The sequence below is a fragment of the Vipera ursinii genome (assembly GCF_947247035.1).
Source record: "Vipera ursinii genome assembly, chromosome: 2".
Lineage (NCBI taxonomy): Eukaryota > Metazoa > Chordata > Lepidosauria > Squamata > Viperidae > Vipera > Vipera ursinii.
This window is the reverse complement of record NC_139513.1, coordinates 171,438,637-171,510,725: the sequence shown is the minus strand read 5'-3', so window position 1 is coordinate 171,510,725 and position 72,089 is coordinate 171,438,637. Positions and strand designations below refer to the sequence as shown.

The 72,089-nt window shown below is 42.7% G+C and overlaps 2 protein-coding genes across 2 annotated transcripts; one reads left to right on the top strand and one right to left on the bottom strand.

Moving 5' to 3' along the window:
- Positions 1 to 2,825: 2,825 nt before the first annotated feature.
- On the top strand, positions 2,826 to 11,373 carry DUSP9 (dual specificity phosphatase 9; the record flags this gene model as incomplete). Its single annotated transcript, XM_083352137.1, has 3 exons — positions 2,826 to 3,546; positions 8,353 to 8,775; positions 11,075 to 11,373. Exons 1-3 carry the CDS (start codon positions 3,192 to 3,194, stop codon positions 11,371 to 11,373), a joined length of 1,077 nt encoding a protein of 358 aa, XP_083208263.1. The 5' UTR covers positions 2,826 to 3,191.
- A 27,662-nt stretch (positions 11,374 to 39,035) lies between these two features.
- PNCK (pregnancy up-regulated nonubiquitous CaM kinase) lies at positions 39,036 to 61,211 on the bottom strand. The gene is made up of 10 exons (XM_083353063.1): positions 61,118 to 61,211; positions 58,379 to 58,510; positions 55,500 to 55,574; positions 54,381 to 54,519; positions 45,808 to 45,931; positions 43,607 to 43,682; positions 43,372 to 43,484; positions 41,396 to 41,474; positions 40,796 to 40,883; positions 39,036 to 39,328 (listed from the first exon to the last, which is right to left on the bottom strand). Exons 1-10 carry the CDS (start codon positions 61,192 to 61,194, stop codon positions 39,218 to 39,220), a joined length of 1,014 nt encoding a protein of 337 aa, XP_083209189.1. The 5' UTR covers positions 61,195 to 61,211; the 3' UTR covers positions 39,036 to 39,217.
- Between the last annotated feature and the right edge of the window lie 10,878 nt (positions 61,212 to 72,089).

Sequence of the window (72,089 nt, the reverse complement as noted above, 5' to 3'; positions counted from 1 at the left end):
GTTTTCCAGTTTATTCTCCACAGGGACTGGCCCAGGAGAACTTCTCCACTTTGTTGTCATTAATGGCTTCTCAGTTCTAAGGCACATGGGAAAAATCAGCAATAGAAATCCAAGCTTATGTTTCATTTTGCTGCGGGATGACTGCATGGCCTATGGGGAGCTGCACAGTTTGAGTTCCGCGAACTTGACAACATAAGCCACTTCATAAGGCAATAAAACACTTGATAAATTAAAAGCTCTACCAAACTGATAAATGGCCATTGCTTTCAAATTGTCCTGGATAAATCAAGTTAACTTTGATTTAACAGAGAGCACCCTATTTGAAAATAAATTCTGAATTCTGCTTCCTAACCCCCCCCCCCAAAAGTAGGAATAAACTCTGCTTAATTAGCCTATTCATATTCACAGCATAAAGGTAACAAAATAAGCACCTATATTGTATGACATTGGCTCCTGGAATGTAGCAAGCCATGGCCTACTTAACTATGATTTATTAAATTATGCTTACAACCAAGCCAAACAAAGCAATATCATGCATGAACTCAATATGTTTCTGTTCTGTTTTGTTCCACTGGCTAAGGCAAAAATAGAGTTGAATCATAGAGTTTAGGGGAGCTGTCTAGTCATTAATCAGCCTACGTACCTTTCTCTCTTATTCCTTTCATGTTCCCAGCTTTTAGGTTTACTTGTCGAAACTTCATTTGCTTTACTAAAACCAAGACTTGTCATAGATGAAATAGACTCAGCATGTGTTGGAAACATTGACAATTTCTCTTTAGGTATAAATGGGGATTTCAGTCTATGTAGCTATAGCTTGTTCAGCTTAACCAGATCTGGCAATCTTTAGCAGAAAGCTTGAATTGCAACCGTTGACACCTAATGTCAGTTTTTATGTTATAAAAAACTTCCCTCCTGAAAACATAGGAATCAAACAGGTTGGCGACTGGTTGGTGACCCAATATTGTGACTTAAGGATTATGAAATTTGTAATTAAATTTTCTTAAGTGCTACTGCTTGTCCATAGATTTGCAACTGGATATAGAGGATTGCCTATAAAACATACCAACAGTTAAAACAGTTTTCATGCATACATCACGTGTATAAGCAAATGCCACGTTTTCCCTTTACAACTGTAAGTTGGGAGGTTGGCCCATTTTCTGGGAGGTGCCAGTTCTTGGCATTAATTTGCACACTTTCGACTCCTCAAAACTTTGTGCAAGGCTGTAATCTGTTACTTAGAACGCAAATCATGATACAAGTGATCCTAATACTGGCTCACCAGCAGCCATCACAGTAAAACAAGTCCTGGCCTCTCCTGTACAACTTTTAGTGTGAGGAGGGGCGAGATGGAGGGGCGAGGGAGTTATTTAAATGTTCTACTTTGGTGGCAGGATTACTCCTAACCCCAGTACTGAATATATTGAGTTTCCAGTGGATGTTCCTGAAAAACTGGCATAGAGTTGTGTAAAGTTGTATTTTACCAGTATACTGGCTGTGGTCACAAACATGCTTCATCAGTGCAAGGAAAGTGTGAGAAACCTTCTGATTAATTCTAAGCTTGCTCATTTTAGCAAGTGTGCTGTGCAGGTCCTGCCTCCCCCCCCCCTTTCCCCCCTCCCCCGCCAGTTTGTTCATGGATCACTGAGTTGTGGGAACTCCATAAATAGGTTAGTCTTCTGGGACAGCAGTTATATAGACCAGATTCTGGTCTATATAACTCAATTATATATCCTCTCATTTTAGATAGCTTTACTTGATATTCCAGAGGTTACACACGGGACCTTTTGAATGCAACACAGATGTTCTGTCACTGAGCTACGGCACTCAGCAAACTCCTTTTCCTGCTTCCCTTGATATAGCCTCAGTCAGTGCCCCCACCCACCACTCCCTGTAGATCAAAGAAGTTTCTGACTGGCAGGTTGAGGTTGGCCACCTCTTCCCCTATGAATGAAACGGCCTTGGAGGGGCTGCTCTCTCTTTCTCTTCCTGCTGCCCTCCAGTTCTTGGCAATCGCAGCTGTCTTCCCTTTGGTTGCCAGGAAGTCTCTTGTCAGTATCTGGCCAGGATGGAGAGGGACAGCAAGGTGCCAGGAAGGGAACACGCACTTCCCCACTTCCCGTATTTCCCTTTCCCAGCTGCTTGCTCTCTTGCTCTCCCTCTTGTTCCCCACTCCCCCTCTACCCCTTTGCTTTTCCGCTGCAGGTTTGTCCAGGGATGGCTTTCAAAGCCACCATAGCAACATCCTGTTCTCTGGAGTCCTAAGGCATCCCTCACTGCTCGCTTGCTCTGTCTCACTGCCTGTGGTGGTCCTTCTTCATTTTTCACTGCCCACAGGCTTACGTGGATGCTTTCTTACTACAGAGCCACTTGGCTTCTGCTCCAACACATCCTCTCCAGGGGAGTTGGATAGATTGGATTTGGAAACACCAAAGGAAGAACTTCTTCAGGCTGGCCATAAATGTTGTGGCTCTGCTCAGCCTGCCAAGATGAGGGGGTAACTCACAAGAGCAGCAACACCGCAATGGTTATTTCAGATCAACAAGATAAACGCTCTGGGTTTACGGAGATGAAGTTTCATCCGGTAGCCTCTATGGTGGCCGATCTTTGCTAAGCCACACTAATCGGGGATACTGAGAGCAAAGCAGAGCAGCATCTGAATGCAGCTAATTGTTTTTGGGTGATTCCTTCATCAGACCTTTTCTTTTCCAGACCTTCTCCAGGAAATCCCAGGCTTGTTTGATGCCCTCATCTTTGTTTGGAAAGGCTGCAGCTCCTTCGCTTTCCTGCCAATAGAACAAAAGATGACTTCTGCTCACAATGTCATGTGCTGGGATGCTCCTTGCTTGCTTTTCTAGCAAAAACTGGATGGGGGACAAGACCATCTATATTTGCAGCACAATGTAGACATTTCTCCGGAGCAAGAACTTGGGATCTTCCAGTCCATTGTCCTGCCTTCTGGCAGAACCATCCCCTACTTTTGTGGGGGGGGGCCCTCTCTCTCAAGACACACACACACACACCCTTTTCAAGCACTGGAAGAGGGGGAACAAGCTAAGTGGCAAGCACAACTCCTCCTCTTGATGCATTGTTGTGACTGGGAAAATTCAGACACCACCCAGAAATTCTGCCAAGGTTGACCCAAGGCTTTGGACCAAGACAGTTCTGGCCACCTAAACGTGGCTTACAGCCTTATGGAAGACCTGGGAAAGTCCACGCTGTGGCTGCAGGCCGAGCTGGCCTCTCCTTCTCTGTGCTTGCATATCCTCGATTGCCGCAGCCGAGACCTATACGATTCATCCCATGTGGAGGGGGCCCTGAGCGTAGCCCTCCCAGGACTACTTCTGCGTCGCCTTCGGAAGGGGAGCCTGGCAGTCCGGTCCTTGCTGCCTGAGCCCCCTCAGGGGCTCTGTGAGAACATGGTTTTGCTGTATGATGAGGGGACAATCCAGCTCCCTCGGCCAGACAACCAGGAGGAAGGAGAATCAGTGCTGCTCACACTCTTGCAGAAACTCCGAGACGAGGGCTGCCTGGCCTACTACTTGCAGGGTAGGTGTGCAGAGTAAGACTGTCTATGTGGGAGAAAGAAATAACTGGCCAATTCTAGCTTCTAGATTATTGACTGGTGCAGCAGAGTAAAGATGGAGCTGGGCCAAAATTGTGGTTGCTGGAATGCTCCCTTCTGAGGTTTAAAAATCCACTGATAAATTGGGGGATGAGGATGGTTTTCCTCTATCCTGCTTATTTGTTATCCTCAGGGCTTTTTTTCTCATAGAACGCTCAGAACGGAGTTCCGGCACCTTTTTTGGATGGAACCTTGTAGGGTAGGCAAGGCGGGTTGTATGAAATGTGTGAGTTCCGGCACCTTTTTCTTTTACAAAAAAAGTACTGGTTATCCTGCTTATTTGTTATCCTTCCCTGCCCTACTAGTGTGTACTTCCTCATCTTTCAACTGTTCAAATGGGCGAGATTCCAGCTCTGCCACAAAGGAAACGGGTGAAAAATCCGTTAGTTTGAATTAATGCAAACTTAATTTATTTTACTTATTTATATAAAACATTTTTATAGCCACCCATCTTATAACCAACTCGGGGCGGCTCCCGATCAAGAGTTAAAAGCACAAAAGCCATATTATAAAATCTAAACACATTTAAAACAACAAAAAACCTGGCACCAAACAAGACTTGTGATATGTGCAGTCACTTCATCTAATCCCAGCGCTTGGAGGTAAAACCAGGACTTCCATGTTTTACCATGTGGCAAGATGGACAACTAATACATTTTACAACTAAATAAAATAAATATAGGGATAGAGCTTATTAAACTTCAGGGGACAAAGTATTCAATAGGGCAAAGGTGGCCACAAAAATGGCACGCTTCCTAACTCCAATCAGATAGCATTATTTAGCGGAAGGGACTAGGAACATGCCCACCCTCGCTGACCTGAATTACATCTCCCTTACTGGCAAAGTCAGAACGATCTATTCTAGCATCCCATGTCATGGTGGCTAGCAAGATACATCTGGGAATTCCTGACTAGGATCAAGAGCACAGTGCCATTCTCACATTTCTGCTCAGCTACGTTGCTGGAGGTGATACATAGCCATCAGGATTGGTAGCCACTGACAGAGTTAGTATCAATTTTTTTTCAATTGCCTTTCAAATGTAGTAGGGTTGATGGCTTTTTTGCAGTTAGGAATTTCAGATAATAATCAAATTCTGAATGAAGGTCTCATTGTTATTTCTTCCCTAATGTCTCACTGTTTATCGAAGGTGAAAATAACTTTTCTGTACTTACTTCTTACAAGGAATTATTGTTCAGAGCTCATTACATTCCCCATTATTTACTATTTTTTAAAGCTAGAAAATGCTAGCCACTGTAACTTATCAAGCGCAACAATATCTTTTTCAAAATGCAATAACCAGATCCATGCACTAGGTTCCAAGCATACTTACATAATTTGCTTATAAAGACAATATAGGTAGCCCTTGATTTGCAACCATTCACATAATGAAAGAAATGGATTATGACCATTTTTCACATGATATTTTCAGCACCTATGGTCACATGATCAAAATTCAAGTGCCTGGCAACTGGCATGTATTTATGACAGATACATTGTCCTGGGGTCATGTGATCACCGTTTCTAACTTTCCCAGGCGGATTCCAACAAGCAAAATCATTGGGAGAAGCCAGATTCGCTTAACAACCATATGATTCACTTAACAACTGCAGTGGTTTGCTCTTGCTTAGCAACAAAAAAAAACCTGGGCCTAGTTGTGCTCATAATTTGAGAAGTAACCATATTGGCATTTTAGTTTGGCCACTTTTATAAAGACTTGTATTTTGAAATGTGTATTTTTCACAATAGTTTGATCTATAGATTATTGATGGGTCATTAAATTTTTTTAACAACTTCCCCAAAATCCCTTTCCTAGCCAGCTGCTACTAGACTAGACACCATCTAATCTATGGATGTACAGGTAGTCCCCAACTTATGACAATAGCTGAGCCCTAGAATTACAGTTGTTAAGTTATACTGATCATTAAGTAAGTCATCACCTGACTGTGCCCAATTGTGCAATCTTTTTTGCAGTGGTCATTAAGCGAAACCATTGTCTGCAATGAGTGTCTCTTGTAGGCAGTTGGAAGAAAACACCAGTTTCTGAGAAAAACTGTTGTAAATCATGGTCATGTGACCGCAGGACAATGCAAATGGCATAAATGTGGGGCAATTTCCAAGTGACCAAAATATGATCACATGACCCCAAGGGGGAGCCCAGCCACTGGAACATCAAATCCAGGTCATGAGACAGACCCCTTTTTGAGTGTGGGGGGGGGGTATCATAACTTCAAACAGACATAAGTCGAGGATAATGTCTATATGTACATCATTTTCATGTCACGTTTGACATGTCTTCACAATTTGGCCACATCACTGCCCACTGCTTGGAGGAGGAGATGCCTAATAAAAACAGACAAAATATATTTCTCCCATCGGATTCCTTGTGCTTATATCCCTTCACATTGTAAGAACTAGTCATACTTCCACCCTAGGACTTCTAACTTGGTTTAAAAGGGCTCTGTCAAAAAGGTTTGACCCTTCAGTTAAACAATGGCTACACTGGTTGGACAGTACTGGTCCAGAATTGCAGTGGAGAAGGATCTAGTCATGGACTTAAATCATAGGTCTGAGGTCTACCTGAGTAGCGGTAAAGAAATACTGTATGGCAAATTAAGCCACCCATTGAATATAAAAACTCTCTCAAATCCATGTCACGTCATGTCTGCGTAGGCTTCTTGGGGGACAAAATAATGTTTTCTATTGCCATATTCTAAAATGTTTCTTGATTCTGGCCTTTTTCAAGTTCAGCGACAATCAGTGAGGGATTGATGTAGGATCAGTTGCTTAGCAACTGTAAGGGACTCCCAACCCAGTTTTGAAGTTCCAAACTTTGCCCACCACCATGGTCACATGACCTCATTTTGGACACTTGGCTACCGGCCTGTATTTATAGCAATTTGAAGTGCCCCAGAGTTACATGATTGCAACTTACAACATTTTTGCTGGAAATCAACATTTATTTACGTTTTCTGGCAAAAGCTGGCCCATAACTTTGCCCTGTAAACCGCCCTGAGTCCTTCGAGAATAGGGCGGTATATAAAACCAATTAAATAAATAAAATAAAATAAATAAATAACATAGAATAGGTTTGGTTAACGTCCGCGGTGTTCACTTTGCGACCACATTTGCTTAATGGCCGATAACAAAGGATAGGTTTGGTTAATGTCCACGGTGTTCACCTTGCGACCACATTTGCTTAATGACTGCTGCAACAAAGGTTGTAAAAACAGATCTGGTCACTTTGTGACCATTTTACAACCATCACAACTTATGATCATAATTGCCAGGCTTAATTATGGTTGTATGTCAGGGACTACTATAATGGATGGCCCTTTTTTGTTAAAAATCTGGACGGTTCATGGGGCTTAGCAGGGGACACCCTGAATAGCAATTTCACTTACTGATTATTCTTTATTGTTGTTTTATCTTGGATTGCTTTTTGTTATATATAAGCTGCCGCAAGTTGCACTGTTCAGGTTGGGCAGCAATATAAATTCTTTAAATAATATTTCATTGTATCCTGGTGGGCTTCTTCTCCAGAGGTGCCAATATTTTGAAATTATTTTCCTCTGCCCCCCTCCCCACATTACGCCAAATTCATGAGGTTTCTGTGAACAACCTATTTGGCCATCTGGGTGTTTTCTGTGTAAATGTTGGATTAATGTTTTTATTTCTGCTTTTGTTTTTCTTCTCCCATCCCCCTTCCTTATCGCTGTATGTATTTTGATAACCTTTTTAATTCAATAATTTTTATTATGTATTTATACTTTCCAACTACTTTGAGATGCTTTTTGCATAGAATTACAAAACAATGCAAGAATCTACGAAAGCAAAAAACTACAAGCACAGAATATATTCCAGCATAAAAATATGATATGAAAATATAGCAAGAGGTAGTCCTTGACTTATGACTATTCATTTAGTGACAATTTGAAGTTACAAAGGCACTGAAAAAGGTGACTTATGACCATTTTTTACACTTACAAACGCTGCAGCATCCCCTTAGTCACATTTATTTATTTATTTTATTTCATTTTAATCCCATTTATATCCCGCCCTTCTCCGAAGACTCAGGGAGGCTTACAATCTAAGCACAAATCAAATGTGCTTAGCAATAGCCTTCATTCTATGTATATGCCTGCTTTATTAGGGCTTTCACACACACACACACCCAAGCGGCATTATTACAAAGTCAGCTTATTGCCCCCAACAATCTGGGTCCTCATTTTACCTACCTCGGAAGGATGGAAGGCTGAGTCAACCTTGAGCCTGGTGGGACTCGAACCTGCACTAATTGCAGGCAGCTGGTGTTACTTAAGCAACTGTCTTGTATTTGTGATAGTTGCAGTGTCCTGGGATCATGTGATCACCTTTTGCAACCTTCTGACAAGCAAAGTTCAATGGGGAATCCAGATTCACTTAACAACCGTGTTACTAACTTAACAACTGCAATGATTCACTTAACAACTCTGGCAAGAAAGGTCGTAAAATAGGGCAAAACTCATTTAACAACTGTTCTTGTTTAGCAACATTTTGGGCTGAATTGTTATGGTGAAGTCGAATGATACATACAGTTTTACTGCCTTGGGTGTGGATGGATCTTCCATATGACTTGTGAAATGGGTAGGGGGAAAAAATGGTTTGCCACATTTAGGGAGCTTCTGATGCCACCTTATAACATGCTGCCTATAACACTGATTTTTGTTCCTTGGGTCTGCCATTCCTCCAGGAGGCTTCAATAAATTCCAGGCTGAATGGCCCCATCTCTGTGAAACCAACCTGGATACAGCCAGTGCCAGCAGCTCTCCTGTTCCTCTGGCGGCTCCCATCGTGGGGCTGGGGGGCCTTAGCTTAAGCTCAGATGGCTCCGATGCCGAGTCAGAGCCCCTCAGCAGCGGCATGGAGTCTGAAGGCACGAGTCCCCCCTCCTTTCCTGTGCAGATCCTACCCAATCTGTACCTGGGATGCGCCCGAGACTCTGCCAACATGGACACTCTGGCCAAACTGGGAATCCACTACATCCTCAACGTGACTCCGAACCTCCCAAACCTCTTTGAGAAGAATGGCGACTTCCATTACAAACAAATTCCCATCTCGGATCACTGGAGCCAGAACCTTTCCCAGTTCTTCCCTGAAGCTATTGATTTCATTGGTGAGTGTCAGCAGGCTGAAGGGTAATAGTATCGTGAAGACGATTTTTGATACGATGGATTATGCGCTTATATCCTAGCAGCCCCATAGATTTCCTCCATGACGACCTGTCCCTAACCTGGTCTTTTAGGTCCCCCAATGTTGCATTCATTGCCACTGTAAAACACAAGTAGTACATTATTTTATTTGGGTACAGTGGTATTTATACAGTGTTGACTGGAGATTCTTAACACTCTGATGCCTAGATAATGTAAACCTTTAAAGTTGAAGGGGGGAAAAGAACATTTTTTAAATTTATTCATTCATTCATTTATCTCACTTTCATGTGATCCTGGATGGCGTATAGAATTAAAATAGAAAGTAACAATCCAGCTATTAAATAGGTAATTCAACCATTTAGACCAATTTAAAAACTATGCCAATATTACCTGTTTTCTAAAATATTAATATTGATAAGCATAAAGTGGCTGAAGGTGTACATCTAAAACTCAGTGTAGCACTAATAAACACTGCAAAATACATTAAATTATTTGTTACATAATAAAGGTTTCTATCTTAAGCCTAACACTTAATACTAAAGTATCTTATATCATTATAGTTATTTATGCATATCAAAGAAACAACTTGTTTTTAAAAAAAGCTCTTTGATTCCTAACTTTCCCATTCTTGTGCCCCTATCAAGTTTGTAGTGTTTGTAAGCATTTAGGCCTCCTTAGAAACCAACAATTCCTCCTGTCAAACACGTTATGAACACATTATGTCCTGTTCACACATATATTACTCCATAGCTAAAAAGGTCAACTGCTGAAAATCAATTATATCATAAAGGGGTTTGTGGGGGTGTGTCTTATAAACCCAAACGGAAGTCGTGATCTAATTTCCTAAGGCTTCTAGTCACCCTTGAACTAAATGTGTTCCTGGAAATGGAAGCCTAGCTGTGCTTGTCTCTGCAGAGATCAGCCGTAAAGGGGAAACCCTTTATAAATAAATAACATTGTTCAGATTTCAATGATTTCTGCAAGATAATCAGTTTAAGGCTTTCTGTAGTCTCGATAATGGAAATCTCCAATAAATAATATGGGGATTGCTGTAGTGAAATCATTTCAGTTAATAAAGAAGCTGAGATTTTTCCAACACAGGGTCCTTTATAATGAATTGCCAGAGTTTGTGCAAAGACCAAAACGAAGGAGATCAGGATACTTTGGTTTCCAATATATGTTACTGGCTTGTCACACTCAGAAGGCTACTCATGCTGCCAACTGAAGTTGCAGTATTAATACAGGTAGTCCTCGACATATAACTGTAATGGAACCTTGCCCGTTATGGTTGTATTTTGTAACAGTTTTGAAATGTGACCAACCTGAATTTAAGATCTTTTTTGCAGCAGTCATTAAGCAAAAGCAAATGCTGGTTTTCGGTAAAACCATAATTAATCGTGGTCATATGATCATGGCATGCTGCAAAGGGCCATAAGTGCAGCCGTGCAGAGAAGCATCTGAAGTTTGGTCATGTGACCATGGAAGGGGGCTTGACTGTCTGAACTTGGGATCCAGATGTAAGTCCCCTATTTTGGGTTGGTCATAAGCCAAGGACTACCTGTAATGGCATTCTTCACTCTGATTGGTTCATCTAGCCACCAGTCATAAGACACACACATTTCTTCCCACCCATCTCTTTCTTTCTGCCACTGGCTTTCAATCTTCTTTAGCATCAGTGTTAAAAGAATCAAAAGGTTTCTTTTGCCCCTTGCTATCAGCTGTTTCATCTTTCCCATACATTTGGATCTCGTGTCATCTTAATAATGGGTTGGTATGGCCTGCAGTGCTATGTAGATTGTAGAATATGACATCTTGGTATTAATGTTTAGCAATTAATATGAATAAGCACAATGAATTATTGTTAAAAGCTTTTGCTCAGCTAGCAAGGTATTTCTGGATGGTTAACAAAATGTAATATGCACCTACTAAATCCATTTGTGACTACTGGACAATATCACAGCGAGGTGTTCTACCACTCTCATTTCAAACCGGTTTTTGCAATGATGTGGCTAGGTTGATTATGAACTTTTTACTTTAACTGCGAAAAATCTTACTTTGTCTGCCTTGGTGATTTCTTATACCCCAGGCACAGAGGTGGGAAAATGCAAAGTCATAAAGAAAGCTGTTTCTCTTGGCTCAGAAAAATGTCACAGAAATAAAGATGTCCCATTTGTGTTAACAAATTTCACTGACTTTAGATATGGTGGCCCCTTGTGTATGATTGCATCCGCTTGACTCTCTATCCCTTTATCTCTTTGTCAGATGAGGCCCTCTCTAGGAATTGCGGCATTCTGGTGCACTGCTTGGCAGGGATCAGTCGCTCAGTCACCGTCACTGTAGCCTACCTCATGCAGAAGCTCAACCTGTCTCTCAATGACGCCTATGACCTGGTGAAGCGAAAGAAGTCCAACATCTCACCTAACTTCAATTTCATGGGGCAGCTGCTGGATTTTGAGAAGTCCCTGGGGCTTAGCCAGGGCAGTCGGCGGCCAGCCTCAGACCAGACCTGTTTCTTCACCTCACCAACCCATGACAGTGTCTTTGAGCTGCATCCTACGTAGGAACCAGAAGGGTGCTATGTTTGTGTCATGGCCACCAACATCTCCTGTTCTTGGTTCTGTCTGCCTGCCCTGGTGGCAGAGGCTGCTGGGACCAATGGAATACCTCACGCTAGAGAGGGAGGTGTCTCTTTCAGGAACAACTGCTACTTCCAGCAAAGGTTCTCATGGCCTTTTGGATTTTCTGAAATATCAACAGCAATGGTGTCCTTACTGATCTCACAGAGAGACTGAGAGGGCCACACCAATAACCAAAGACTCTTTACCTTCCCTTTTTCTCAAGAGCCCTGTACAGACCACGAAACCAACACCTTTTTTAGGGGGGGCGCTATTTCTGGAATGTTGGGTCTGGGCATGATAGCGTATTGAAGTTCATCCAGATCACCCTCTTTTAAAATTTAAATATTTCAAATGGAACATGTCAGGGCTGGAACCTGCCAGTTATTAATGATGCTGATCACATATTGAAGGTTTTGTGGTTTTCTTGTATTTCTCCTCCAGCCATTATGCAGTAATTAGGCAGAGACCCACAGTCTCCCATAAGAATCTTCTGCAGGCAGGACTTTTGGTGAGATAATAGCGCATTCACCAGCTGCTGTGTTTAAGTTCCCGCTCCCAATACCTCCAGTGAACGTGGCCAGATGATGACCCCTGGTGTGCTCTTAACTAATAAAGGCTGCTCTAGAATCATTTCTTTCTGTCTGAGAAGTGAGATGCAGGAACATAATTCTAACATGGTTATCCTGGAATGACTAAAAATATCTTACAGAAAATTTAATGCAGAGTCCTGGTTTTAGAAATGAGACCGCAGAACTTCCCAGATCTCTCTTGTTAAGGCCAGGATGAATCACAGAATTGAAGTATCAGTGTAGCAGCTTATACAAACGTAACTTCTGGAGATATTTTAAAGAATCTAGATCTTGTGCTATAGGAACTGCAGAAATGGGTTTGCGAATCTGCAACTTTTACATTTTTTTATGCTAGGCATTTATATCATCAGAACAGACTGCAAAAGTTCCAGTTGTGGGACTCTTTAAAATCTCCAGAGCTGTATTCCAGGTCCAGAATTGGAGCAGGTTCAAACGTTTGTATGATAACCGTAACTTTCCCATTATTCCCAAGCTCTCATCATCCCTAAAGCACCTCATTCAATCCCCTGCGGTTCGTTTAGGATTTAGGCAGAGGGAAATAAAAATGGTGGGGGAGAAGCTTTGCAACAGAATCACAGTGGGAAGACATAAGTATTAGAAGCAGAAATATTGGTGTTACACAACCCATTCCTTGCCTGTGGGAGAAAATAGAGCAGCTCTGCATTTTGTATCTGTACTTGTACAAATGGTGAGCTTGTATGTGTGCCTTAATGCTTGCATGAAAGCAAAAAGACCTGCAGATGTGTGTACTAGGCATTGCTTGCATAGTACCTGCCTGCAAGGGTTAATTTGTGCCCACGTTTTATTCCCCAAATTTCAGTCAGGATCTTTTCAGTATTTTTGAGCTCAATTTCAGGATCCTATGAGTTCATAATAAAAAGATAAAACTTCTTGAGCATTGTAGGTGGAAAAAATGTGTTACACAGGGACAGTGTTTCTTAACAGACTTTATTAGGAAAAAAACTGCAGACTTGGGGATTTCAAAATTTTCAATAATTATCTAAAATCATTAACAACTATGTGTACATGATATAGTCCTTGTGGGCATGCTTAAAAGATGTCCAAGGTGTTCTAGTGATCTGCATTTTTTATTTTAGCTCTGTTGAGGCACCCTGTCTAGTAAGTAGTCCACAGGAATCCAGAAAAACATTTTGTCTGCAAAATTAATCTTCCCGAGAGTCTTATTGTCTCAATGTTTTACTTCCTTTTTCAGGATTTTTCTGGCCTTTGAAGCTATGAAGATATGTGCCTAGGGGCAATGCTTGCTGAAATAATTTGAAATTGCTGTTAAGTGAGATTGGAAAATGTGGGGTTTCAGTGCCCTGCAATGCCTTACAGGTTTTTCCCTCCGATGAAAATAAATTAGAATAAATTGAGAATAAATTATGCAAAGCAGTAAAACTGGCCAACTATTATGCAAAATGACTCTTATGCAAATCTGACCAACTAGCACAATTCAAGGTGGTTGCAGTATTCAGGTTTGCTGAGAGTTTGGGTTTGCCTGAACAATGAACTTTTATGTTAACTGTCCATTCAGGTAACACATAGCTCTGGCTTCCTGCATGCTCCAAAAAGTCAGCTTGAGTCTCTTGTCTGGGGTCTCTGTTTTCAAGTGAATGTAAATGACTGGAGATAGAAGAGGGTGGAACTGCCGTTACCATGGACAACAACAACAGTTATTTTAATAAAGCAGGACTTTAAACAAACAAGTGTGGATTTATTGGGAGACTTGAAGGTGACGCAGTCTTGAAGTAGCTCCTGACTCTTTTGCTTTAATTACAGACACTAGTGTAGAATTAAAGGTAAAGGTTCCCCCGCACATGTGTGCTAATCGTTTCCGACTCTAGGAGCCGGTGCTCATCTCCGTTTCAAAGCCGAAGAGCCAGCGCTTGTCCGAGGACGTCTCCGTGGTCATGTGGCCGGCATGACTAGACGCCAAAGGCGCACGGAACGCTGTTACCTTCCCACCGGAGTGGTCCCTATTTTTCTACTTGCATTTTTTATGTGCTTTCGAACTGCTAGGTTGGCAGAAGCTGGGATGAGTGTGTAGGCACCCTGCAAGGGGGGAAAAAACCAGCCACTTACTGCCAGCTCCCTGAATCTGAGGGGGCTTCCAGAGGAAGTTTTTACTGGGCAATCAACCCTGCTTTACAAAAGAAATGTTATGAGCTCGGAAGCTTATCTGCTATTTGTAGCCAATTGCAGCTACTTTTTTCTTTGCCCTTCACAACAACAAGATACCCGCTAATGGTATAAAAACAGAACAGTTGCCGGAATTGGGTATGCCTAGTGAAAAGGATTAGGAATGACATGATAGCAGTGTTCCAATATCTAAGAGGCTGCCACAAAGAAGAGGGGGCCAACCTATTCTCCAAAGCACCTGAAGGCAGGAGAAGGAGCAATAGTTGGAAACTAATCAAGGAAGGAATCAGCTTAGAACTAAGGAGAAATTTCCTGACAGAACATTTAACCAGTGGAACAGGTTTCCTTTAGAAGCTGTGAATGTTCCATTACTGCAGGATTTTAAGAGACTGAAAGCCACCTGTCTGGAATGGTTTAGGGCAGACATGTCAAACACAAGGCCCGGGGGCCGGATCCGGCCCGCGAAGTGGTTTCATGCGGCCCGCAAAGCCATCCTGGAAACAGTGAGGGAACGGCCTCCACTGCCTTGGCCCTGGCCCAGAGCCCCTCCTCCTGCCAGAGACCCTCAGATCTGTCCCACTCCTGCCCAGGCCCCCATAGGCACCCTTGATGCGAACGATGTAGAGCTGGCCACGCCCACCCAGTAGGCCATACACACACTAGCCACGCCCACCCAGTAGGCCACGCCCACCCAGTAGGCCACGCCCACCCAGGCCACACCCACCCAGGCCACACCCACCCAGCCCCCTGAGGGCAACCGCAATGCTGATGCGGCCCTCAATGAAATTGAGTTTGACACCCCTGGTTTAGGGTCTCTTGCTTGAGCAGAGGATTGGACTAGAAGACCTCCAAGGTCCCTTCCAGCTCTTTTATTCTGTTAACTTCACCATTCTTTCTGATTCACAGCAACGAAGATCTTGGGAAAGGAAGTTTCTCTCCAAATCATTTATTGCAGTTTCACAAAATCAATTTTAAAAAATGGAAAGCACCCCAGTCTCATAAAATTTGGGAATCCTGTAAGATTTGAGGCTTATGAGAAATGGCACCCAGCATCTGAGAAGGTTGCCAAATGTTTTATAACCACCGTCACAAGATTCAGTGGTATACTCGGTGACTGAAATAAATATAGGAAGCGCCTAGCATATAGAACAGTGTATCTATATTAAAAGGGAGTATATCATCAATAGCCTTAAAAAAAGAATTGACAGCTGATATAGTAGCTTATAAGGGACGCAGTGGCTCAGTGGGTTAGGACGCTGAGCTTGTCGACCAGATGGTCGTCAGTTTGGTGGGTCAAATCCCAAGTGCCGCCACGTAACAGAGTGAGCACCTGTTACTCGTCCCAGCTTCTGCCAACCTAGCAGTTCGAAAGCACGTAAAAATGCAAGTAGAAAAATAGGGACCACTACGCTGGGAAGGTAACAGCATTCCATGCGCCTTTGGCGTCTAGTCATGCCAGCCACATGACCACGGAGACGTCCTCGGACAAGCGCTGGCTCCTCGGCTTTGAAACGGAGATGAGCACCGGCCCCTAGAGTTGGAAATGACTAGCACGCATGTGCGGGGGAACCTTTACCTTTACCTTACCTATAGTAGCTTATATTCCAAAATAACCTTTTCACCAGGAAGCACAACAGCCAAGGAAATTGTATTAGTCCACAAGAAGCAATAAAATCATAATGGTAAACTCAAAAAAGGACAAAGTCAAAAATATATGAAGTTTTGGTTAACCTTTCAAGTTTGCCAGATCTTTTCATCAGAAATGATGTTGCCAACTGCAACAAAGTGGGAATGACGCAAGGGGAGGAGGGGATGGGAAAAGGCTGACTTGATACTGAAAATGACTTGGTTAGAGTTTTAAAAGAGAATCAAGAAGCATGTTCAAAAAGTCTCATTAGACAGTATCATTAAGTTATGGCTGATACTCCCATAATAATGTTCTCAGTTTTAAAAAATATAATACCCATTGGGTTATTTCGATTTATTTCCAGAAGCAGCTGTAAGTGGTAGGTTAGGGAAACCCAAAACAGATCAGGATACTGTAGATGTTTGCATAAAATGTGTGTATGCTGAGATATAGATAGATAGATAGATAGATAGATAGATAGATAGATAGATAGATAGATAGATAGATAGATAGATAGATAGATAGATAGATAGATAGGACAAATTTGGAGAAAAATCACTATTCTGGTTGTTTTTGTGCAGAACTGAAGATGCCAACTTGCTCCTTGCCAGAAGCAGCAGGAGAGCATAAAAACTGAGTGCCATCATCCTTCCAAAATTTTCCCTCACTGACCTCTCAGAGTGATACAGGATTGTCATTCAAGATGATGCTGACCTCCCAGAACATTCTTCTCTTGGAAGAGAGAGAGCTTCCAGAAGATGCCATTCCTAACAACAACTTCCTCCAGGAAGATGGTACTTCTCTGGATTTTCAGCCACTCGAGTGGGAGAAAGGAACAGGATGTTACAATATGAGTTGATGCAGAGTGTGTCTTCAGGTCCTGCTACATCTAATAATAATAATAATAATAATAAAGTTGGAAGGGACTTTGGAGGTCATGTAGTCCAACCCCCTGCTCAGGCAGGAAACCCTATACCATTTCAGACAAATGGCTGACTAGTCTCTTCTTAAAAACTTCCAGTGTTGGAGCATTCAGAACTTCTGGAGGCAGGTGGTTCCACTGGTTAATTGTTCTAACTGTCAGGAAGTTTCTCCCATCATGTCTCTGTTTTCAGATCTCTCTGGCTGGCAGTCAGTTACCCTTCTGCTCTTCCGCCTTTTGATCTGGGAGAGGGGCCTGATCCTGTTCCAGGCATCAAACATCAAACAGAAAAGCCAGTTCCCCTTTTCACTTCAGTCCTCACCCAAGCTTCCTTCCCTGGCTCTCCTCACTCTTCCCATATGTGTCTGCTGCATGTCTTTTGGCTATTTATTTATTTATTTGTGTTTATTTATTTATTTATAAAAACAACCCTCTCTCTTCCACTCTGTTGCTTAGTAACCGGTCTCTTTTCTGTTCCAAGAAGAGGGTGGAGTGGGAGGAAAATTAGTTCTAATCCTGGAGGGTGTCCATATTGGACATTCCCTCCCTCCACCTATTTTCTTTCCTTTGTTCTCCCCCTTCCTCAGGAGGAAGAGGGCCATGGCCGTGAAGGCTTCAAGCAGCATTATCAGCACCCACATCGTGCAGGAGTTAGAGTCAACAAGAACTGCGACATTGCCCAAGTGCTGATTCCACCAGATTATAGTGGGACAAACTCCCGCGGCTAAAAATAAATGAATAACCATGTGAGAAAAACAGTACCCCAGCAGATTCAACAGCTAAACCCACCGCTCACTGTGAGGCAGATGTAGGTTTAGGTTTAGGTTTAGGTTTTATTTGATTTCTATACCGCCCTTCTCCCTAGGGACTCAGGGCGGTTCACAGGGCATATATAAATAACGATACAAAAGTTAAAAAAAGATTAAACCAATGCCCAGTTAAAAACAATAATACAACACTAAGAACAACAATTTAAAAACCCATATTCCCCCATCAGGCCAGACCAGCTAATTCAAATAAGTGGGTCTTCAGGCCGCGACGGAAGGTTCGGAGGTCTGATGTCATCCGGAGCTCCACCGGCAGTTGAGGCCCCTCCTGGTAAAGAGCATGAGGCAACAAAGAACATGGATTTGCAAATTCATCTGCCAAAGATAAAGCTAGATGCATCAGACACAATGAAACTGACAGGGAGTTGAGAGTCGGCGTTATATAAATGCCATAAATAAATAACGCGGTGTAAAAAAAATTAGGTAAAACACCCGTGGCAAAAAAAAATCTAGTTCAAATAGATGAATACTGTATGTGTACCTTGACGGAACATTTATGAAAGATAACGGGAAAGATTGGAGACATTTTCAGATGTGCAAGTGCTGATAGAGAGGTAAGTTGAGTATATGAACTGTTGCAAGAAATGAATATTTGCCAAAAGAAGTGAAAACAGCTATTAAGACAGTGATTCTGCCTATTTTATTCTATAGTATTCAGAGTTGGGTTCATCACAAAAGTAAATCATCTGCAGTGAGAAGGCAGCGCTTGGGTATATGAGATAAAGGAATAAGAGGTAGTAGGTTCAAGTATGAATGGATAGTGCATGAGCTTGGATTTAATGCAAAACCAGGAGGAAGGAAGTAGGTGGTGGTTTGGTCAAGTAGAGAAAAGCTAAATGAATATATGATGAAAGAGTGAATGGATCAAGAGGAAATTGTGATTGGGTGGAGTGAATGATGTCCTCAACCAGAGGTGAGAAGTTTCAAGAGCAACAGGCAGTGTGTGACGTGATGTGGAGGAAACAAGGACCATTGCAAGATTATAAAGCTATGGAGAGGTAGAATGGGGTTGGTGTAAACTGGTTTTAGGATTCATGCCATTAATTTCTTGGTTTTGGTAGTTCTTACCCGTTTTCTGTGTTCTCTACTCTCCCAAAGGAGTGATATGCTGAATAATGTATATATACATGTATCTATAAATGTAAACAGCCATAGTACAGGTAGTTCTTGTTGTGATTCAGGGTCAGCCTGTGGGTTTGGCAGTTGGGTCGGACGACTCAGAGGAGGAGGAGGAGGGGGGTGTTGAAGAGCTTGCTGAGGGGGTTGGACAGCTTGATGAGAGCCCTCAGCCAGGCCCCTCTCACCTGGTCACGACGCAGACCCAGCTGTGTGAGCCTGACAGCGTGGATGAAGATGACCCACAGCTGGCCCTGTTCAAGGACGCCCTACGCAGGAGGCAGTCAATCAGGAGTAAACAGAGGAAGGCAATGGGGCTCCTCAGAAGGAGGCAGAGAGAAGCCACGCCCTGAACTGTATAAAAGGGGGGATGCGTGGGAGGGCTGGTTTGCTGAAGGCAACCGCTTGAAAAGCTCCTGTTTCTTGGTTCGTGTCTTGTTCTATTTGTTTTTGTATCAATAAATTTGGCAGGCGTAATTCCAGCCTCTTGCCTTCTTGTAAAAGGGGTTGTCCCTGCCTTTTCTGCAGGGCCGGTAGCAGGCTGGTACAGAACAGTTCTTGACTTACAACAGTTTGTTTAGTGACCATTCAAAGTTACAATGGCACTGAAAAAAAATGTCTTGTGACTGTTTTTCATACTTATGACCATTGCAGCATGTTCACATGATCAAAATTCAGACGCTTGGCAATTGTTTCATATTTATGATGGTTGCAGTCTCCCGGGATCATGTGATTATCTTTTGTAGCCTTCTGACAAGCAAGGACAGCGAAGAAGCCAGATTCACTTAAGAACTGTGTTACTGACTTAACAACTGCAGCGATTCGCTTAACAAGTGCGACAAGAAAGAGGGGAGGGCAAAACTCACTTAACAACTGTCTCACTTAGCAAGAGAAATGTTGAATTGAATCGTGGTCTTAAGTCAAGGATTATGAGTATTGCAACATCTGGAGGAACTTCCCAGCTTTCCATCGTCCAGATGTATGAAACTGCAACACCTAGAAATTCCCCATAATAAGGAATGGGGAGTCATAAAGTGCAATAGACTGCAGACAATTGAAGAGAGTGCCAGCTTTGAATAGGAAAATGGAAACCTCTTGTCCTGAATCTTTATGGATGGGATCGGCCCTGGGCTGCGAAGTCCAAATATATGGAGAATCATAGCATTCTGTATCATTGAGGCAGCTTGGGAGAGACTGGCGTAGTTCCATGTTTGTCGTTTTAAGCTTCCCAACTGAGGTGTAGAGATTCTGAGCTGGCTTCAACGACAACGCCACAAATGCTGTGTGTCTCCATCGAAGGCTGTATTTCTGCTGCATCTCTATTAAAGAGATAGGAACTCCGACCGGAAAAAATAAAAGCTGCAGCCCTCATAGAGATTGAGAGAACTAGCTGTCCCGAGGTCTCTCGGCCTCTCTCTTCCACACGCACAGTTGTGGTTTTCGGGCTAGAAGCTTCCGTTCCCACCACCACCCTTCCCCTGTTTGCAGCCCTTTCCTGCAAGCTGTTTCCGAGGGATTAATTCACTCACTTTTCTTCCTGTTCGAGGACAGGAAGGGCAGCTTCCTCTTCAGAGGAGATTGCTGTCGCCTTAGTGGTCATTCTTATTCTTTCTCTGTTATTGTATGCTGTGTGCTTTAGTCCTTATCATCTGTCAACTCCCATCACCCCTGCCTGCTCCCAAATGCTTCTGAATACAGGATATTCAAATTTTTACAGGTGGAAACTTTATAGACTTGCCCTAATGGCTCTTATAAGCTGGAGATCTCCTTCAGTGGACCTAAAACCAAATTATGTAACAGTTGCCTTGTTTATCCTACCGTACAAAGAGTAGCATGAAAGTCCTCCCTTGATCAGATGCTATCCCTACCACAATCCTGCATAATTTCTTAGCCTCCTTTCCTTCCCTCACTCGGTGCCATTCAGATGTGTTGAACTGAAGTCTTAGAAGCCTTAGCCAACATGGCCATCAGGTTCGCATCCCACCAGGCTCAAGGTTGACTCAGCCTTCCATCCTTCCGAGGTAGGTAAAATGAGGACCCAGATTGTTGGGGGCAATAAGCTGACTTTGTAATAATGCTGCTTGGGGGTGTGTGAAAGCCCTAATAAGCAGGCATATACATAGAATGAAGGCTACTGCTAAGCTTGTAAGCCGCCCTGAGTCTTCGGAGAAGGGCAGGATATAAATGGGATTAAAATAAAATAAAATAAAATAAAATTATATCTGAGATATGTGACCAATTATGGGCTGCCATATCTGGGCTGCAAAATCAAGGCCAGCACTAGATGGCAACAAAGAGACAGTTTTCTGTATCTCTTTGCTGACCTCTAGTTGTCTGTGCAGGAATCCTACACGTGAACCCATATCAGGATGAGGAGCTCACCAGCTCTCTTGGTCCTTCACTCTACTGTCAAACTATCATTGTTAGGATAGAGGGGTGCTAAAATTTGGTCAGAATCTGCCTTTCTGCAGTTTAAATCCCCTTTTCTGCTTCCTGTGCTCCAGAATACTGGGCAGCGGCTCTAGACCTTCTTCTCTGAGAAATCTGCATCTTGGTGGAGTGCCATCGCAGCCTCCCTATTTTTTTTCCACAAGGCTAAACATATCCAACTCCTTCGATGTCTGTGTTTATCTACTGTGTGCTCTGATTGGTTGTTAGTTATTTTACATTGCAAGGAAATAAACCTGCAAGTCCCATAAATTCTTGGCAATAAAAGCTAGTCAGAACATTACCTATGTTTCATTCAAATTGTCTAACCAGAAGACTTGGATGAAGGAAAGGTGGTTACCTGGAGGGCTCTTTGAAGTCTTAAAAGACTCTTGTTTGAACCCAGAGATAAGATAATTTGGGATATATAAACTCTGTAATTTGAAATCCCCAACAAGCCTTGGTTTGTTACACAGCGGAGTCTAGGGTAGCTTATTAACCAAACATTTTGCCTTAGCGTGTTGCGCAAATGTAGTTTTTATGGTATTCATAAATTTTATAAGTGACCAGATTCTCCCCATCACTTTGCTATTTTTCTCCTTTCTAGAAACAAAATGGAAATGCAGCAGAGAAAGAAGTTACATTACTTGCCCGGCTGTTCCTGAAAATGAATTCCTGCTGATTCCCCTCCCTGCAGGGTATTACATGGTCTGGTCCTAGGCAAGTCCTGAGGGATAATATGAAGCAAGGAAGTAGCAAACGCAGAAAAGATTAAGCACCACCACCCTATTTGCCTGTCATCTGTCAAACCATTTTGAAGCACGTCAAAAAGTCTGCATTACCATTCCATACATTTGAAAATGTGTTTGCTTTTCCTTCCTTCCTTCCTTCCTTCCTTCCTTCCTTCCTTCCTTCCTTCCTTCCTTCCTTCCTTCCTTCCTTCCTTCCTTCCTTCCTTCCATTTAAATATCTGGGCAATATTTCCAGAAGTGGTTCACTCTTTCCTTCCTCCTAGGGCTGTGAGAGAGAGAGAGGCCTAATGTCATTCTCTCTCAGCTTCATGCCTAAATCTAGACTAAAGCTTACAGTCTCCTGTTTCTATCCCAAGGCCTTTAAACCACCACACCAAAATGGTTCAGATAGATGGCATATCAATTGATCAGTTCTAAAACTCAACATTTTATGTTAAGGCAGTTTCAGAAATCCCTTCTAGAACAGGGATAGGCAATCTTTCAACAGCTGGGGAATTCCTTTGTATTTTTTTCAGCAAACGAGAGCCAAAATGTACAATACAATAATTTATTTTATTTATTTATTTTAATTCCATTTATATCCCGCCCTTCTCCGAAGACTCAGGGCGGCTTACAAGCTTAGCAGTAGCCTTCATTCCATGTATGTGCCTGCTTATTAGGGCTTTCACACACCCCCAAAGCGGCATTATTACAAAGTCAGCTTAATTGCCCCCAACAATCTGGGTCCTCATTTTACCTACCTCGGAAGGATGGAAGGCTGAGTCAACCTTGAGCCTGGTGGGATGCGAACCTGCACTAATTGCAGGCAGCTGGTGTTACTTAAGGAGGCATTAGCCCACTGCTCCACCAAATCCCTCCACCATAAAAGGAGGGATTTGTGGCTCAGTGTCCCCCATTTTAAAAGATGGTGCTAAAATTTTATCGTTATATGAAGGTATCAGCATTTAACATATTGATTATATCTATAGTTGCCTATCAAAATCAGTAGGAAATTATAGCACCATAATTCTGCAGTTTGCCATTTTGCAATGGTCAAATTACCCTAAGGAATTAAGCAGTTTGCTAAATCCTGCATATCTTTCCTTAAATCTTTATTAGCACTAGTATCTTAATGATGCCTACTGAAGAATCATGTGGCACACCAATAATAATATATTATAATATATTATTATGGTTGGTTGCAGAGTCAGCCAGATGTTTAGACTGGATTTGACATTTTTGTCCATCTAGCAAGTCCTTCCCAAGTACCTGGGATAAGCAGATATTGTTGTTTAATAATACCAAAGGTATAAGCACAGGATGTAAGGTGTTCCAAGTGGACCCACTTTTTGCAATTGACTGGTGGTGATTTTCTCAATGCCGATGGTGTTCCATTAGTGCTCCAGATGTTTGGGGATTGTACCCACTATACCTATTCCTATTCTTTACTGTCTTTGTTTTCTTTTGCCACAGTTGTTCTACTTCTGTCTGCAGGACTTCGTATTTTGCTATTTTCTCCAGTCCCTTCTCTTCTATTCTGCTGTCTCCAGGTACTACAACTTTCACTATTCACACTTTGTCTTTCTTATTGTTTTTATAGTTAGGGTTGCTAAATCAGGGGCAGGTGCCTGTTTGTTTGAAGTCTAAAATTCCAAAGAACTTTAGCATCTTTATTTTTTTGTTACTTAGTCTATTTTGTGGTCCTACCAGTTCTTGCTTGCAAGCAAATGGTATTTCTTGCAGATCTTCCAATGCACTTTATCACATGCATTGTTGCTACTTTATCATGTCCTTGTTTGTAGTCACTGTGCGCAATCTTCTTATAGTTGCTGTCTTCTCAGTTCTGGCTTTGTATGCATTTTTTCTTAAGGCTTGTTCTTGTGCAGCCAGAAGTAGTCCCTCTGTCTCTTTGTTCAATTTTCCTGCTGTTAGCCACTGCCATGTCTTCTTGTTACTTCTTTTTTTTAATGTACTGGCCATGTAATGCTTTGTCTTTCCATGTGTCTTTTCTGTTCTTTATTTTGTCTTTCTTGTAGGCCAGTTTGGTCTCTCCAGAACTCAGTAAGCTTTAATGCATCTTCTTCACTGTTCTTCAGGTATTCTTCCAATGCCCTTTTTATTTCTTCAGTTGCCTGGTGTACTAGTAACATTCCACACCCACCTATTTTTCTGAGTAAATAAAGCCTGTCCACATTGCTACATGGGTGAATGGCATGATTTATTGTCATTATTTTTCTGGTCTTCCTGTCCAGGGCTTTTAGTTCTGCTTGAGTCCAGTCCACCTATTTATTTAATGACTGGAATTGCTCATGTGTTAACTGCCTTGGTATTTCTGCCACTGAGTGTGGACTTTAAGACCTTCTTCACTCTCAATTCTAACCTTTTTTCTTGATTTCAGTTTTGTTAATGGTGTTAGAATTGAGAGTGAAGAAGGTCTTAAAGTCCACACTGCTTCCAGGGAAAGGCAGCTCCGCGTCTGGTGAATCCCCGTGATTCCGATGCCCAGCGCGTTGAACCACCCTAACCCCACGAGGCTGGTCCGCTGGCCCTCGACGACCAGCACACTTAATTTGCCCTCGAACCCCTTGTACTGAACCCTCACCAACACTTCCCCCAGGACGTTAATGGGTGAATTTTGAAAGTCAGAGAGGGTCAGTCTGGATGGCCTCAAGGGAAGCCGTTGACCGCTCCATTTGCAAATCTCCTTAAACGTTCTGGCAGAGATGATGGACACGGCTGACCCTGAGTCCAGTTCCATTGTGCAGGGGACCCCTTGCAGCTTCACCCTCAATTTTATTTTCGGGGTTCGCGCCGCTGGGGCCCTTGTTAAATGAACGTTCAGCCGTCCCGCCGTGTGGCTGAACGTCTGTCCCGGCAACCCCACTGCAGTATCTTGGCTGTAAATTTAAAAAGTGTTGAGCAGTGATTTTATTTCGGACAGTGCTTTTCCATACAGTCTCAGATCATCCATGTAAAGGAGGTAGGATAGCCTGGCGGATGTTTTCAATGTTTGATAAACGTGGCTTGACTTGTTCAGTATTGTTGACAGAGAAATCAGTGCAATAAATACAACAGAGGTGACTGAGTCTTTTTGAGATTCCTCTCTTAATATTAACCTCTCCAAGTCTATCACTGTTAAGCAGTAACTGTGTCTTCCATTGTGCCATTGGTCTTTGCACAAAGCTTGTACAGTTTCTATGGACTCCTGTTATTTCTAGGCTCTTGATTATCCCAGTCATGTGACAGGAAATAAAATACCTTCTTGTAATCAGTCCAAGACTGAGTAGCTACCTCCTTTACCCAAGCTGCATTCCTGTTGGGTTTCTTTGGGTCGTCTCATAGCCGTGCCAAGAACTGCATTGTTTCTTCTTTGTTTAGGTGTTGACTGGTTCACTGAAGACTCTCCATTGATGGATTGGTCAAAAAATTTCTAATTTGATTGAAATTGGAGAGATTGCCTATAGAGTGCAATTCAAGATTTATATCTGCTGATGTTGGCTACAGCTGTTATTTGCTGATTCATTATTTCCAATGCTTCCTTGATCTTCCTTGATTTTAGATTATATTTCTTGATCAGGTATTCTGTGGTCTTCTTGTTCTCCAACTTTTTTCTTTCATCTGTTCTAGCTTACTTGCATCTGATCTTAGTATGCTGATCTTACGTATTTTCCAGCCTCTTTTTCCATTTTGGTGGTGCACTGTTTGGCTTTTTTTCCTTGTTTGTTGATTTTGTATCCAAGGTGTTCAATTATAACTGCAGCTGTATATTAGTTGGTTTGTTTCTTGCCGTGAACTAGTGCTTATATTTGATATTACAGCATTGGCGTCTTTTCATACTTGTGCTAGCTGTTTCAGTGTTACAGTGAAGACAACTGTTATTTTTGTGCTGTTCTAGATCAGGCATGTCAAACTCGTGATGTCACATGATGTTGCACAACGTATCGTGACTTTTTCCCCATTGGGGTGGGTGTGGTTTTGGCATGACACATCCAGCCCATGGGCCGGCAGTTTGACATGCTTGTTCTAGATGCTCAGATGCTTTATTATTTCAGAGGATAAGGCAGAGGAGAGGGTGCCAACTTCCCTTGGTTTGCCTCTACAGTCTGAGCTACTTTTGGCAAGGCTTCAATTTCTTTGTCCAGGGTAGACATTTGCAGCTCTTCTAATTCTGCTTCTGTGAATATTTTGTTTTCTAGTATAAATCAGCAATGCAAAATATGCTAGCCCATTATTGCTGATTCTGGATGTTCTTTCCAGAGATACTACATTTTTTTCCAGATATCCTCTTCTCACTTGACTTGATTTGAAATAAAAAATTATTTATTTTCAATCTTTGTAAAAGACCAAGTGTTTATACTGGTAGAATTGCACACTGCTTCAAGTATCAAGTTTGGATTGTCATCATCACTGAACCTGCTGACAGAGTACCTCAACTAGATGCAATGGAACAGGGGTGCCCAATCCCTGGGCCACGGCCCACCTACAAGCCTTGAGCCATTCAGAACTGGGCTGCGGAACTGGTGGGTAAGCGCACACGCACGTTCCCACTTGTGCAAACAGTGGGAGGGCGCATGCACATGCACTTGCCTGCCACTTGTGCAGAACCATCCCCTCTTCCACCCACCTGCCAGTCCACAAAATCAAAAAGGTTGGGGAACTCTGCAATGGAAGAACGCTGGTAACAATCATGGATAATGATCACCCCAAAAAGTATTGTTTAAGCTCCCTTTCATGGGCTCCCAATCTGCTAGGTTTTATTGTCCTTTGAAATTGGCCACCCTATCTTCTAATAGAGTCATGTGCACCACCCAGAATCACAAGCTGCTATATCAATTTAATAAATAAATAAAATAATACCTGTTGGTCCATTTTAATTTTAGCCCACTGAAGTTAGTTGACCCTCAGCTGGTACATCTGTAATCTACAATAAAATCTGCAGTACAATCAATCAGAATTAAACACTCAGTCGTTAAAAATACAAGGTAACATCAACAGGTCTAAGGTCCTACAACAAGAAAAATGGCATTTTAAAAAAATGCAATTGCCTTTAAATGTCAAAACAACTGTTGTTACCACAGTACAATTGTTGTCCCCCTGGACAGTTATGTTTTTAATAGTGGATCGAGCTGGGAACAAGTTGAGGGAGTCATTATAAAGCTGGCTTCCCATCCATTGCTTTGGGGAAATTATTGCCAGCTGGGGAATTCTGGGAGTTGAGGTCTTCTCATCTTAAAGTTGCCATGGTTGAGAAACACAGTGATAGAGATTAAACTGTTTCTAAACTCACTCTCAGGTGCTCCTAATGCCTGCTAAGGTGGTCAACAAAGCTAGCAGTCTCTGAAGCTTAAAAAGAAAGAAAGAAAAAGAAAGATGTGATGTAAACACTGGGGGGGGAAGGCGTCCCTCCTCTCTTATAAATACTCCATTCCCCCATATTTGTGGCTGCTGAGAAAGGCTTTTTTACAGTAGGAAGATTAGGCTCTTTGGTGGAAGCGACATTTCCTCTTCTCTCAAAGGAAGAAGCCAGATCTGGCTCCAAGGTCATGTTGGCAGGAAGATCTTTAATCCGGGGCAAAAACCAGGAGAATGACAAAAATAATATTTTTAGAGCAATGGAACTGTTCAGGAGAGGTTCTCACTGAGTTTGATCCACACATGCCTTTCCTCACCCAGAATCAATTCCGTGGAAAAACAGATAGAAAGAAAACTTTATAGTAAATTTTAGCAGTAGCTGTTATGCATGATGCCAATGTCATCATCTCACCAGGGCCTGAGTGTTGAAGGAACTGACCAGCTTGTCCTTTAAGACATAACAAAGACACTTCCACCTTACCGGAAAAGCTTGACATTTTCCTTAAAGGCATCAAATAAAACATAAAGATGGTGAATATGGTATTTATTATAGTTGCTTTGCATACTTATGACAATGTAAAGCAACTACCCTGAGGTTTTCACATAAAAATAATATCCTTTAAATAAGACCAGACCCCAAAGGTCCAGGTCACCATTTAAAATAAAAACACAATGACATGTGTGGGGGGGAATGGCCCAGACTTCATTTGAATACTCTCTGGAACAGCTTTGCCTTCAACAGTTCCCTGAATGTAGTTAGGGAGGGGGTCCACCCTGATCTCCATTGGAGGACTGATCCAGAGAAGAGAGAGATGATACAGAAATAGAAAAAAGATTGAGGAAGATGGGGGGGGGAGAGATAGAGATTTTAAGAAACCCTTGTCTTCATGACTGTTCAAAGTACACAAATCCATTCTTGGTATCTCAACAGGTGCAGTGGTGATAACGCATCTTAGAGCTGTGAAGAGCTCTAAGTACTTGTTTCTGCAAATCAAGCTGCTGCTGAAAAGGAGATGGCAAAATCAGTCAGTGTTTTTCCTGTTCAGTTGGCAACTTTATTCCCAGATGTCCTGGGGGCTTCCTGGATCCTGCTTCAACTGTACAGACTCTGCAGGGGAAGAGGAGGAGGGGAATAATTGTATGAGGCAAGCTAAGTCCCTCTTGCATGTCTTATTCAACACTTTTAGTCTCCTTCCTTCTATACGCCCACACAACAGGCTGCAGCATCTTTTTTCTGCACTCTCCAAATAAATGACAGGGATAAGCATTCTAGAGCCCAGGCAGGGCAGGCAGGTAGGACCATTGAGATGGAGATTAGTCTAGGAGGAGGGAGAAGAGGAGGAGGAGGAGGAGGTGGTGGTGGTGGTTTTGCGCGGTTCCAATGAAATGTGTGGGGAGGTGTGATTCAGCCAGGAGACAAGAGGGATTTGTCATCAGCAATGGTTGCATAAGTCTCTTGGCATTGCCAGCAGCCTCATAACACCCACCAAATTAGCATGAGACGCCAACACATCCCCAGACTCTGAAAAGGGGCATGTCTGCCATCTACTGGAAGACAGATGAACTTTTTTTTTTTTTTGATGTGGTCATTCTTGGAGACTGTCTGGACAAGTCTCTGCGGTTTCCTTGGCAAGGTTTTTCAGAAGTGGTTTACCATTTTCTGCTTCCTAGAGCTGAGAGAAAATGACAAACCCAAAGTTATGCAGTTGGCTTTGTGTTCAGGGTGGGACTAAAACTCAGCCTTCCCAGTCTGTAGGTCTTCCAGGGGGATGGGAAGACAGGTGAACTGTGCTGTAAGACAAATTGGTCAACTGCTTTCTGTCTCAATCCTGCTCTCCAGCTTTCTTCACAGAATAGTTAGGTTTTGCCCTGCTGCCTGAGGGAGGTTTATTTTTGTAGGAAGACAGCACTCCCCCCAGAGAAAGAAATATTTTGGGGAATATTAAAAGGTAGAATATTATATTTCCCCAAAGGATCTTAAAGGTAGAAAAGGCAGCTCTGTAGAAATGCAGATCTGATAATCCCATTCAGAAAGACTGAGGCCCCATTCATGAGCAAATACTAGCAAGCAGAAGCCCATTCAAGACAAAATATTTTGAAATCAGCAAAACTGATAGCTAACAATAGCAGAGTGATAGAATTAGAACCAGCAACCCCTCACCCAAAAATCCAACACAACCATCAGCCACAGCCCCAGAGAAGCAAGACATGACCTTTAGGACATAATAGGATTAACCCAGCATCGTTAAAATACCAAAAGGGCACACTGAACCTCAGGTCAAAGTTCATGCCACAGGAGCAGGAACAACTCCAAACACAAAAGCCCAAGAAGGTATAAAAACCCACCACTCCCAGCTCCATGTGGTCAGCTGCCCCAGAGCCATATTTCTGTCTGGTTCTGCAACTCAATAAACAAGAACTTTCTTTCCTAAAGCAGCCTCCATTTTGTTTATTCTCAGCTTGGACTGGATCCCAATGAAGATTTTTCTTTCAATATTTTTTTTCCTAATTCAACTTGCCTTCTCATAGAAACAGACATGATGTTAGAAATTATATCAAAAGGGAAATCAAATCAGACCTGGTTATTATTTGACTGTGGACATAAATTCCAGGGCTACCTGTGGACTAGGCTGCAACATCTAAAGAACATTGCAGAAAAAGCTAATGGGAAACCACTTTTCTGTTGTTGCTCAGGAACCAGTGCAACCATGCCAAAACACTAACAGGAGTCAACTTTGATACATCTGAGATTTTGTCTTTAAACTAGTTTTCTCAACTTTGGCCACTATATGGACTTCAACTACCAGAATTCCCCAGCCAGCATTCCAAGTATTCTGGGAGCTAACATCCATGCATTTTAAAGTTGTCAAAATTGAGAAACACTGCTTTAGACCACAAAAGGGTGGTGGGGAAGAAGCATCTCAGGTTTGGGGTGTAGTCTCAAGAGGTAATAGCATCCCTGTAAACAGCAGTTTTAGAGCATAAGGATGGAGACAAAGGTGGCCTACACGCAGGGCAGAAAAATCTGCATTTACAATGGATTTTTTTCTTGCTCCATATCCTTCCAAATGAAAGTGGCTATGCTTTAATCATTTAAAATCCTATAGGATCAGGGTAACGTTAACTTTCATCTTTGCCAGCATGGTCCAAGTAAATCAGTGAACTGGTTCCAGTACTGGCTGATCATTCCCGTCGTCACCGTCCAATATTTCTAGAGTGTATCATGTGGAGGAGGGCTGATCCATTTCAAAAGATATAGGTGTCCCTTCAAACATGGCACAGCTGTTGAACCTAATACTAACTACTTAACAGAAGAAAGAAAGAAAGAAAGAAAGAAAGAAAGAAAGAAAGAAAGAAAGAAAGAAAGAAAGAAGGAAGGAAGGAAGGAAGGAAGGAAGGAAGAAAGAAAGAAAGAAAGAAAGAAAGAAAGAAAGAAAGAAAGAAAGAAAGAAAGAAGAAAGAAAGAAAGAAAGAAAGAAAGAAAGAAAGAAAGAAAGAAAGAAAGAAAGAAAGAAAGAAAGAAAGAAAGAAAGAAAGAAAGTTATCTGGTCTTGGTAGCATCTTTTCACATGCCAGTTTAATAGCTGAACTTTTTCCTGTTTCCAAAAAGGCCTTGTTTAACCTCTGCTTGTTCAGCTGCTAACAAACCAATGCAACTCACCCTGTAGAACAGTTGACACTTAAAATAAAGAGTTATTTAGAGGCTGAAACCAATACAAACAGAGGATAGCATTTCCATAACCCAGGAATTTGCTGGATTGAAACATAACAAGCAAAGTGGGTGTCAAGAAGCCATCAAGTCTTCTCTTGTTTATTTATTCTTGCTTTTTTTTATCCTTGTGTCCTGACAAGCAAGTTGACAGGTGCTTTACACAGCGGGTGGAAGAAGAGAACAGATGGAACAGAAGGACGGCTGGAAATATATGAAGAGAACCTTTCCAACTGCAGCCTACCCAGGAATTGGGTTTCTTTATATATGCATAAAAAAAAACAAGGAAATTGGGAAAATTCCTGAAAGGAAAAAAGGCATATTTCCCAGCTAACTCTAAGGTTACGTAACCCAGGAGCTCGCAGGTTAGAAATTGCTTTTCTTAATTTGAGTTTGGATCACATATAAAACCACCTATGTTGGCCAAAACATGGTTCTATTTTTTAAATATCTTCCTTCTTCTTTACAATCATGCTTTTTCACATATAAATGTTGAGGCTGATTCATACATTGCACTAATCTCATATAAACCATGATTTGCAAATTATATTGACTAGATTCATATATGTACTAAGCTGGTGTTAGTTAGGCTGCTAGTGGTGAGCATCAGATCCATCTAAATAAGACCTCATCCATTTACAGTGTGGGGGTGGATGAACAAGTGAATCTGGTACATATTATTGATACAAGATTAAGTGACGTTGGGGATCTAGCCCATTAGTGGCCTTTCCTGAGCTCCTAGATCTATTGCAGGGCTGATGGGAGAGCTGTCCCAGATTTATAGTGCTGAGGGACTTCAATTCAGCACCATGTCCAAATGTGCTGAAGATTTCATGACAAAACTAGCTTGTCCTGGAATATCTCACCCTCAATGGATATAGGACATCACATACTGTAGATCTGATGTTCATCTCCAAGTATAGTGCATGTAATCTGAATATAGGGGACATAATTTTATTTATTTATTTATTTATTTTATTACATTTATATACCACCCTTTCCTGAAGGACTCAGGGAGGTTTACAGGGTGATTAAAAAAGAAAGATACAAAAGTTAAAAACAGATTTAAAAAATTATATTCATCCCTGCATAAGTAAAACCCCAGTTAAAATTAAGATTAAAGCTAAAATTAGAATTCTCAGCCTGGGCCAGAGAGCTCGAAGAGCCAGGTCTTCAGGTCCCGGCGGAATGAACGGAGGTCGGGGGCAGTCCTCAGCTCCACTGGCAGCTGGTTCCAAAGGGCAGGCGCCCCCACTGAGAAGGCCCTATCCCTGGGTGTTACCCGCCGGCAATCTCTTACCGGTGGCACCCTGAGAAGACCCTCCCTGTGGGAGTGCACTGGACGAAGGGAGCTTGATGCCGGCAGCAGGTGTTCCCTCAGATATCCCGGACCCAAGCCATTTAGGGCTTTATAGGTCATCACCAGCACCTTGAATCTCACCTGGAGGGCAACCGGGAGCCAATGCAGCTCGCGGAGTAGAGGTGTTACATGGGAGTATCGGGAAACTCCCATCACAACTCGCGCGGCCGCATTCTGCACCAGCTGAAGCCTCCGAGTGGTCCTCAAGGGCAGCCCCATGTAGAGAGCGTTGCAGTAGTCTAAACAGGAGGTCACGAGCGCATGAGTGACTGTGCGTAGGGCATCTCGGTCCAGATAGGGTCGCAACTGGCACACCAGGCGAACCTGGGCAAAAGCCCCCCTGGTCACGGCTCCTATATGGTCTTCAAAATTGAGTCGTGAATCCAGGAGGACGCCCAAGTTGCAAGCCCTATCAACGGGGGGTAACACCTCAACCCCCATCGTTAGAGATGGAATAGTCTGGTTGACCCGAGATGCCGATATGCACAGCCACTCAATCTTGGCAGGATTGAGACGAAGCCTGTTTCTCCCCATCCAGACCTGGACCGCCTCCAGGCAACGGGACATCACGGCGAGGGCATCGCTGGGTTGGTTCGGGGTGGAGAGAAAAAGTTGGGTATCATCAGCGTACTGATGATACCCCACCCCAAAACCACGAATGATCTCACCCAGCGGCTTCATATAGAATAATATTCATATAATCACCAATTCTTTGACATGACGAGATCATTTCTTCATCAAGCCACGTTATTGGCATCTCTGACCCCTTCAAAGACAGAAAACCATTTTTGGATAGTCTGCTCAAAGTAATTAATAAGCTTGTAAGCCACCCTGAGTCTTCGGAGAAGGGCGGGATATAAATGGAATTAAAATAAAAATAAAATAGATTTGGATTTTTCCAGCAACCTTTTGTGGAAATTAGAAAGGACAGTGTTCTTACAGCCACTGTGACACATGTGTTGGATTATTTACACATAACATTGCTCATATTCATTGAGAATTGGGTGCCATATGGGCAGGATTATGCACGGTGACTGAAGTAGTGTCTTGTAATATTAACTGGAATTCAATGATGTTGTGGAATCTGAAAAAATAGCATCCTATGTACAGTAGTCTGAATTTCATCATTTGTGGGCTAGGGCAAAACACTTTTAATCTATTGGAAACTGCTTAGAATAGTGGCTGCTTTCTTTTTGATAGCTGCAGACCAGAAATGGTGCCATCGATCCTTCTCAAGCTCCACTTCCAAGTATTTGTCATGAGCCACAGAGATGAAACGATTTTTAAAAAAATACTACCAAATTCTCTTTTCCCTTGGCTGCACTCATCATCCTGGCTGAGGTTCTCTAGCCACTGCCATTGACGAGCCACATGCAGGTCCAAGGATTGTGTTTAATGCAATAACTTGACCCAAGCTAAAACCCATCTGAATAAATTATTTCTAAATTATTAATAGAGATTCTTAAGGGTTTCTAGGTTCTGAAAAACAATTGATTTGCAATTAAAGTTGCAATCATCTAGGGAGTCAAATCCATTGAACACCATGGCAACATTTGACAATCTATTAAGCCAGCTTTCTCCAGGTTGGGCATCAGGGTTCTGATATGGCCTGTTTGTGCACATTGGATGTTAAATTTACTGATCATAGAGGCCCACCACCAGATAGAAAGAAGCTGTCCTGCAGTGGGCCAACTGGAGCCCAATAGGTTGCCCACCTCCCTCAGGCTCATCCTCCAGTGCCACAGAATAGGTGACTTTCTTCTGTTGTTTGATGGGAAAGACCACCTTTTGGATAACTTTAGAATAGTAGGCTGCCCAGAGTCACTTGATTAAATTGGGTAGCTATAGAAATTGAGTGAATGGATGGATGGATGGATGGATGGATGGATGGTTTTTGTGACAGCTTTAGCCTTCTTCAGTAGCAAGTCTCTGGGATGGAGGCTCTTATGTGAACATAGATCCCTAACCAACAAGCAGGCTACTGCGTAGCTGGAGCAAGGGAGCTGTTATTCTCCAGGCAGCAGACTGAGGGAAAGAAGTAACACCATCCACCATCCACCAAACACTTACATATTGTTTTTGCTGGCCCAGGATGTTTTAACAATTGCAGCTGGATGAATTGCACAATGGGACACCCAGCTTCCAGCTTAATTCATCAACAGCTTCAATAGAAATAGGCAAGAGAGGCATCAGCCAGCAGGTCAGTGTCAGCCTGTGAAAAGTTGTTCTTATGCATGGAGAACATTTCGCACACTCCAATCAGCATGTCGATTAACTCCCCAGATCTTCTGGAGAAGATGAACCTCTACAACCCTTGAGGAAGGAAGAGATGATCACCATTTTGCTGAACAAAGACAGGCGTTCCACAGCCATGTTCCTGTTTTCACCAGTTTATTTGACACATTTGTATAGGGAGGGGAAGCATGAAGGAAAACGATCCCCACCCATCCCACCAAGAATCTTAAGAAAGTCTCCAATTCCAAGCAATTCAGCAAAGCAAACATCCAGTCCAGCAGGCAAGCTACAGACAGGTGGTGCAAAAGGTGGGATATAACTACTGGCCTTGTTACCTGTTTCCCTGTCAATCACTGTCTTTATGTTGGAAATCTTGTGGCTATCCTATTGTTTGGGGTGGGGGAGCATCCATGGCTCCATTTCAAAAGGCAGGTCTCATTCCACTTACAGCGGATCCCAGGTGGACCTTCTAACATGTGCTAGCAAAAAATTTGCTAAAATATCATCAGAGGGATTTCTTCATCATCCCGTGGTCATTAATGCCTCCCTACACATAAATGTTTTATTTCTTTTTATTCTCTTTTTTTCCCCTCTGTGCCATGGACAATCCATTTAGCTAGAAACACAAAACAGAAACACAATTCTCAAAATAAAAATCTTCTGTAGTTCTTCACTCTCAAAAACTCTTGAGAGAATGCCCTAGTTCACAAACTCCCATATTCCAGGACTGTGACTATTTTAAACAATAAACTAAAATTTCAAAACGCATTTGCTTTTTATATATATAATTTGCTTTATATCTCACCTCTGTTGAGTTTTTCCTCTTTCCCATTCAAGGTCGGAAAAAAATCTTTTCCTACATACAGTATGTATTGTAAGCGATTAGCCAATATGCACATACTTTTTAAAATGCTCCTATTTGCTCCTTTGGAATATTGATGTAGCAGAGGGAAAAGATGCACACAAACCTTCTAGTTGGGGGTATCAGGATCCCTTAATGGACCTTTTGATGTTGCAGGTTAACCCTTTTATTGTTACCAAATGTAAAAATGCCTATAGTATACTAGGGAGTCTTTACTGAAAACTAGATAGTATTTTGAAATTCTGGCTTAAATAAAAAAACAACTGTGTGCAGGTGTGCAATACACCAGCACATGCATTTAAAAAAAACCAGGGTGTCTGAGGGAATAAGGGCTTGGTGGGATGGCATGTAGAAGTTTGAGAAGATCCTGTCATAATCTGCTTGCTAATGTAGATGGGTTTTTTTGCAATGAAATGGAAACACACACCACATTGATTCATATTCCAGTCCCACAAAGTACAAAACCTGAAAAGCAATGATATAGTGGAAATGAAGATGCATGGATGGAAGCAGCCTAGATGCTGAAGCCATCCTACAGATGGCCGTTCACTTCTATTACAGGAAGAGGGATACTACAGTAGTAGTTTTAATTTTAATTAGCTTGGAGCATCAAACTCCTCCAGAAGTCCATGTCTTCTTCTGACAGGATCCCACTGGCTCTCTGTTTCCATCAAATTTCTGACAAGGTCTTGTCTTACTCAGCCTAGCAATTACAATATAAAGTAAAAACCCAACCAAACCCAGATGTGAAGATTCAACAGCAGATGGACCAAGCTTCATTTTGCATTTACCTACAAGTCAAATATTGGATTGGGCAGTTGCTTCCTAGACCAAGGAGATGCTTCAGCTCACTGCCTTGATCCGTACTTTGGGGGAGTCGCCCAGACTCTTCTTAAAACATCGCATATATTCAGCAGTGATCTTATCTACCCAAAATCTCACTCACGTATTTTAAATGGTTCCAAACATTGCTCTAAGACCAGAAGGAAGTTATATCCTTTGGGGACTCTGGCAACACCCAGGCATGCCCTTCTAAGGCTCCCCTATCCAATTTCATTTTGATCCTGATTCAGCTTGAGCTAAGATAGCTCAGATTCAAGGCTTCAGTTTTGCTGTGGCAGCTCCCAACTCCCTAGCAGAGAAGTCCCTTCTCTTCCAACAACACAGCTGTCATGTTTCACTGGACTCCTTCAGCGCCACCAGCCTTTCCATCCGTGGAAAGCTATCCTTCTATGGCTCCTGAGGACAGGAGGAGAAATAGCTTCTCAAAGCAATTTCGAAATTACCCCAACAGCTGGCAAAGAATGGCTGAGAGTTTACTTCCCCGCCACCTCATTCTCTGCTGATTCTCCAGTAGGTTGCTGGCCTCAATGGCTGACATAGATGGAAGTGAGGTGAGTAACACAGCAAGACTGCAAAGGCTCCACCAGCTTCAAGGGGATGACCTCTGGCCCCAGGCAGGGTGCATTTGAGCCGGCTCAAAGCAGGCTGGACAGTGATGCTCTTGGCTTGACTGAACTCCTGGGCCCCTTGGGGCAGAGATATCCCCAGAGGGGGGGGGGGAGCACAAAATGAAAGGATACCCCACACTTGGGGGAGGGTGCCGACGCAGCGTTGTGGCTGTGAAGCCGCATGCAGGAGGGTAGCTCATGCAAGGCAGTGGCCCAGGCTCTTGAAGCACCTGTGGGACAAGAAATGGGTTAATTCTAGCATGCCCACTGTGGAAACAATCTCTAGCAGATTGCCCACCCCCCACCCCCTTGTTGCCCTGCTCCTGGAGAGGCCCCTGCTCAGCCTTCCTCAGATGCCTCCTCTCTCTTGTCAGGTCCTCCCTCTGAGTTTTTCTTGTGCAATTATGGATGGGCAACAGATGCATTTTGATGTGTGCCACCACATTGTACAGATAGTCCAGACTCAGCAACCATAATTGGGACTGGCAGCTCCCAGTGTAACTTCACATGACTGTGACAGGCTTATGACCTTCGTTTCACCTTCTGCTGTTAAGTGAAACATCATGTGACCTCCAGCTGGTGGCAAAGCCTTACAAATGGTGATCACGTGATCACGGATTATTACGACAGTCATAAATGCACAGCTTTTTTTTTACACCATCATAAACTTTGAATGGCCATTAAACGAGGCAGTTGGTAAGAGAGGATTACCTGTAATAAAGCAGCTGAGACTGCAGGCAGCTCATGGAGTCACAAGTGCCTGGGCAAGCGATGGCCTTTTGAGTGAATTGAAAGGATCAAGAAAGATATACTGGTGTAGATTTTCATAACTGGCATTAATAAGCAGTGGTGAGCTTTTGGACTGAATAGCCATGATCCATTTTTTATTTTTATTTTTTTTATCCACTGGCAAAATATCAGATCAAAATAAAAGCAAAGTAAAACTGGACCACAGCCAGTCAGCCCAAGAGTTCAGCACTGGTCAAGAAAGAACTCTAAGGGAATTCTCTTTTTTTCCTTAGAGAGGAATACAAATTGTGGACTAAGTATGCTCAGAGCCATTCAGACTAGAGTGGCATTAAAATAAACAATTGTACTGCATCTGTTCTTAGTAGAAGTTAATAGGTATCATACCTCTCGATTCTCCAGAATTGTATTATAGGAGCCATGGTGGCACAGTGGTTAGAATGCAGTACTGCAGGCTGACTCTGCTCACTGCCAGGAGTGTGATCCTGACCAGCTCAAGGTTGACTCAGCCTTCCATTCTTCCAAGATTGATAAAACAAGGACCCAGATTGTTTTGGGGGCAATATGCTGACTCTGTAAACCACTTAGAGAGGGCTGTAAAGCACTATGAAGCTGTATATAAGTCTAAGTGCTGTTACATATCCAGCACAGAAAGGGAGGGAAGGGAGGATGAGACTTTCCAGTTCCTCCCCCAAACCAGCAGAAGTGAAGGAAACAATCACTCGTTAAGTGTAATATACTGAGTCTGTTTGAAACAGTGCACCTATTTTTGCATGCTGCTATGCATTTTCAAATGCATTTATGAAATTCTCTGAAGCACTCTCTTCATGGCCCACTCTTGATACCAAGGAGAAAACTAGGGGCCTCCTGATGTTTTTATCTCTGGTTCTTGACAGCGCCGGGCAACCGAAATAATGGCGGAGGCTTGTTCAAAACATCAGGAGAACATGAGATGATCTGCCTTGGTCCTATAGGATCTCTTCTACAACGATGCAGGCTGATTGTCATCAGCAGCACTGCTGCCTCATTTTCCTCTTCCAGCGCAGAATTATAATGTAGAGGAAGGCAGACAAACACTGCATCGTTCGGGTTGATAGTGGCAACTTGGCAAAGCAGACCCCAGCATGCCACAGTGATGGATCCACAGAGGTCATATGGCCGTATACACCTTGAACTACTAAATGGGCAATCATTATGAACAGCCTATGGAATCCACATATATAAGGATAGCTTAGGTCAGCGGACCCCAACCTTTTGGGCACCAGCGACTGGTTTCATGAAAAGTGTTTTTCCATGGTACGGAGGGGGTGTGGTTTCGTTGCTGCCTGCATCTCACAGATGGGGCTTCACTTGTTTGCATGGATTGGTTTCTGGCATGCCATGGCCCGGTACCGGTCCACGGACCAGGGTTTAGAACCCCTGGCTTAAGTAGTCCAGAAGCCTGGATGAAGTTAGCCAGAAGTAAACTTATTTTGTAAAGACAGCCATATTAATTGTGATAGCCCCAAAGCTGCACATGAGCATGTTTCTGCTGCTAAACAAACGCTTCAGTGTGCAGTCCTGGACAGAGTAATTGGCCTTCTCAATCTAAGCTGGGTAGTAATTCAGCAAAAAAAAAACAGGATTCAAAGAAACCTAAGCTGGTGTTAAAGTTATATTTTTCTTTAGTGAACCCACCTCTGGGGGGGGTCACCATTTTCCACGCTGTCCTCCAGATGTTGCCTCTCCAATTTCTTCACCCTCTGCACCTGGTCCCATCTTGGTGATATGGCGCAAAAAGGATGTGGCATTGATTGCTCGCTGCAAAAACAAAAATGGGAATCAGATCACCACCCACCAGAAGCACAGAAAATTGTCTCGACTGAAAAAAGCTACCAGATGAAAGTTATCAATGGAAGTATTAACGTATCCATCAGTGTGTTACTGCTGATAAGCTCAGCTATGTAGGTGGCTGTAAAGCTGGCGATAATAGCTGAGAATGATACAAAATGATATCATATCTCCTTTGATTAAAGAGCACAAGTCAGCAGACAATCAAACAAGCCAAAGCTGGAAGAAGAAGGCTTGTATACAGAATTACAGCAAACCTACCACCACGAAGTATTAGTTTACCTGTTCATTTCTTGAAGGTGATTTCTTCTCTAAATTATTGAACATAACTTTTTTGTAAACATCACCCTGAGTACCAAAGTATTTTATTTATTTATTTATTTATTTGATTTTATATACCACCCTATTCCCGAAGGACTCAGGGCAGTTTACAGGGCGAATTAAAACAATACAAATAAATACAATTAAAATAGAATTAAATTAAGACTAGCCCACAATTAAAACAAATTAAAATTTAAAATTAAATTAAAACCCCCTCAGTCCAGGCCAGAAAGATCAAATAACCAAGTTTTCAGGTCCCGGCGAAACGAGCAAAGAAAGGCTTATGTCATTTATTTTTATTTAATTCTAATTCTAGTCCACCTAATAACCAGAACACATTGGGTGGATTACAAAGAACCCTAACAAAGTGAAACTCTAGAAGTGAAAACAGTAATCAATAAAAAGGAAAGGAAAATGTACAAAAATTAAATTTAATTATAGCCCCTTTTTCCCAGTTTTCATGGAGAGCAGAATGATTTTGGTTGAAAGGGAAGTTTTATTTACTTTCTCAATTTGCCATCTAAAATGTAGATTCATCCATGCTTAAAACAGAGCCAAGCTCAACGCTGCCAAATCTGTATTCTTTATAAAAAGTGACCGAGATGTGGGGGCACAGAGGAGCAAGAGAGACTTCACCTTCAGGTTTTGCAAAAAGATAACTTTTTAAAAAACTGAGAGAGGAAGCTTGATGCGTAGGAGTCACAGAATAAAAACAAATCACAAAAAGATGGAGATTGAATACTGTGGAGTCATCAAGAGTAAGGCATTGTTCACAGGAATCTTGACAAGGAACACGCCTGTCAAGAGGCAGAAATCTGCCAGCACTAACCCATTTAATTACAAGCTACCAGCTTTCGTGAGCTGCAGCTCTCTCCTGTCAAGAAGGTGAGAACCAAGTTGCTAAATATTGCAGTAGGCACCTCTTATGTTTTTCTACCATTAACGAGGTGTCTCTAAAAAGACATAATTCAACTTATCCAGGCCAGGGGATACAAGTAAGAAGATTCATCACAGTTAACGAAATTCAGCATCTCTCTCTTTGTAATTAAGAAGGGAACACAGAAAAAAATGCAGAACCAAATCCATCTTAAGTTGACCTTCAACTTTTGACCTTACCTTCCACTGACTGCGAGCAAAGTTCTTCTGAATCTGCTCACACACAGATCCATGAATGTCCTTCTCCAGAGCTGTATCCCCAGAGATCCTAAAAAGTGTAAAAGGGAGGGAAGTAAATCCATTCAGTGTTTCCTGAATTGTGTGTTATCTATTTCGTTATACACAAGATTTTTTGTTTCACTTCACCTCCTGGGCTTCAACCACCCTATATGGTCTTTGAAGGGGAAAAGGTGGCTTGATGTCTTTGCTACTCACTGTCACAGGAACTGCGCAGTGTTTTTTGTACATATCCAACTAAAGGCAAGCCACTTTAAGACTATGATAGTAGTGGAAGTAGGGGATGCATATAATTTTTCTTATTTATTTTTTTGTGCAGACTCATTTAAGGGAATCTCCAGCATCTGCAGTAGCTTAGGACAGGGCAAGATTCTTTACTCTCTGTCCTCAGCCTTGAAAGAGTAGAAGACCTTGAACAAAAATTGTCAAGATCCATAATCCTTTTTTAGGGATTGAGGGAGTGCGAATAGGAATGGAAATGGTAGCAGTGTGGAAGAATGGTTAAAAGAGAAAATCTTTATCCCCTCAGATAGTGAGACTCACCAAGGATGTTGCAGAGCTTGTTCACAAGTAAATCGTTTCTCAGGGTCCCGTTCTAGAAGATGTCGGATGAAATCTTTGGCTACAGGGGTACAGAAACACAAACCTCATGATTTACTTTAAAGTTACCAGAAAAAGCTTTTTTTCTGGCAACTAAATAGATATAACGGCCCCATTGTGACTATGTTTAGTATCTTAGCTACTGAACCTTGGTGGAGCAGTGGGCTAATGCCTCCTTAAGTAACACCAGCTGCCTGCAATTAGTGCAGGTTCGCATCCCACCAGGCTCAAGGTTGACTCAGCCTTCCATCCTTCCGAGGTAGGTAAAATGAGGACCCAGATTGTTGGGGGCAATAAGCTGACTTTGTAATAATGCCGCTTGGGGGTGTGTGTGAAAGCCCTAACAAGCAGGCATATACATAGAATGAAGGCTACTGCTAAGCTTGTAAGCCGCCCTGAGTCTTCGGAGAAGGGCGGGATATAAATGTAATAAAAATAAAAATAAATACATAAAATAAACCATCACTTTGTCATTTAGTGTAGCATGGCAAAATGGGAGAATGTCAGGTGATAGCTATCTATGCCAGCTTATTGCCATTCACAGTTGCTGTTCTCAGTTGCTGAAAATCTGAAAGAAAATATCCCTAAAAAAAAGTCTAGTTCTCATTAATATGGTAGATCAGAAGGATCCGGGGGTTAGGGTGTCAATAAAAGTCAAGATGGCAGCTTCAAGCACATGGTGTAGTAGGATGGAGGGTTTGTTGTCGCTGTGTGTTGGGGGGAGAGAGCACGGGGGGAGGCTCAGCTAATCTCAATGTACACATGTTGTACTTTGACAATAAAGGTTTATTATTATTATTATTATTATTATTATTATTATTATTATTATTATTATTATTATTATTATTATTATTATTATTTTCAAAGCCCTGCCCTTGTTTTACATGCAATGCACGTTAAAAAAATGGTTGGGGCTTTGATCAGACAGCCATAGCCACCATCTTCTTTTTTTAAATCCCTTCTCAAGGATGTTTCCTTTGTGCGTCACAAGGTTTACTGATTCTCTTCATCCCTTTGAGAAAATGAAGCATGTAACAAATAAAGAGCATTGCCGAGGAAGGGTTAACAAAGGTGTACAGAGGTTTAGGGGACACCTCTTATCCAATTTTTTAACATGAATTTTCCAGCCCATTTCAATCTATAAAAGAACACACAGTTGTTAAAATGTTGCTATTCAAAAGATTTTTTAAAAAAATCCTTATATTAAAGGCAAAATGTGTACATTAAAGTTTACACTATTTGGAGGGATGTATCCACCAAAATGGATTCTGTCAGCAGAAAAACGGTTTGCAAAATGCTTACTTGGCGAAAAGTAAAGAACAGGCACCTGTTTGCTGTTGTTGTTGTTATCAAACGTGTCTACTGAGGGGGAAAAGGGGCCAACCAGAATATGCAGATAGCAAAGTGAATGGGATGGCTAAGGCATGGATCCCTGCTTTTAAGGAACAGGATTGAAGTCCTTTCCCCAATCACTATATTTATCACTAAACGTTCCCTTTAGAGCAGACATGTCAAACACAAGGCCCGGGGGCCAGATCCGGCCTGCGAAGTGGTTTCATGTGGCCCATGAAGCCATCCTGGAAACAGTGAGGGAACGGCCCCCACTGCCTTGGCCCTGGCCCAGAGACCCTCCTCCTGCCAGAGACCCTCAGATCTGTCCCACTCCTGCCCAGGCCCCCATAGGCACCCTTGATGCCAACGATGTAGAGCTGGCCACGCCCACCCAGTAGGCCATGCGCACCCTGGCCACACTCACCCAGCCCCTTGAGGGCAAACGCAATGCTGATGCGGCCCTCAATGAAATTGAGTTTGACACCCCTGCTTTAGAGAGAATCTGAAGAGGGCTTCTACAGCTTCCGAGGTTAGAACTGGCAAGAAGGCCTTCCCGTGCCATTTTCTTTACTCAAATGAGCACTCACCTGACTCAGAGATATCATCCCAGTATGGGGAGTCAAACTCATATTCAGCCTTCAGGATCTGGTTGAAAAGCTCAGAGTCGTTCTCATCATAGAAAGGGGGATAACCACAAAGTCTGCAGATTGGAGCACAGGCACCAAATCTCACATACGCACGCAAAAAACATGTTACAATTTGTTCCTTGTGCTTAAATAAATGCTAAGGGATGGACTGCTAGTGATGTAGAAAGCGACTCACAAGATATAGGAGATGACACCCAGTGCCCAGGAATCCACTGCTTTTCCGTAGGGCTTCTGCTCCAGGATCTCCGGGGCTACAAAGACACAATGGCCGAGAAGGAAAGGAAGGTCTGAGGCTTTATTTAGAGCTGTACCACCAGTTCAACTTTCTGCAGTTTAACATTGTTTTATATATGAAAAGAAGAAACAGTTGCCCAATGGAGCAACTACAGTTCCCATCAGCCCCAGCCAGCTATCAGGGAACTGCTATCAACAAAACCTATTAATGTTGATCTTGTAAACTCCACCTTTCCATTGAGTATATGTACTTACAGCCAATCCTCCACCCCTATAGCTGTGCACAAAACAAGGACAAAAAAGCATCTCTGTGTATTGTTCTTTTTCGTACTGTTAACCACTTTGTTAACTGCAAATAATACTGAACAGAGCATGTGATTTCTAGTACCATGGACTGCAAAAAGAATCAGTCAATCAGTCCTGGATCAAATACAGACTCACGGTCTCTTGTGGTGATATTCAGCAAGCAGACATCTGCATAATTTCGATATAGATATGAGCAGAAGATGGACTAGAAAAAATATTATGCTTGGAAAGACAATAGATAAGGTAAATGAACAAATTCAGAGAGATTATTGAAATCTTCTTGGGACAGCTAATTGTTGTTACTGGAGACAGATCAAGGTGCCCAACATTTGTCCATTCAGCCAAAAGTTGAATCCAATTTATAGGCATCTAAGTGACTAACTAATCCTGTAATCCTGTCCTTGTAACCTTATAATTAAAGTGCAGAGTTATTTTCCAGACTATAACTGTAAGATTCCCATGTAGATTCAGCTGCATTGCTCCAGCACCTCCCTGTTTGGGTTAAATGTAATACAACCCTTGCTTTTGTAGTCAATACTTAACACTATTGCCAGCTGCAAAGTCTTATGCTCATTGTCATCTCTTCTTGACGTCTCTATTCTCAGCCCACCACCCATGTAGCATCCAAACAGCAGGAGGAAAGAGGAAACAGTAAGGGTTTAAGAAAATACATAATATCCCTAATTCCTTTTGAGACTAACTCAAAGCCCCCAGCACCTTGAACAGCGTCCTCCCAGAGATAAAGATGGTGCCCTCTTTCCTGGAGTTTCGGAAAGCTTGGGAAAATCTGACTTTGATCCAGGTCTGGGGTTGATGTATTACCGTTTGTCTAGGACAGGGGTGTCAAACTCAATTTCATTGAGGGCCGCATCAGCATTGCGGTTACCCTCAGGGGGCCGGGTGGGTATGGCCAGTGTGGGCGTGGCCTACTGGGTGGGCGTGGCTAGAGTGCGTACGGCCTACTGGGTGGACGTGGCCAGCTCTACATCGTTCGCATCAAGGGTGCCTATGGGGGCCTGGGCAGGAGTGGGACAGATCTGAGGGTCTCTGGGCCAGGGCCAAGGCAGTGAGGGCCGTTCCTTCACTGTTTCCAGGATGGCTTCGCAGGCCACATGAAACCACTTTGCGGGCCGGATCCGGCCCCCGGGCCTTGTGTTTGACATGTCTGGTCTAGGACACCTGTCTTGTTGGATTTTTACTGTCTGTAAGATTATTTTAGTCTGGGCTGTCCATTTGGTTTAATGTTTTAATTGTTGTTACAGGTTTTTTTTCTGGTTTTGTGCATCACCCAGCATCTGTTGGAATTGGACAGTTTATAAACGCCAATAAATAAAATAAACAAATAATAGCTTTGTGTATTTTCCTTAACTGGATGAAAGTCATCTTTAGCTCTCCCACTTGTAAATGAGCAGATGGACTGTGAGCAGATGGATTATGAATTGGAATATGGTGCGAAAGCATTGCAAAAACTCATTTTATAGATGAAAAAGGGAAATAGTAAAGAAATAATTGGCAGCCTTTAGAATTGGGAAAAAACAACCCCGATGGTTCAGAACCCATTGAAGTATGAATTTTAAGGTTTTGGGTTGCAGTTTCAGGTCCTTATATTAGGCCCTGCTCAAGAACAGTGGAGCAAATCAAACATTGCAAAAAAAATATATCAAATGCTCTTTAAAATATTTGTATAATGTAGTCTTTCCTTGTCATGGACTATTATCATTGAACATTGAATTGAATTATCAATTTTCTATAGGAAAGGCTTTGCACATCTACGCAAGAGTGGCTATTAACACAGAACATGTTCAGCCCCTCACCCTTCCCCATTGCCACACTCACCAACATAGCCCGGGGTTCCACAAGCTGTAGACATCATACCATCGGCCTCAATTTTAGACAGCCCAAAGTCCGTAATCATAATCTTGGCATCCTCAAATGGTGTAGCATATAGGAGATTTTCGGGCTGTTTTGACAAGCAAACCAGAGTAAAGTTACATACATCATGTTTCGTATGTCTTCCTTCCTGTAAGGATCTTAAGAGTTTCTAGTTTCTATACAACCAAAGATAATAAGAGTAGAGCTTTTCCCCCACTTTTTTCTGCTCTGTCCTAAAGGCATTGCCTTCATCTCCTTGCCACCCCATGACTGGGATTAATGTTGTGTTTTTTCCCCGTATTCCAACACCTTCCATGCCTTCAGGGGTGCAAAACAGATCCTTGTATAAATATGTCTGGCAGCTAAAAGTGGATGGCAGCAAGAAATTCAAAAAACTCTCTCTCTCTCTCTCTCTCTCTCTCTCTCTGTGTGTGTGTGTGTGTGTGTGTGTGTTTGTGTGTGTCTCTCTGTGTGTGTGTGTGTGTGTGTGTGTGTGTGCAAACATACACCATCTAATGCTAATTTTCCCTTCATGGATCAGTAAGGGGGGGTTGTGTATTCCAATAATACTGTGAGCTACATCATTATGTAATTTCCAGGAGTGTCACAAACTAGGGATTATAACCAAACCCAATCCACCGTAGAAGGAAATAGCAACCCATTCCAGTATTCTGCCAACAAAATGGACATTTACAACCAGGAGAATCTCAAAATAATACTGGACAATGACTCTCCCCACCTCCAACTTGAAAGGAATCCTACAAGTATTGGGAGCAACCAAAGAAGGTAAGCACAAATAGGACTGCAGTTTGTGATTTGACAAAAGCTAAAAGGATGTTCAGCTGCTGATGCGTCCAAAGTAAAATAAAAATCCCGAGTGCCGCGTAGCAGAGTGAGCGCCTGTTACTCGTCCCAGCTTCTGCCAACCTAGCAGTTCGAAAGCACGTAAAAATGCAAGTAGAAAAATAGGGACCTCTCCAGTGGGAAGGTAACAGCGTTCCGTGCGCCTTTGACGTCTAGTCATGCCGGCCACATGACCACGGACATGTCCTCGGACAAGCGCTGGCTCTTCGGCTTTGAAACGGAGATGAGCACCGGCCCCTAGAGTCGGAAACGACTAGCACGCATGTGCGGGGGAACCTTTACCTTTTTACCTTTAAAAGGATGTTCAGCTGCTGATGCGTCCAAAGTAAAATAAAAATCTGACGCTACAAAGACATGTGTATCCCTGACACATGAAATGTCAAATCCATGAACGAGGGCAAATTTGAAGCTTTCAGAGCAGAAATATTAAGACTGACACTCACATTCTGGAAATCAACAAAATCAAATGGACTGAAATGTATCACTTCACATTAGTGAAACACTATATTTTTTTGCCGTGGGCAACAGTAGAAGAAATGGAGTAGCCATCACTGTTGTGTGAAAATATGAGCATGAAAAGACAAAAGAAAGATATACTGGAGAAGAAACATATCAAGAAAAGATGGTGCAAACATATAAAAGAATTATAAAGAAAGTTCCCTCAAACAAAAATATATTTATACAGGTTTGACCACTGTGTTGAAACAAGGTGTCCTGGAAAGTAAAATTTAATGAGTCCTAAAAAACACAGCTAACAATAAAGCTGTAGTAGATACAGCAGAAGCTTTTACAGGCTTACAAAATGATGCAGTTAAAGTAATATTTGAGGTTGTTAATCAGGAATAGAAAAGAGTGGAAAAGATCAATTTATATTCCAATACTTTCAAAAAAAGTGAAGTGTTAAGAAATACTCAAAACAACGGAACTGAATTTATCTCATATGTTCAGGATTCAGTAGTTCAGAATTCATACATGGAACCAGAAAAGGTAAAAGGATAAAATGGACTACAAACCACATTCCTAACTTCCAGGGGATAATAGAAAAGGTAAAGACATCTATTTTTGTTTGTTGGTTATACAAAGGCCTTTGACCATATAGACCACAACACTGTGAATAGCCCTTGAAAGGATAGTGTACCTGGTCACCTCATCAGCCTATTGAATAATTTGCATAATAACCAGGAAGCAACAGTTAAATCATAAAGAAACTAAACTGCTCATAATTAGAAAGGAGTATGCCAAAAGTGCATTCTATCATTTAGCTCATATGCAGAATAAATTGAGAAAAGCTATAGAAGAAGAAGTAATTTGAACTGAACTTGTTGGGAGAAACATCAATAACCTCAGATATGCTTAGATTTGCTTCCCATTGACCATAGAGTTAGAAATCAAAGAATTTTTTTAAAAAAATATTATGTTGAAGATGAAAACAAAAAACACAAAATTCTGCTTCTAACTCATAAAAGCCAGTCTGCTTCTTAGTAGGAAAAGATTGGGGGTGGGGTGGGGGGGACAACTAAGATTACAAGAATTGCCAACCCAACAAAACAGTGAGAGAAGTTGAAGTGATAACAGACGTTATCTTCCCCACTCAAAGGCTCAAAAAACCACAACCTAAAGAAACATCTGTCACTTAGAAAAAAGGTTATGATAAACCTGGATAAAGTACTAAAGACATGTATTGCAATAGCCATGTTCTTCCCAGATGTAGGATATTGCTGTCAAAGCTAGGCAATAAGAAAGACCACACAGATGATGCTTCTGAATTATAATGCCAGATAAAATTGTTGAGCATACCTTGGACCACAAGAAGAACAATTCTGTGCTAGAAGAAGTAAAAACTAAAACTTAGGTATTTTAAATCAGAGACATAATGCCAAGACAGGAGTCACTGCAAAAGAACCCATAGGCTTGGAAAAATTGAAGGTATTTTTTAAAAAAAGAGGCTAACACAAGATAAAATGGTCAGGCACTACCAGTGGTGACAAAAAGTTCTATTGAGAGTAACAGCCTCACTAATGATCATGGAGAGAACAGAAACTGATTCATTCTTCCAGGCCTAACAAAAGTTGCCCATAAGAATGGCATGCTTTGTTAGATGCTGGGTAGGCCTCAGTCACTTGTTTGAGATCAGTTGTGGCTCTCCAGACTAGCAGTGGTATTGTTCCACAGACTAGTGCTCTAACTGGACAGTTATTGGGATGAAAATGCTCATCGCTATCAAACAAAAATATTGCATCTCCTCCATTTCCTATGAAGACCGGTTCAATGTCAGCACACAAATGTGGGACTTCCTCTACTCTGCATTCATCAGTCAGCACAGTACATTTTTTTTCCATGCACAGCAGCCATTTGCTTATAAAAACGAGGAGGACTCTGATGCAGCCGGAGCAAAACCTGCATCTTACTAAGTGACAACTGCACCCCTATTCAGAAGGTTAATTTAGAGCAGTCTTTCTCAATCCTGGCAATATGGAAGATGGGCAGATTTCAAATCCCAGAATTTCCCAGCCAGCATGGCTAACGGGAGAATTCTGGGAGCTGAAGTCCACCCATCTTCAAGTTGCCAAGGTTGATAAATACTGATTTGGGGGATGGAATGTTTCCCATGATTTTCCATCGTCCTCCACTTCCTTCTTCCAGCTGGCCTATTCTGCCAGACCACACAAAAAATGACCCTGAATCCGGTTTCTTTCTCTGGAAACCACCATTTCTTGCATAAAGCAGCTTTGTATTGTTTTTAGTTCTGCTGACTAAATTCTGCCTCACAGATTGTAACAGAAGACAGAGTAACTGCAGTAACACATTACAGTGAGTTTCACATTCTGAATTTTGGTCCTAATACAAATAAGATTACACATGAAGGGAGAATTAACCATTCCTGCCATTTATTCCCTTTCAATACCTGCCTAAATGCAACATTAAAAGCAGAGATTTGTGAGAATTCCAGAGGAACTAATTATCCCACTCTTGATCCTCCCAACTGCCAGCTTTGGACTAAAAGTATCCCTCACAGCAAAGCCCTACATTTGCTTAATCATTGGGAAGAGCTGGCACAAAGTCTGGTTAAGATAAACCTGCCATTTTTTTGGCTAGACAAAAATAAAGTATACAAAATTCAGCTGCTTCCTTTGTGTAGCCTCACTCTTAGTTTACATCTTGGTTATGCCAACATGTGACAAAGAGACAGAATCCAGGAGCTGATTTGTAAATCACATTTTAGAATAATCCATTCCCTTCATCGTTAATAGCCAAGTACTTTGGCTACTTTACAAACATAGTCATGTACCTTGGCTATTTTACAAAATCTATGTTCTCATTAACATCCTAAAAGCATCAGGTATTACACATCAGTCATGCAAGAACAGAAAAGCATCCAAAAAGAGAAGCCACCTTCTGGTTGGTGATTCAGTTATAAGGGATGTAAGTTTAGGAAAGGACACAGAGGTTTTGAAAGAGGTCAGGTGTCTTCCAGGTGCTACTGCCAGTAGGGACAAGAAACGTATTTCTAAAATAATCAAGAATGCCAGCAGGGACTGTGATGTGGAGGCTATTGTACATCTTGGCACTAACGATCTGTCCCAAAAAGATGTATTCTCTGTGCACAATGATTTTCAGAGCTTGGGGCAGGAACTTAGCAGAATAGGCTGTAGGCTTACTTTTTTCAGAGGTTTTACTAGTGTATAAGGAGCAAAATGGAAAAGGCCAGTGTATAGCACAATTCAATATGTGGCTAAAGGAGTGGTGTAAAGGGGAAGGCTTTGGATATATGAGTCATGATGTTTGTAGCTGGTCCAATGAAAAAATGTACAAAAGAGATGGTTTGCATCCATCAAAGAAAGGGACGGAGTTGCTCGGCTATAAATTCACAGACTTTCTGGAGGAATATTTAAACTAAACAGTGGGGACAGTAAGTTAATTGATACAGAACATTCCTGTCCCCGGCATTCTAAAACTTATAGGGCTATCAGTGCATGTAACATAGATGTGTGTGTGGACAAGAATATCAACCTTGCTGACAAGCAAAATCAAGCTTCTAATAGCGAGTGCCACACAAAGTGCACTAACCAAATAGGTGGTAAGACAATAGGGGAACTCAGGCACCACACAGGTCATGTAGAAAGTAAACACAGGGTCAGTCATAAAGGACTCAAATGTCTATACACAAAATGCACAGAGTATGAGGAATAAACAGGGTGAACTAGACATTCAGGTTAATGAGGGCAGATATGATATTGTTGCCATTACGGAAACATGGTGGGATGAAACCCACAAATGGAACACACAGCTAGAGGGATTTAAATTATTCAAAAGTAACAGACCAAATAAAAGAGGAGGTGGAGTTGCTGTCTATATAAGAAATAACTACATCTCTACAGAAATATAGCACAACAATGATGAAAACTGTAAACTTGAATGCATTTGGGTCAATATAAAAGGGAGGAAAAAATGACATTGCCATAGGTGTATACTATAGGCCACCCAACCAAACAGAGGAAATAGATGAACTTTTTGCTAGTCAGTTAACTAAGGTATGTAGGAAGCACATCACAATAGTAATGGGGGACTTTAACTACCCTGACATCAACTGGGAGACAAACTCTGCACCAAGTGGAAGATCAAACAGATTCCTGACAAACCTAGCAGACAACTTTGTCGCCCAAAAAGTAGAGAAGGGAATTAGGGGAATAGCCATTTTGGATCTAATTCTCACTAACAGAGATGAAATGATAGAAGGTGTTGAAGCCAAAGGAACCTTGGGAGGAAGTGATCATGCAATATTGGAATTCAACATTATGGAAGCACAAGCAATAGAACACAGTCAAACTAGAGTCTTGGACTTTAAGAGAGCTAATTTCAATAAACTTAGAGAAAGCTTGGGAAGGATTCCATGGATGAGAATCTTCAAGGGGAAAACAACTCAAGAAGCTTTGGAAATTTTGAAAAGTGAGATAATAAAAGCCCAGTCTAGCACAATACCAACAAAGAGGAAAAATAACAGCTCTCAAAAGAAACCAGCATGGCTGCATAAAGAACTCTCTGATAAATTGAAAGATAAAAAGGACAAGTATACAAAGTGGAAAGAGGGGCACATAACTAGGTAAGTCAGAATATCAGCAAATAGCCCGAGCCTGCAAAGACGAAGTGAGGAAAGCTAAGGCTCAAAACAAAGTAAGGCTTGCGACCAAAGTCAACAATAACAAAAAAAAGCTTCTTTCAACATGTAAAAAACAAGAAATAAGTGAAGGAAATGATTGGTCCATTAGTGGGTGAAAGTGGCAAGAAGGTGACAAGCAACAGGGAGAAAGCAGAACTATTTAACTCATTTTTTGCATCTGTCTTTACACAAGGGAAAAAACAGACAAACCTATCAAAAATAGTGCCATAAAAACAGAATAGAAACACAAGTAAAGATAGGCAAGAAAATGGTAAGTGAGCACCTGTCCTGGCTAGACGAGTTCAAATCACCAGGACCAGATGGATTACACCCCAAGGTTCTCAAGGAAATGGCAGACGTGATCTCAGAACCACTCAACTATATTTTTCAAAGATCCTGGAGCACTGGGGAACTACCAGAGGACTGGAAAAGAGCTGATATAGTTCCCATCTTCAAAAAAGGGAAAAAAAGGGATCCAGGAAATTACAGACCTATCAGCCTGACCTCAATACCTGGGAAGATTCCGGAAAAGATCATCAAACAACGAATCAGCGAGCACCTAGAGGCAAACAAAATCATTACTAAAAGCCAACATGGGTTTGTCAAAAACAGATCATGCCAGACAAATCTTATTGCATTCTTTGACCAAGTGACAAAATTAGTGGACCAGAGGAATGCTGTAGATATAATTTACTTGGACTTCAGTAAGGCATTTGACAAAGTAGATCATAAACTACTACTTGATAAGATAGAAAAATGTGGGTTAGACAGCATCACCACCAGATGGATTCACAGCTGGCTGACCGGCCGTACTCAGTGTGTGGTCCTCAATGGAACTGCATCTACATGGAGGGAAGTGTGTAGTGGGGTGCCCCAGGGCTCTGTTCTGGGCCCAGTGCTCTTCAACATCTTCATCAACGATTTGGACGAGGGGATAGATGGGGAACTCATCAAATTTGCAGACGATACCAAGCTGGCAGGAATAGCCAACACTCCAGAAGATAGGCTTAAGATACAGGAGGATCTGGACAGACTCAAACACTGGGTGCTATCTAACAAAATGAAATTCAATGGTAAAAAAAGTAAGGTTCTACATTTAGGCAAGAAAAAACAAATGTGCAGGTATAGTATAGGGGTACCTTGCTCAATAGTAGTAATTGCGAGAGGGATCTTGGAGTCCTAGTGGACAATCACTTCAATATGAGCCAGCAGTGTGCTGCAGCTGCCAAAAAAGTCAACACAGTGCTAGGCTGCATTTACAGAGGGATAAAATTAAGATCACGTGAAGTATTAATACCACTTTACAATGCCTTGGTAAGGTCACACTTGGAGTACTGCATCCAGTTTTGGTCATCACGATGTAAAAAAGATGTTGAGACTCTGGAAAGAGTACAGAGAAGAGCAACAAAGATGATCAGGGGACTGGAGGTTAAAACATATAAGGAACGGTTGCTGGAATTGGGTATGTCTAGTTTAATGAAGAGAAGGACTAGGGGTGACATGATAGCAGTGTTCCAATATCTCAAGGGCTGCCACAAAGAAGAGGGAGTCAAGCTATTCTCCAAAGCGCACGAAGGGAGGACAAGAAGCAATGGATGGAAACTAATCAAGGAGAGAAGCAACCTAGAACTAAGGAGAAACTTCCTGACAGTTAGAACAATTAACCAGTGGAACAACCTGCCTCCAGAAGCTGTGAATGCTCCAACACTGGAAGTTTTAAAGAAGAGACTGGACAGCCATTTGTCTGAAATGGTATAGGGTTTCCTGCCTGAGCAGGGGGTTGGACTAGATGACCTCCAAGGTCCCTTCCAACTTTACTATTATGATTATGAAAGCAAAGCTGCTTCTGTACAACACACTGGGCCAGTTTAACACACAACATAATCCTGACTAATTTTTATTTTCAATTCAACTGAAGGTAGGAAAAATATATATCATGCATTCTATGTTCTCTATGTTCTATATCATATCCACATTCTGGAGTCTCAGCAGGAAAACTCTCTGGAAACTGGGAAAATGGGATTAAATTTTGTATGGTGGGGGGAAAAATCAATGAAAGATGGATTTCAAAAATGGGCCAAATCCAATGATAAAAAACAAAATTCAGACCAAATTCCCCCAAAACATTCCTGTGGAATTGGTAAGGCCTGGAATTAGGCTTGACAGCACCATCCTTAAACCTCTTTCCATAAACCTCTTTCCATTTCCTCCCAGTGATGTGACTCTTATAACAAAAGGTTGGAAAGAATTCCAAAAACTAGGCTTCACAAATTTTTTTAACCTTGTTTTTGGTGGCAATGGCAGCTTAGTTTTTATGCCAACAGATACCACTCAGGTAGTTTGTAGTTCAATTTATTTTGTAAACGCAGAAAAATAGGTTAATTCAATAACCAGGCTAAATATAAATGGCTATCAACAAAGCAGTTTTCCTAGTCTGGGGGAGGGGGGTGGGGTTGGGGTCCTCTCTCTTGCATAAAGTTGGGACCTGGGCCCAAAGCATCCCCACAATACTCACTTTGAGATCCCGATGAACAATCCCCAGATCATGCAGGTAATTCACAGCCTCTAGCACCTGCCGGATGAGCTGGCTGGCATCCTTTTCTGTGTAATAGCCTCGTTCAATGATGCGGTCGAAGAGTTCTCCGCCTGTCACCCTGCACCCAGGAGAGAGCTGGTTTACATTCACATCCTTTCAGCAACCGTCAAGAACGATTTTCTCCCCCAATTGAAAAGGGTGGCCTGGGAACCCAACATGCAGCTTAGTGCTGATTTTATGCCTTCGAGTCAATATGGCGTAGTGGTTAAGGCATCAAACAAGAAATCTGGAGACCGGGAATTTTAATCCCACCTTAGACATAAAAACAGTGGGATGACCTTGGTCCATGGAAGAAGGGCAAACCACTTCTGAAATCTCACCAGGAATCAACACTGATTCAAAGGCACAATTATATGCACATACATACATACATACATACATATATACAGGGCTTTTTTTCTCATAGAACGCTCAGAACGGAGTTCCGGAACCTTTTTTGGATGGAACCTTGTAGGGTAGGCAAGGCGGGTTGTATGACATGTGTGAGTTCCGGCACCTTTTTCTTTTACAAAAAAAGCACTGCATATATACATACATACATACATACATACTGTATATATGGTATGGTGAGCTCCAGAGCTTCTCTTCATACCAGAAAAAGAAAAGTGATCCTATAAACTGGGATCCTTTCTTTGAACGGTCCATGGTGTTGTCTCTCTCCAGTTCACTCCTTCAAACTCATTCTTAAATGGACTTGGAATAAAACTAAATATATCTGAAATATCATTTGCACTTGATTCTCTGCAGACTTGCCTTCCCTATGTTAGCTGGTTATTGAAACCAGCCCTTCCCAAGCTAGCACCCTTCAAATGCAGTTTCTCACATTTCAATCAGGATTGCATCAATCAGGAAAGGATTAATTTTAGTTGTAATCTCATTGGATGCAAGGACCTTTTTCTTTGAAAGAACCACATGCATTGTTGTGATGTAGTGCCATTTTCCATCCCTCCAGAAGTAGACATTTATCTCAGAGGACAAATTCCCCGCCCCAGATCTCACAAGTAGAAATACATTCATAGGGTAGGGACTTCTACTCACAGCTGCATGGCCAGGTACAAATGAGTGGGACTTTCATAAATATCTTCCAGAGCAACAATGTTCTCGTGTTGAATCCTACAACAAAAATTAGGAGATGGGAGAGTGAAGGGCAACTTCACAAAGGGTATGTGTTGTCAAGCACCAGGGAAATCAGGAGATCCAGGCAATCCAAATGTGTATAAAGATTTATTGTAAGCTTAAGTCCTCTACAAAAATCTGAACTACTAATGGTCAAAGGAAATTAGCAGGAGTTCAGAATAGAATGGAATTCAAGGTGGGCTGGATTTAGATCTCTTGTGGGCTCGAAGGGACTCGTGACAGATGACATATTTGACCCCTCCCTCAGGCTGAGCCTGGTCATCCCCTATATGTGTAGGAAGCATACTGAAAGCCATGTAGATAAGGCTTAATGTTTGATTAGAGTTAGGTGAAGCCCTACTCAGATAGGAATCTCATTAGGGATCTCCTCAAGTTAAAGTGTTCTCCATCAATCCTTGGGCAAAAAAGTATCCTGGCATAAAACCTGCAGCTCCCAATGCCAACCACTAGCCAGAAAATGGTGCTTATTTACCAATGCTTGTTTATTATATATAGGGCAAGTTAATGGTGGATTTCTGTAGTTTGGCTTCCCTCTTCTTCCACCAAACATTACCAGCTGTTGAGAATCCACCAGTTACACTATTTAACTGAGATGGGCCAGAGGAGGAATCAAGTTCTGATAGGTGGATTATATATATGCCAGCTGTACACCGGGACAGTGAGAGGTGGCAGAAAAAAAAAGACAGCAGATTCCTTACACACAGGATTCTGATGCTATGGTAGGATTAGAAATTGGGAGAGTAAAAAGGCCAGTTCTCCCCATTTCAACTGATTTCTCTCCCAGTTGTGGTGTGGAAATCACCACACTGTTCTCCCACATTTTTCAGCAAAGCCAAAAAAAAAAAGAGCCGATAGGAATTGGAGATAGCTGCATAGTGCAGCTGACAGGTGTGGATGGGTTGCAAGGTAAAGGAGTTCCCCCCAGGAACTAAACTATTTTTCAGGTGATTTTTAGACATGGTTTCAGTGCTTCTCTAAAAGATCAGTAAATCCATGTTTAAAAGTAATTTAACTGGTAATAATGGAGGGGAAATTGTATAGTGTTGTCCCCTGCCCCAATTGTAGTTAGTACCTATTAGCTCAGACATGTCAAACACAAGGCCTGGGGGCCGGATCTGGCCCGCGAAGTGGTTTCATGCGGCCCGTGAAGCCATCCTGGAAACAGTGAGGGAACGGCCCCCACTGCCTTGGCCCTGGCCCAGAGACCCTCCTCCTGCCAGAGACCCTCAGATCTGTCCCACTCCTGCCCAGGCCCCCATAGGCACCCTTCATGCCAACGATGTAGAGCTGGCCACGCCCACCCAGTAAGCCATAGCACTTTAGCCACGCCCACCCAGTAGGCCACGCCCACCCAGGACATACCCACCCGGCCCCCTGAGGGCAACCGCAATGCCGATGCGGCCCTCAATGAAATTGAGTTTGACACCCCTGTATTAGCTGTTAGTTGGGCTGATCTATTTTGTTAAACACAGGTCTTTTACCTGAGGATCAGTTTGGAGGCCTGATGGGTACAGGGGGAGAAGCTGGTTTAGAAGACCCACATTCTACTACTGGCCTCAGATGGGCAGAATGGCCCCAGAAGACAAGACCAGACAAGGACCAGATTGGAGCGGTCACACCCCCACCAGCCTAAAGTTGCCAGTAGGTGTCAGGCTGATCCTGTCCATTAGGTTGTCGCTATAAATGAATGCTGCCTAAGGGAGAAGACATTGTTAAGGATGACTTAAGGCCACTCAGATGTGGATTGGCAGTGAGCTGAAGGCAAGGTCATGAGATCACGACAAAAAAAAAACCCCTACAACTGCTAGGACATGTTTATTCCATGGTTAAGGGCAAATGGGAAAAAGTGATAAATAATCCTGAGACAATTGCTATCACTAACTTTAACCTGGCTAGAGAAATCCTTAGGAAAAGTACATCACTCTGAGGTTCTTAGCTGAAAGCTAAAATGTGGAATAAATAAAATTCTCCCTGCAAGGTTCACTGAAATCCCTGCTAAATGTGGTGTGCTTCTTATTTAAGCCCAGACATTCCCAAAAGTTAAAAGAATGGAAAAGTGCACTCAAGAGAAGGAGATCAAAACCATATGGAAACCACATTCCCTTACCTAACGAGAAAAGGCATTGCCTTCTGAGTCCAGAACTGTGATAGGTTGGCCTGTGCAAAAAATGCTTGCAGGTCAAATTGCCTCTCTGATTTTCTCTTTGCCATACGGCTATAAGGACAGACAATGTTATCTCTTTTCCATATTTGGAAACTGGACTCCCTACAACAGACATGTCAAACACAAGGCCCAGGGGCCGGATCCGGCCCGCGAAGTGGTTTCGTGTGGCCCGCAAAGCCATCCTGGAAACAGTGAGGGAACGACCCCCACTGCCTTGGCCCTGGCCCAGAGACCCTCCTCCTGCCAGAGACCCTCAGATCTGTCCCACTCCTGCCCAGGCCCCCATAGGCACCCTTGATGCCAACGATGTAGAGCTGGCCATGCTCACCCAGTAGGCCATACGCACTCTAGCCACGCCCACCCAGTAGGCCACGCCCACCCTGGCCATACCTATCCGGCCCCCTGAGGGCAACCGCAATACTGATGCGGCCCTCAATGAAATTGAGTTTGACACCCCTGCCCTACAAGATCAGTGAAATATCATCTATACTTGCATTAAGTTATTGTTATTAACTAAACAAAATGAAGTCCCAAAACAAAAATGGATGCTGAGCCCTGAACCACAAAACTCATTTTACATTCTGGAACAAAAGTGCAGAAATGCAAACTGACTTACTTTTTGAGTACAGCAATTTCATTCTCCACAGCTGCTTCTTTACCTCGTAGTGCTTTTTTAGGAATACATTTGAGGGCTACAAGGCGCTGAGATCCATGTTCCTGGGCCAAGACCACTTCTGAAAAAGCCCCTCTGTCAGAATAAGAATTAAAGAAAGGCAGCATAGATACATGTATGTGTAAGTACTCACATATACATAAGCAGTCACTAAAGTTTCTTACAAAAATCCAATTCCAACAGCAATTCAGCAGTATACACATAAGTATGTTTGTGCCCAACTAAATTGTGATTTCTAGGAAAGCTGGCTTTGATTTTGTTTGGGTTTTGGGGTTTTTTTTCCTTAAATTCCTTGGAAACCTTTGGCTGAGGGGGATGTTAAGCAAAAAAGCATTATGAATGTAAGGGAAAAAGTGTTGCCATGCCACCAATGCAATTCTTTTAACTCTGCAGATTGTCTGAGTTTAGAGTTGCTACATGAAAAAAAAATGTTCAAACTGTTCTGGGACAAAGAAACAAAGAAACAATTGTGTGTTCTTCTTCAGAGTATAGAATCAGTCAATAGAACTTTGCCTTATTTTTAAAAATAGGAGATGGGGACAGGATGAGTAGTTCAAAGAGGGGCTCGTAACTTGGGCGTCCTCCTGGACTCACAGCTCAACTTTGAAGATCATATAGGAGCCGTGACCAGGGGAGCTTTCGCCCAGGTTCGCCTGGTGCGCCAGTTGCAACCCTACCTGGACCAAGATGCCCTACGCACAGTCACTCATGCGCTCGTGACCTCCCGTTTAGACTACTGCAACGCTGTCTACATGGGGCTGCCCTTGAGGACCACTCGGAGGCTTCAACTGGTGCAGAATGCGGCCGCACGAGTTGTGATGGGGGTTTCCCGATACTCCCATGTAACACCTCTACTCCGTGAGCTGCATTGGCTTCCGGTTGCCCTCCGGGTGAGATTCAAGGTGCTGGTAATGACCTATAAAGCCCTAAATGGCTTGGGTCCAGGATATTTGAGGGAACACCTGCTGCCAGCATCAAGCTCCCTTCGTCCAGTGCGCTCGCAGAGAGAGGGTCTTCTCAGGGTGCCGCCGGTAAAAGATTGCCGGCGGATAACACCCAGGGGGAGGGCCTTTTCTGTGGGTGCGCCTGCCCTCTGGAACCAGCTGCCCGTGGAGCTCAGGATTACCCCTGACCTACGTTCATTCCGCCGAGACCTGAAGACTTGGCTCTTTGAGCTCTCTGACCCAGGCTGAGAATTTTAACTGGGTTTTATTTTCAGGGATAATTTAATCTTTTATTTGTCTTTTAACTTTGTATTTTGTATTAGTATGATTTTAAAATGCCCTGTAAACCGCCCTGAGTCCTTCGGGAAAGGGCGGTATATAAATCTAATAAAATCTAAATCTAAAATCTAAAGTTTGTTTTGTTTGGGGGGTGGGGGAGGATTATGTTTTGTTTTTGGCTTTGGGAGATCATTCAAAGTAAGTCAGAGTGACTGAAATACAAAGGTGGTAGAAATTTTTGAGACTTACTGTGGAGGTTCCCCAAGGGTCTTCAACTCCCCCCCCCCCGCACGCGCACACACACCCTCCAATCTTTGCTCCACCACACACCAAACTGGTGTTAATTCAAACATGTCCCTTCCCTTGGTAGGCACTCTATGATTTTGGAATAAACTGGGTGAAGCATCTACAGTGTCAAGTATGCAAACCGGTAACGCGGATAGAGATTTTTCAGGGCTGGCTGACTCATTCTCCTGTGCAAACCCTGATCTCCTAGTGCTGCAGACAAAACAGCAGAGAGGCATTCCCTAGGAAACCTGAGCAAAACAAAAAAAAAAGCCTGTTTGATCTACCTCTGGAAAGGGATTTGGATTTTCTGCCCTTCACCCAAATTGGAAGGCTTGGTCCATGTGGTTAACAACGGGTTAACCTGTCTTCTCTCCCACGCACCCTTTCCCAAATTCCCTCTGGCTCCTGGTCTATTATTGTCCAAAGCACGTCTGAGGGCATCGAAGCCAATGGGATCGCAGTATGCAAATTAAGCAGACCAGGGCTGCAGCATTCCTGGGGTCTTTCTCTGCAGAAGAGGCTCTTCCAGGAGGGGGGAGCACATCCAGCCACAGAGACAGCTGGCTGGCTGGCTGGCTGGCTGGCGGAGGGGCAGGCTGAGGACCTCAGGGCAGGGAAAGCAGATGGAGGAGCAGTCAGCATCATGCTAGGGATGGAGAACGGGAGAGTGGAAGGCAGATCTCAGACCTGCAAACATTCTGCCACGTTGCACATGGGGGATTATCTGCTACGCGGCGGGGGGTGGTGGGTGGTGGAGAGAACGCATCTTTAGGCACCTATTTAAAATCACACTATCTTTAACGTCAATCCAATGCTTTAATATTGGAGGGGGGAGGAGGTAAGCATGGTCCAACTGCGTGCTAGATGTGCGAGGGTAAGACGCAACTGGGAAAGAAAAAAAAGAGAAATGGAAGCGGGTGGGGGAAAAGCAAAATGACTGAAGCTAGGACAGTCTTCTTCAACCTTGCACTGCAAGACTCAGAATCCCCCAGACAACTATGGGATCCCCAACAAGTCTCAAGTTGGGGAAGATGAGTGTAAAAGTAGAGAAGGGCCTGGAAAGTAAATATATCACGAAACAGAGGGGGAGATGAAGCCCGCCAGGGCAGGGTTCCCAGAGCAGGAGAGCATCCATACGCAGATCTCCAGCCAGCCCTGCCTTTTTACTCACGCGCCCAGCTTCTCCTTGATGTCGTAGACACTGGCAATGTCTTCGACTGTTTTCTTCCAGCCTTTCCCAAGAGGCATTATGAACAGCTCAAAGCAGGCCGGCCAGAAAGAGCTGGGGACAGGGAGGCAGAGAAGAGGAGAAAAATGTTACACACAAGAGAGGGAAATTTTGTAATGGAAACATCTAGAAAGGGGTCAGCCTGTTCCCGTGGCTCCTTGGGACAGAAATTTCCCAGCCACTCCTCTCTACTGTAAGATACTGAAGAAGAAATTTTGGGCCCGAGATGGAGATTTAAAAGGCAACACGCAAATACATTTGGAGCTACACATCACCAGGAAGTTCGTTTCTGGTTCCAAATATTCTTGAAATAAAAGGAAAGGCAGTTTTCTCAAGATCCATGTTCTTCTGTCCTTAATAATATCTGAGGAGGTCTCCCCATTTCAGGGCTAGGGCAGTTCTAGATCTACAACCTCACGGTCTGCAAGCCTTTCCAAGAAGTTGTCCCTATGTCTGGAAACTGCAGTTTACCACAATCGGAGGGCACCGACCGGGCTGTCAGAAGCTACAGTTACCCTGTGGTGTGTTTCTGCCCAAATGGTTTAAGGTTTGGTTATAAAGGCACATTTGAACCGAGCAAAGGTAGAGTTCTGTTCACATCCTGATAATTAAGAAGATGTTCCCTGGGGCCTCATAACTGCGGGTGTAGAAAATATGGACCCTAAAGAACTTGGAAATCTGAAAATCCCAATTCCAGATCATTTTGATCTGTAAACTGCCACGAGTTACTGTGGAGTCTAGTGAAATAAATAATAATAATAATAAAGCACCACATTTGGACCACTTTGGCAACTTTTGGGGTTTCTTGTTCAAGTGTCAATAGCGTCTACATGAAGTGTAAATTTGTCACAGTGGCATGAGAGGTTTTCCTTGCCAACTTCAGCACATCCAGCTGTAGTTCAAAGCATGAGAACAAACCATCCTAGAGGCTGTTTTGTCAAGTAGAACCTTAATATAAACTCTTAAGTATGAGCTGTTCTAGAGAGTAAAACAAAATTACAGAAACCCAAAGGTTATGAAAATCTAGCATCTTTGACTTTTCTCCTTAATATTTAGGAAGAAGTATAAAAAAAGGAGGAAGTAATGCCAGATCCATTAACAACAGCTACAATTCTGTATTAGTAGCAACAAATGATAATCAAGGGTTTTAAAAAAAGTTACAGAAAGATTATATACCGTAAATGCTGATCAGTTATATTATTTCTGACTGTATTATCACCGATCATTATTCTGTTTGTTTAGTATAATTTACTTAAAAAATTAAAATAACCAGCTTACTATTTACGCATCAGAGATCCCAGAGTAAGAAGTAATTCAATCGACTTTTATTCGATCATAGACCAGCAAAAAGAATTACAGGTATTCCTCGACTTAAGATCACAAATAAACCCAAAATTTCCATTGCCATGCAAGGCAATTCACTGAGTTGTGACCCATTTTACAACTTTTTCTGCCATTGTTGTTTAAAAGAACCACTGCAGTTAAGTAAATCATGCGGTCATTAAGTAAATCTGGCATTGACTTTGCTTGTCCAAAGCTGGCTGGGAAGGTTACAAGTGGTGACCAAATGACCCCAGGACAATCCAACTGTCATAAATACACAGAAGTTGCCAAGTGTCTGAATTTTGATCACATGATGCTACAACAGTTGTAGATGTGGAAAATGGTCTCCTTTTTCAGTATAACTTCGAGCAATCACTAACCAAAAGATTGTAAGTCAAAGACTAGCTGTAATTCACTACTAGACAAGATGACCTGATCATTAGTATTTGTTTTCAGAATTAGACAGAACCTTGACAAATTCTCTTGTACATATTTCCCAGTGAAACACAGAGATATCCACTCAACTTAGCAGAAGAAAAATTGATCTGGACAGATTTATTAAGAAGTGTGCCTAGGCTGTCATTTCAAATGAAGAACACATCTATTCAAGTGATAAGAACAAGCAGTATTTCACACTTTTATATTTCTATTTCCACATTAAACTTTCGCTTTTAGACTCTCTATGCGTGCATTTTTATGAATGTGTGAGAGACTGAGAAAGAAATAATGGCAAGCCCTTTTTGCAAGCTACTTAAGCCAAGTTTATTATAAACGATGATCACTTCTGGAAGGAAAAAAAAGTGAGACAACGTACTTCTTTTATCCTCTGTATCCCTGTCTGAAACAGCCAATATAAAGAAAACAGATCAGCTTCCTCCAAAATGAATCCTTCTACATGTGCCAAATTACATAATCCCCTATGCCTTAGAGGGCACCAGGTTGGAGAAGGCCAACCTGGGAAAAGCAAAACAGACAAGAGGGGAGCTCTCATTATGACACCTTTTATTCTCTTCTTTCAAGAAGTTTCAGGAAGAAAATAAAAACACTTAGGGTCAAAAGGGAATTAAACCTCTCTCCTGTTCCATATGCCCCCACCTATAAGTTTCTCTCTTTCAGAGTAAATGAAGTTTGGTGGGCAGGGGATAAATTAACTCAGTGCAAGAAAGGAAAGAATGGTCTGGCCAGTGGATACATTTATTTCCCTCTCCATCTTGTCTGCTCTTCAATTATTTGGGTTCCTGAGTCAAGCAACGGGGTTCACCCTTCCATGCCCCCTTTTCAATTTCCCCAAAGGACAGTAAGAGTCATGTCTTTCTGAAGACAAAGTGTGCTTTTGTGCCCTTGAGCCTCGCTGCCGCCCTGATCTTGAGGTGGCAAAGATTGGAAAATGCCACCTGCCTTCTTTCCAGCCCAGAGTTCTTATGCTACAGAAGTCCTTCCCCACGTTGCTCCAAGCTTAATAAAGCAGTTTCTCTTTTTTTAATAAGCCTTCACTACTACTACTACTACTACTACTACTACTACTACTACTACTATTACTTCTTTTGAATCTACATGAAGTATTACCTAAAGGAGTTAATGCTCTCACTAACTGGATGCATTTTGTTTTCAATCCGGAGCAAAGTAATTTCAGTTGGGAGTTGGGAGATGGGATGGGTGCATCTGTCAACTAGAACAGGGGTCCCCAACCTTGGCAACTTTAAGACTTGTGGACCAACTCCCAGAATTCCCCAGCCAGGGAGTTCAAGTCCACAGGCCTTAAAGTTGCCAAGGTTGGGGACCCCTGAACTAGAAAGCTGCACCACTGGTGCCTCGGATAGCCAGGGTATGCATGGATGACAGGCAATTAATATGTGTCACGAAAATTGAGCCATGCATAAAAAAAAAAAGAATGATACTTAATGCAGAAACTGGTAATCAGGTCACGAAGCCACATCTACTTCTTTGAGAGATACCACTTGATTTTCCCATTTGCCCACTGAATGCAAAACAGACATGGAGGACTAGTGGCCTTTGGGACAATAAATCTGATGAGTATAGCTCAGTGTAGAAGAAACTTACTACAATTAGTCCTCAACTTACAACGGTTCATATAGTGACCCTTCAAAGTTACCAAGGCACTGAAAATAAAAACAACTTGCCATTTTTCACACAACCATTGCAGCATCCCAGGGTCATGTGATCAAAATGCAGACACTCATATTTATCACGGTTGCAGTGTCCAAGGGTCATGCGATTACCTCTGGCGATCTTCTGACAAGCAAAGTCAATGGGGAAACCAGATTCATTTAACAACAGTGCTTCTATCTTCACAACTGCAGTGATTCACTTAACAGCTGTGGCAAGAAAGGACGTAAAATGGGGCAAAATTCACTTAATAGCTGTCTCGCTTAGCAACAGAGATTTGGGGCTCAAGGACTACCTGCAGAATTTTTTTTTTTACAAGAACTAGTTGCTCACTGATAACCAGAAGGCCTGATGAACCAGCCATACAAATGGCAGGTCTTCCTCCACCAAGTCCAATTGCTATCCAGCTTTTCCCAACTTGGATTCTTTCTTCCAGATTTGCTGGGTAGAGAATTCTAGGATATTCTACAATATATACATACACTCATTCATATATACATATACATATATACATACACACACACACACACACATATATATATACATATATACACACATATACATACACACACATATATACCTATAAAAAGGTAAAGGTTCCCCCGCACATGCGTGCTAGTCGTTTCCGACTCTAGGGGCCGGTGCTCATCTCCGTTTCAAAGCCGAAGAGCCAGCACTTGTCTGAGGACGTCTCCGTGGTCATGTGGCCGGCATGACTAGACGCCAAAGGCGCACAGAACGCTGTTACCTTCCCACCGTAGCGGTCCCTATTTTTCTACTTGCATTTTTACGTGCTTTCGAACTGCTAGGTTGGCAGAAGCTGGGACGAGTAACAGGCGCTCACTCTGTTACGCGGCGCTCGGGATTCGACCCGCCAAACAGCCGACCTTCTGATCGACAAGCTCAGCGTCCTAACCCACTGAGCCACCGCGTCCCTCATTCATATATACATATACATATATATACACACACACACACATATATATATATATACATATATACACACATATACATACACACACATATATACCTATACATACACCTATATACATGTATGCATATATGCATGCATACATAGTGTGTGTGTGTGTGTGTGTGCATCAGTGTAGTTAGTCTAGGAAGGAAGGAAGGTTGTTTGTGTGATGTGTGATGTTTATTCCTTTGGCCAGATGTGAAAATGTCAGAATCCATATAAAGTGTGCAATGCATTTCACTGTGCTTCATATTCCAGTGACATGGTATGTATCCACGATGTCAAAAATGTTATTGTCTTTAGAGAATGGGAAGAAGCAGGTGAAAATTACAAAAGCTACAGTAGTGTCTGATGAATGCCAAAACACATATAAACATGCAGGCATTTCTTTTGTTGTTGTTGGTGGTGGTGGTAATACATGGTTTTTATAATATGTTGAAAAAATATGTGCAGTAAGGGCAGTTATCCATCAATCCTTGTAAACGGTGCTATGTGTCTTCCTGAATCTCCGATGGAACAACATATATTTCCAGGCAAGATAAAAATAAAGCATATCTGTGCTTGCTCATGCATGCACACACTTTGTGACAATAAGGTCTAAGCCTGCATAAATGGTTGACAACCTGTTGCTATTTGTGCACAAATGCAGGTATGAAAAGGGAAGCGATGAGGAATGAAATAGGATGAAAAGAACAGAGGTGCAGAAAGGAAATTTGGTGACAGATGAAAAGAAGGGAGGGAGGAGAGTTGGGGAAAGAGGGATACGTTGAAGGTAGTGGGGCATTCACAAAAGAGGGAACGGTATGGAGATAATTTTGCGAATGCTAGGGAGATACAGCATGTTACAAGAATGGAAGAAGGCTATGTTGGGATAGAAAGAGTAAGAAAAAAAAAAGGATATACATACTTAAGTTGAGTAAACCGGACTGATGGAAGAGAGAGAAAGCTTAGAACCGCAACACGTAAGGCTTCCAGTAACACAGCTTAAAACGAAGTATTTCAGATTCGCACGACCCACCCACCCCTTTTTCAGCAAATGGTACGGCCACCTGTTTGGAAGCCCAGCACAACCAAGACGAGCGCTTTCCACGCCTATAGGCAAAAAAAAAAAAAAGGTCCAACAGGCCTCCGTTGTTTTCCTGCCGAAACAACGGCTCGCAGGGGTATCAACTTTACAGATGGGGCAACCCGAAGCAATTTTGCGCTAACATAACTGGAAGGCTGACGTCGGGTTACAGCATCGCTTCCCGCCTTCGTTCACGCACCCTCACGGGGATCCCCCCTGCCTTCCGCCCACCCCGACATCGGGCGTGCGGGTGCGGTTGTTGCAACCCAGCCCTTAGCATCGGCTGCCCTTTGATGAAGAGGGGAAGCCACGAAGAAGCGCCCTGCCGGGAGCCTGAAATCAACCCAGCGCCAGGCGGACACAGGGCCGCGTGCCTGGCTGCGTCTCCTCCCTTTGAATCCCCCGCAGAGACCGCGCTTTCCCCGCCTTCCCCCCCCCCCGGTTCTACCTCTACCAGTTTCACTCTCTCCGGCGACCTTGCTACTCCACCACCACCTAGCCCGAATCCGCTGCAATTCCTGAGGCGCCTCTGCATCCAGCGCGGTCCCCAGCCCCGGTGGTGCAGGAGAGGGGCTGGGTGGGGCGGGGAAAGGACCCAGCGAGGCGCGTGGGGGTGCGTGGGCGAGGAACGGAGAGCGACCGCACCTCGCACACACACACACACACACACACACACACACACACACACACACACACACCCCAAATCCGGTTTGTCCTCTCTCCCACTTCCCTCCCACTTACCTGCTTCGAAGTCGTTGAGCCCCTTGGAGTTAGCCCATGCCGCGGGCTGCTGGCAGTCCCCTTCCCATCCTCTAGCCCGCTCTTTTGCTTCGCCCGCCCGACCCACCTCGCCACGCCACCCCTCGCCCGCTGGCTTACTCTCCACCCTTCTACTCCGTCTTCCTTAGGCGTCTCTTCGGCCCTGCCTTGTAAGGCAATAACAGGCAGACGTGGGCTTAGGGAAGCGGCTGGAGATCAAGCGAAGAGGGACACCAGTGGTCATCCCGCAGCCTGGACTTCTCAGATCTGCAGCCTGGGAAAGACAGCAGGGACCGACCGCAGAGAGGCGGTTGAGGCACGTCCCTGAAGTTAAAACCTCTAAGAGCAGAAGCAGTGTTATCTCTGAATCGTGGGAGATGAGGTGGTGTGGTGGTATACGGAGATTGGCTTGCAAATCAGGAGGGAAATTAATATTCCTGGGTCTTACCTTCAGCTAACTCAAGGTTTCTCTCTCTCCGTGTATACTGTGATTGAGAATAATACTGCAGATGAACTTTACAAGATTCTAGCAAGGCACGCGAGACAGCCCCTTTCTTGTCATCCTCTAGGTCGAGATGGGCAGCCATATAAATGTGATTTATAATTAAATGAATAAATCTACTGGCCAACTCTAGGGCAGCCTGGTGCCCTCCAGATTTCAGTTCCCTATAATTCCACAGCTAAACTGGACACCACCACACTGAGGAAACCTTTGCTAGAATATAATTAAATATATGAAATATTCCGATAGTTCCTATGTCTGTCTGCTAATAGCAAAATGCAAGAATTGCTGCCTTCAAGAACTAAATCTGAGGCTTAATAACATGGGATTTTTTATATTCAATTTTCTATTGGTCTTAATAGAGGCTACTTGGAGCAGAAAGAGCAGAAAGCTCTGATTTCTGAAATTAACAATTGACCTGGGGTCTGATGTTGTCAGCTTGAAAATGTGGAGGGGCAATCAAGGCAATATATGTAGAAACTGAAAAAGAAAGAGGGGGTGAACACCCTTCAATAAGTTATACAAAACCGTACTCTCCCATTTCCAAGACGGTTGTCTTGTAGGATGTCATCAAATTGTACTCTGCCAAATTGTTATGAAGGCCCTAAGAAAATTTCCAACTTTAGAAGAGCGCAACCCTTAGATCAGAGATGTCAAACACAAGGCCCGGGGGCCGGATGCGGCCCGCAAAGTGGTTTTATGCGGCCCACGAAGCCATCCTGGAAACAGTGAGGGAACGGCCCCCATTGCCTTGGCCCTGGCCCAGAGACCCTCCTTCTACCAGAGACCCTCAGATCTGTCCCACTCCTGCCCAGGCCCCCATAGGCACCCTTGATGCGAACGATGTAGAGCTGGCCACGCCCACCCAGTAGGCCATATGCACTCTAGCCACGCCCACCCAGCAGGCCACGCCCACCCTGGCCATACCCATCTGGCCCCCTAAGGGCAACCGCAATGCTGATGCGGCCCTCAATGAAATTGAGTTTGACACCCCTGCCTTAGATAGAAAAGTCAAATTAGATAGAAAAGTCAAAAGAGCCTTGGTGGAGCAGTGGGCTGATGCCTCCTTAAGTAACACCAGCTGCCTGCAATTAGTGCAGGTTCGCATCCCACCAGGCTCAAGGTTGACTCAGCCTTCCATCCTTCCGAGGTAGGTAAAATGAGGACCCAGATTGTTGGGGGCAATTAAGCTGACTTTGTAATAATGGGGTGTGTGTGAAAGCCCTAATAAGCAGGTATATACATAGAATGAAGGCTACTGCTAAGCTTGTAAGCCGCCCTGAGTCTTCGGAGAAGGGCGGGATATAAATGTAATAAAAATAAAATAAATAAATAAAATAAATTTCCCGCTCATTTCTGCTCAGCGATAAAGAGGGTAACATGCTTGATTGTCTCCCGGAGATTGAATAAAGTATTAGACTGGATGCAAATCATCAATACATGTTAAGGCAATCGATAGAATGAAATATAGAAATGCTATAAACGTTAGGGTGATTTTTCTTTATTTGGCTTTTCAACTATTTTAAAATTCCATCCTTATCTTTTAAGAGGCTTTTAAATAATTATGTGCCATCAAGATATACTTTCTCCTGTTCCCCAAGCTAGCCTTTTAGTCTTCTAATAGTGCATGCAATGTTGCTATAACGAAGCCCATCCACTTTGCGGCTGGTCATCCTCTTCTTCTCTTTCCTTCTAAGTTACCTCCCTTCTTCAGAGAGCTAGGTCTTTGCAATAATGTGTTTGAAGAATGAGCCTGGTCATTTGTGCTTTGCATGAGAATTCGAGTTGATTTGTTCAACGATCCATTTGTTTGTTATCTATCGTTTGTTTGTTTTCTCAGTAGTCTTCTCCAACACTAAGGTTCAAAAGTGTCAATATTCTTTCTGTCCAGCTTTTTCGAAGTCTAACTTACATTTCCATTAAGTGTCACAGGCGCCTTAATAACTCCATTGCCGACCCAATTGTTTGTAAATATAGATACATCCCAGCCTCTGAATAGCTTTTCCAAGGCCTTCAAAAGGCTGCTCCACCAATTGCTACTCTGCAGCATATTTCTTGACTGCTGCTTTCTTTACTAGGGAAGGTTGATCGTAAAAAGCAGAAGGTACCCACCACTCTAATATTTTTGTTGCCAATTCTAAGGCTGGCTACTGTACTTATTATCATTAGTTTGGTCTTCTTTACATTTAGAATAGAATAGAGCTGGACGGGACCTTGGAGGTCTTCTAATCCAGCCCCCTGCTCAAGCAGGAGGTCCTATACCATCTCAGGCAAGTGACTGTCTAGTCTCTTCTTAAAAATCTCCAGTGATGGAGCACCCACGATTTCTGAAGGCAGGCTGTTCCACTGGTTAATTGTCCTCACTGTTAGGAAGTTTCTCCTTAATTCCAAATTGCTTCTCTCTTTGATCAGTTTCCAACCATTGTTTCTTCTCCTGCCCTCTGGTGCGTTGGAGGATAACGTGACTCCCTCTTCTTTGTGGTAGTCCCTCAAATGCTGGAATACTGCTATCATGTCTTCCCTATTTCTTCTTTTCCTTAGACTAGCCAAACCCAAGTCCTGCAGCCGTTCTTCGTATGTTTTAGTCTCCAGGCCTTTGATCATCTTAGTTGCTCTTTTCTGAAATTTCTCCTAACTCTCAACATCTTTTTTGTGATATGGTGACCAGAATTGGCTGCAGTATTCCAGGTGTGGTCTTACTAGGGTTGTATAAAGCAGTACTATTACTTCGAGTCTAATACTAGTAAGACTAATACTTTAATCTTACTCCCATTTTTTCACTGTGGTCTTTGACTTTCATTATTAGACCCTTCAAATCATTTGCACTTATGGGACTACAAGGAACCATTCAGCTGAGCTAGATAAGCCACAGTCCACAATCTGCACCCAGTTCCACAAAGCTTCCATGTGTCTTCAAGTTGCATTTATTTGTTGGCTTAACTGATATTTTGCTGTTCTTTGAGATCAATGCCAGCATGCAGAAATACTTCCTCTCCAATATTTCCACAACATCAATCTTGTCAGACAAATTGGCCTAAGAAAAAAATGACTGGCCCAAAATCATGCACTAATTCCAGGAATGAGGGTAAACTTGAACCCAGATATCCCCGATTGTAGTCACTTACATTGAGTACTACATCACTGTGACTTTTTATCAAGAGACCTTTTTATTCACGACCAACATTTGCTGCCAAAGCCATGTCAGCAAATTTTGGAAGCACGGCATCTACTTATTTAAAAGAATTAGGATTAAGTGAGAAAAGTTGACATTTAAAAAAACCAAGGGTGATATATATTGAAGATGAATTAAATGATACAGAAATTTCAAAGCTCTAACAATATATGCTAAGAAGGTGCAGACAGGGTGTCATGACAACAGTCCTAGTATCCAGATATGATACACAGCTTCTAATTATACTGGGTCCATTAGATTTCTCATCGCTCATACAGAATGGTAATTAAGGGGGGAGGGCAGGGAACCTCTGAAACGTCCTAGTTGAGACATTTCTCTCTTCCTTAAGAAAGGATGATGAGGGAAAGGATATTTGTGGTTCTGTAAGTCATAAAGACAAGGTGAGTTTATAACAAAAGGACACTAGATGGCACATTTGCCTCACAGAGGCAGGCAATTATACTAGATAAGAGTACATTGCAGTACATACTGACTAGTCAGGCAGACTATGTAAACATAGATGATGACAATGACGATGATGATATCACCTAGTGATGATTTCCATGGGCAGACAGAGTCTGCTGAAGCATAGAGAATTGGCTTCTTCTCCTTTCCATCACATATCCTTGTGGCCAGATTGCAGGAGGGATTTTACTCCCAAGGATATTGCTCAAGGCCAGCCATCCCTAACTTGTCTTCCCGCTTGATGTGTTAGTCTTTTACTTCTCCCAATTCCCAACCAGGCAAATATCCTGAGATTTGCAGTACAAAACACATGTAGGATGCCACATGCAGGGAAAGTGGACCTTCAGCTCCTTTGCGTGGAGATTCTGGACGTTTCAGGCTTCCCCCTCATGTGGAGAAACTTTCCCACTTAAACATTTTTTCCCCTCATTGTCTGAAATATGGATTGCACGGCAGAATTCCCACCAGGAATGCAAGTCACGACCGTGGCAGGGACACAGCTAACCACCTCTCCCCATCCATTTTCTT

What these genes read in the sequence shown, in the direction of transcription:
- PNCK (XM_083353063.1), bottom strand. Translation starts at nt 61,194, where the DNA reads ATGCCTCTTGGGAAAGGCTGGAAGAAAACAGTCGAAGACATTGCCAGT. An exon ending in GGTGTCATCTCCTATATCTT is followed by an intron (nt 43,485 to 43,606) that starts GTGAGTCGCTTT and finishes TCCAATCTGCAG; the next exon opens with ACTTTGTGGTTATCCCCCTT. An exon ending in TTGCTCGCAGTCAGTGGAAG is followed by an intron (nt 39,329 to 40,795) that starts GTAAGGTCAAAA and finishes TTGTTTTTGCAG; the next exon opens with CGAGCAATCAATGCCACATC.